This window comes from Bufo bufo, chromosome 2 (assembly GCF_905171765.1).
Source record: "Bufo bufo chromosome 2, aBufBuf1.1, whole genome shotgun sequence".
Lineage (NCBI taxonomy): Eukaryota > Metazoa > Chordata > Amphibia > Anura > Bufonidae > Bufo > Bufo bufo.
The window spans coordinates 52,364,118-52,436,206 of NC_053390.1; the positions used below are offsets into that span (position 1 = coordinate 52,364,118).

The 72,089-nt window shown below is 45.5% G+C and overlaps 1 protein-coding gene across 1 annotated transcript; it reads right to left on the reverse strand.

Moving 5' to 3' along the window:
• Positions 1–13,393: 13,393 nt before the first annotated feature.
• On the reverse strand, positions 13,394–45,893 carry LMAN1 (lectin, mannose binding 1). Its single transcript, XM_040421079.1, has 13 exons — positions 45,657–45,893; positions 40,150–40,304; positions 39,415–39,522; positions 34,303–34,364; positions 33,103–33,202; positions 32,884–33,007; positions 31,074–31,132; positions 28,867–28,999; positions 27,068–27,258; positions 26,878–26,948; positions 18,212–18,356; positions 16,741–16,856; positions 13,394–14,268 (listed from the first exon to the last, which is right to left on the reverse strand). Exons 1-13 carry the CDS (start codon positions 45,853–45,855, stop codon positions 14,232–14,234), a joined length of 1,500 nt encoding a protein of 499 aa, XP_040277013.1. The 5' UTR covers positions 45,856–45,893; the 3' UTR covers positions 13,394–14,231.
• Positions 45,894–72,089: the final 26,196 nt, after the last annotated feature.

Here is a 72,089-nt window from a genome sequence, read left to right on the forward strand (position 1 = left end):
TCCTGCTCTGGTCTAATCATCTGAACCAATCATGGTGGACCAGAACTGGTTGCTGAGCAGTGTTTGTTGTCTTGCAATACACCTTTTAGGCTGAAGGCAAATTCCAGTTTGTAGCCGACCATGCATTCTTTTTCCAAACGGACCAGGTAGTCACTCATTACACAAGTGGCATACATACTTCTCATTTCTAGGACCCCAACTTCTCACGAAAAGCAGCATCCCCTAATTTCCATCCAGTGGAGATGTATATGTTCAGATGTAAATGTAACGCTGTCCATACTCTAAAGATACTTTCAGAAATTGGCTTCTGGGAGATGTTGGAGTGCGGCATGCCTGGTGCACCACAAAATGTTTTTGCAAGTATCAACTTCCCCCCTCACCACACATTTGGATGTTGAGGCTGAGTCTGATCATGCGGCGCCACACTCAGTCATTCTTCATCCAGGGACGATTTTCAGCTGTGGATGTGTGGCAGAAGACGCCCAGGAGATTTGTCTATTTTTCTGGGAGCCTTCACAAAATTCCAGGAGAGTTGGCAACTAGGGACTTTGGATGACCGAAAAAAGCCAATATAGCTCTTTTTGTGCTGTCATTGGTGCCTTTTCATGATACTAACAAGATTGACAGATGGTGACGGATGGTAGGTGTCAGTTGAAGGGTGTGTTTTTTTTTTAGTGTGCCACATACGATCTACCATGTGAATTCCATTTAATTTTTATTTAATATGCCAAAACTCAGAAAAAAATTTGCAGAGGTTCATTAGCCCAAGCCACCTTTCATCTGTTGCTACGTGCTCCAGTTCGGATGCTAACGTGCCCACTGTAGACAATTTTAGTGGCGGACAATTTTTAAAGCAATTTGTTATACAGTTGCTTTTTTTTGTAATTGGCCCAGACAGGCTAGCCTTCACTCAACATATAGATCAATGAGCCTTGGGCACTATAAACTCTGCTGATGGTTCACGGGTTGTCCTTCATTGGACCACTTTGGTAGGTGCTGCTGCATACTGGGAACACCCCACAACACCTGCCGTTTTGGAGATGCTCTGACCCAGTTGTCTAGACATAACAATTTGCATCTTGTTAAAGTAGATCAGATCTTTATGCTTGCCCGTTGGATCAACTGAAGAACATGTCCCACTGGATTATTTCATTTATTTCACTAAATTTCTTAATGAAATATCAAATAAGCAATAAACGATGTACCACAATCAATAATTGTTCATCAATCATTAAAGAGGACCTTTCATGTTTTTTTATTAATTGAGATAAATACCTTTACTTGCGGCGTACCCCCTGCTGATGCTGCCATCCTGCCTGATTTTTTTAAATATCGCTCCTACACCCCGCTGCACTTTTCCCACTCAGTATGCGAATACCGAGCATCGGTACAGGGAGGAGGAGACGCCAGGGTTTCTCAATGGGCGTCCCCTTCTCCCTGGCTGTGCCGCGATCCAATCACAGCGGAGAGCGTCACAGCCAAGGAGAAAAAAAAAAGCTCACCTTCTCCTTGGCTGTGACGCTCTCTGCTGTGATTGGATCGCGGCACAGCCAGGGAGAAGGAGACGCCCATTGAGAAACCCTGTTGTCTCCTCCTTCCTGTACCGTTGCTCAGTATTAGCATACTGAGCGGTAAAAGTGCAGGAGGGCACAACGGGGCATAGGAGCGATATTTTAAAAAAGCAGGCAGGGGGGCAGCATCAGCCGGGGGTACCCCGCAAGTAAAAGTATTTATCTCAATTAATACAAAACCATGAAAGGTCCTCTTTAATTGTTATCACTAAAAATATTGTCAGGTGTTAAGAAATTTTGTGAAATAAATTAAAATAAATAATCCAGGGTGTCGCGATTGGGCACACATGGAAGACAACAAGCCACGAGGGACACTCTGGCATTCACAACCTTGGATGTGACTATAATGGGGAACTCTACTGCACCCTCACCTAATGCATTAGGCTACTAAGGAGTAAAGCGACCCCCAAACACGCCCACAAATCCACACACAACAATGCCAACGTCCAGCAGTACAGCCACCAAAAGGCTCCGGTTACAGATGCTTAGTAGGACATTTCTAAAGGGTCAGCCGGGCTCAGAATCCTCATCTTAGTTATGTGACAGGAGGCTGGCTAATTACATGCAAAAATTGGAAGGTTGTATGGCATAATTCTAATTTGAGACAAAACTTCTAGGGATCTCTCAGATGGTTAATATGATTGACATGTTTTATAGGATATTTTTTCCAACCCAGACATACCAAACATGAATGTGAAATATTAATCCTTTCAATCAATAAGTAATTCAGTAGGTTTCCTAAGGCCGAAAATCCTGGTGCTTAAGACCAAAGAAACACACTAGTTAGTTGATTATAAGTAATTTTTTTATTTGTTTTTTACAAAACATGAAATATGCTTTTGAATTGTATCTTTTGGTCTATGGATACTCACAGTCCTGGTCCCAGGCTGCATTATTTCCACTAGCACCTCTATGGTAACTGGCAAGAAGTACAGTTTGGCCTTTAGTTTGCAAACAACTTTAATCCCCCCCCCCCCCCCCAGTCTACAACATCCTGTGTCTTATAAATTCTCATCTGTACGGGAAAGGAGCATCATAACACATTAACTCCTGACACAGGGGGCATGATCTTCACTTGATCCTACCCATTTTTCAAGCTTCCAACGCATCCACTTCAAGTACTCATGTTCACTTGCTGCCTAAAGGGTGCGGCTGAGTATGCTCGAAATGTTGAGCACATCCATCATTGGATCCATAATAAGTTCTAAAGGTACAAAAATCACAGCAAAAAATGCACCAAAATGATACGCAACTGACAATACTAACTAATTCCTCAGGCCGATGTTGAAAGCTGAGAACGTTGCCAATATCTTCCAGTCAGGAACATATCGGAGCCCCTCATGCACCACGTCACGGTGTCTCAGCACGGATGGGGTCCTACCACTAACCTGCACTAACCTGCCCGTGGTGTGTGAACAGGGTCTGAACAGTGCTAGAAACCAACTCACAGCCAGACTCTCCCATGCCTCCATAGTGGTATCACCAATGCATTGTGAGGTAGGATAAAGCTGTGAGCCGCACCCACAACAGACCATGTGACACAGAAGCTACCAGGTGCAGAAGAACGTTACCAACAAAATAAAGTGGCACATTCCATACACATAAAGACAAAAAACTCACTGAAAAAAAGTGGCCTAAATGGGTGAAAATGCTCTGAATGAGCGCTTATAGGCAGAAAAGTAGCATGAAATTGGCACCAAAACCACACATAAATCCTATTGTTTATCGCATTTTTGCAGATTTTCCACAGATCTTACCCTTCCATTGAAAGGGTGAAATCTACACAAGAAAAATGCAACAATTGATATCCTGCAGATTTTAAAATCCACACGGCAGGTCAATATCCGCACCTAAGAACAAAGCAAAGTGTACACTGGATTTATCTAATCTCATACGCTTTTCTGGTACTGTATTACGCTGCAGTTTTTCGGCACGAAATCCATACAGAAAAAACGTGTGTAATCTGCATTGTGTGCAAGTACCTTTAGAACTCACTGAAAAAAGTGGCCTAAACGGGTGAAAATGCTCCAAACCCAGACACTGTAGCGTGTCTATAACCGGGTGAGCGATTCCTCCGCATGCGGTCCGCAGACAACGGCAATCCCCAGCAAAAAATGCGTACAATGGAGGATGCCGGGGCGGACCGCATGCACCACAAGGACATCTTACACAAAATGATACATTGTGCAGAGGAATTAGTTAGTATTGTCAGTTGCGTATCATTTTGGTGCATTTATTGCAGTGATTTTTGTATGTATATTTTTTCACCTGCACAATGTATCATTTTGTGTAAGATGTTCTTGTGATGCATGCGGTCCGCCCCGGAAAATCTGCAAAAATGCGATAAACAATAGGATTTATGTGTGGTTTTGGTGCCAATTTCATGCTACTTTTCTGCCTATAAGCGCTCATTCAGACGTCCGTATCCATTTTTGTGGATACTGGTTGTGTTTGTTCCGCATTTTGTGGAACGGAATGGCCAACCCTATGACAAAAATACGTATTCTTGTGCGTAATTGCAGTCAAGAATAGGACATGTTCTATATTTTTGGGGGGCCACGGAACGGAAGTACGGATGTGGACAGCACACTGTGTGCTGTCCACATCTTTTGTGGCCCTAATGAAATGAATGGGTCCACAAAACTGAGGAACGGATGTGGACACAAACATACAGTCCTGTGAATGGTCCCTAAATCTGCATAACGTGCAGGTACCCTAAACCACATTTGGGAGCATGTAGGTAGCCACTGCCATAAGGACGCTACAGGGCACATGCTAAACCATCAGTGCAATCAGCTTAATCACAGATCTGTAGAACGGCTATTTTTGGAGTCGGTAGAAGAGGCGGCGTTTCCTTAATTCCATCATTTGCATTAGTTGCTTTCTAATTAAAGTACTCGCTGTTCCCAGAAAGTTGTGGATATTCTGTAATCCCAGATTATCAGTGATCATTTCAAAGAAATGAAATCAACACAAGCAGAGGCAAACAAATGGATTGCTTTCACTCGTCGACAATACGCTTGATCCTGGAAGAGATTTTATGGATTCATCAGAAACATCTTTACATCTCTGTGTGTTACAGTCATCTCTCTGTGGGCTGGAATCATTGGCGATGCTTCAATATAAAGAGGAATTTTGCATTGTTCCGTTGCTCTGTTATGCCTTCTGGAAATGTATGACTACATAGACTGTTCCACTATGTTCACACAAGGCAGATATGTTGCAGAAATATCTGGGACTGTAAATGAGTTTAATGCAACCCAGATGTGTGCAGCAAATCTGCCTCGTGTCACCACATCTGAAATGAGAAACTAGCCCCATCAGCACCACAGACAGAAGAATAAAATCCACTTTCATGTGAGCAGATAAATTGACCTTAAAGGGGTTTTCTGGGTTTCCCATATTGATGACCTATTACTTGAATAGGATGGAACAGTTGTAATTAAACTGCACCACCCCTCAACGTCGACAGCATGTAGGTAATACGGTGAAGAGAATGCAACGTTCGCACGATCGCCGCAGTCTCTTCAAATGGTTGCTCGGTGAGGTTGTCGGGAGTCTGACCCACACCATTCTGTTAAACTGGACAACCTCTTTAACGAGTACGGTGCTCTGTTCACACTGGTCTTCTAGTCTGCTTTGGCAGAATGACATCTTCTGGAAGAAAAAGTAAGTGAACCCTTTGGAATGCCCTGGCTTTCTACATTGATTGCTAATAAAATGTAATCTGTTATCACAATTATAAACACACAATGTAACTAACCTAATAACACACAAACAGTTGTACCGCCCATGTCTTTTAATGAGCACATTGAGTAAACATCTACAGTACAGAGAGAGAAAAAATATGTAAACCCTTAAATATCTGTAAATCTCCCTTGAGCAGCAATCACCTCCATCTAATTGTTTCCTGTAGATGCAAACAAGATTTCCACAATGCCGAGGAGGAATTTTGGACCATTCCTGCCAGCAAATGTGTTTCAGTTGATCAATATTTCTGGGATACCTTACGTGCACAGCGCTCTTCAGGTCATGTTACAGTATCTCCATAGTATTAAGGTCAGGACTCTGTGCCGTTGGTAACCAGAACACAGACACTTAAGCCCCTTTCACACGGGCGAGATTTCCGTGCGGGTGCAATGCGTGAGGTGAACGCATTGCACCCGCACTAAATCTGGACCCATTCACTTCTATCGGGCTGTGCAGATGAGCGGTGATTTTCACGCATCACTTGTGCGTTGCGTGAAAATCGCAGCATTCTCTATTGTGCGTTTATCACACAACACAGGCCCCATAGAAGTGAATGGGGCTGCGTGAAAATCGTGTATTATTTTCCCTTATAACATGGTTATAAGTAAAAATAATAGCATTTTTTAATACAGAATGCTTAGTAGAAGGTCAATTGAGGGTTAAAAAATAATTACCATAACTCACCCCCTCCGCTTGATCGTGTAGTTGCCGATCTCTTCTTACTTCTTTAATCACGAGCTGCCGGCTAAAGGACCTGTGGTGATGGACCATGTGATGAGCTCAGTGACGTCACCACAGGTCCTTTGACAGGTTCTGAAGAAAGAACAGGAGACCGGCAGCTACGCGATCAATTGGAGGAGGTGAGTTAATTTATATATTTTTTTTAACCCTCAATTGATTTTGTACTAACCATTCTGTATTAAAGAATGCTATTATTTTCCCTTATAACCATGTTAGGCCTCCTGCACACGACCGTATTTTTTTGCGGTCCGCAAAAACGGGTCCCGTTTTTCTGTGATCCGTGACCGTTTTTTCGTCCGTGGGTCTTCCTTGATTTTTGGAGGATCCACGGACATGAAAAAAAAGTCGTTTTGCTGTCCGCCTGGCCGTGCGGAGCCAAAGGGATCCGTCCTGAATTACAATGCAAGTCAATGGGGACGGATCCGTTTGACGTTGACACAACATGGTGCAATTTCAAACAGATCTGTCCCCCATTGACTTTCAATGTAAAGTCAGGAGTTAATATACCATCGGATCAGAGTTTTCTCCAATCCGATGGTATATTTTAACTCTAAGCGTCCCCATCACCATGGGAACGCCTCTATGTTAGAATATACCATCGGATTTGAGTTACATCGTGAAACTCAAATCCGACAGTATATTCTAACACAGAGGCGTTCCCATGGTGATGGGGACGCTTCAGGTTAGAATATACTAAAAGAACTGTGTACATGACTGCCCCCTGCTGCCCCCCCCTGTAGTTAACACATTGGTGGCCAGCCCCCCCCTCCCCTGTAGTTAACTCATTGGTGGCCAGTGCGGCCGGCCCCCCTCCCTCCCCTGTAGTTAACTCATTGGTGGCCAGTGCGGCCGGCCCCCCTCCCTCCCCTGTAGTTAACTCGTTGGTGGCCAGTGGGCCCCCCTCCCTCCTCTGTAGTTAACTCGTTGGTGGCCAGTGGGCCTTCTCTCCCCCCTATAATTGGTGGCAGCGGAGAGTACCGATCGGAGTCCCAGTTTAATCGCTGGGGCTCCGATCGGTAACCATGGCAACCAGGACGCTACTGCAGTCCCGGTTGCCATGGTTACTTAGCAATTTGTAGAACCATTATACTTACCTGCGAGCTGCGATGTCTGCGTCCGGTCGGGAGCTCCTCCTACTGGTGACAGGTCCGGCCAGGAGCTCCTCCTACTGGTAAGTGACAGGTCATGTCCCTTACCAGTAGGAGGAGCTCACGGCCAGACCTGTCACTTACCAGTAGGAGGAGCTCCCGGCCGGACGCAGACATCGCAGCTCGCAGGTAAGTATAATGGTTCTACAAATTGCTAAGTAACCATGGCAACCGGGACTGCAGTAGCATCCTGGTTGCCATGGTTACCGATCGGAGCCCCAGCGATTAAACTGGGACTCCGATCGGTACACTCCGCTGCCACCAATGATAGGGGGGAGATTTTAATTAGGAGGAAGAGGGAGGGGAGAAGGCCCACTGGCCACCAACGAGTTAACTACAGGGGAGGGAGGGGGGGGCCCACTGGCGACCAACGAGTTAACTACAGGGGAGGGAGGGGGCCCGGCCGCACTGGCCACCAATGAGTTAACTATAGGGGAGGGGGGGGGCCACTGACCACCAATGAGTTAACTACAGGGGAGGGAGGGGGGGCCGGCCACACAGGCCACCAATGTGTTAACTACAGGGGGGGGGGCTGCCCCCTGCTGCCTGGCAGCACCTGCCAGGCAGCAGGGGGCAGTCATGTACACAGTTATTTTAGTATATTCTAACCTGAAGCATCCCCATCACCATGGGGACGCCTCTGTGTTAGAATATACTGTCGGTTCTGAGTTTTCACGAAGTGAAAACTCAGCTATGAAAAAGCTTTTATGCAGACGGATCTTCGGATCCGTCTGTATAAAAAGTAACCTACGGCCACGGATCACGGATGCCAATCTTGTGTGCATCCGTGTTCTTTCACGGACCTATTGACTTGAATGGGTCCGTGAACCGTTGGCCGTGAAAAAAATAGGACAGGTCATATTTTTTTCACGGCCAGGAAACACTGATCACGGATGCGGCTGCAAAACGGTGCATTTTCCGATTTTTCCACGGACCCATTGAAAGTCAATGGGTCCGCGAAAAAAAACGGAAAACGGCACAACGGCCACGGGTGCACACAACGGTCGTGTGCAGGAGGCCTTATAAGGGAAAATAATTACATCTACACAACCTTGAACCCAAACCTGAACTTCAGTGAAGAAGTTCGGGTCTGGGTACCACATTCAGTTTTTTTATCACTCGCGTGCAAAAGGCATTGCCGCAATGCACCCGGGACGCATCCGGACACGCTTGTCTGCAAGGGGCCTTACCTTTTCTTTCACCTGCAAAAAAAATAGCCTGATATAATGAGTCTAAGTCCATAGGACTTTTTACACAGTGGATCTGTCGTGGCGCCATAATAACAAAAACCAAACTGTCTTACTGAACAAATTAGACTAATTCAATTATACACTCACTGACAACAAAAAAAATCCCACAAGGAGGAGTGATTACATTAGAGCAAAAGGAGAAGTTTATTGGGAAAAATTGTACAATTGGACCCTGTTGAGCGCCTCTGGCCTGGATACAAGACGAGATACGGCCTCTGGCCTGGATACAAGACGAGATACGGCCTCTGGCCTGGATACAGAGCGCCGTCGGCCTGAAGGAGGGGAGGAGCGCGGGAAGCAGAGCGTTGAGGGACAGGACCCAGCTCCCTGCGCTCCAGCAATGAGCGCTTCCATCTGTATTGATGGAAGCGCTCATTGCTTCTGGACTCTGGCACCCCGATGCATGCAGGGGTCCGGACAGCTGGCAACCACGGTCCGCCAGTTGAGTACCCCTGGTCTAGATGGTGAGCAATTCATCGAAAAGACCAACCTGCTTCTCTCAGCCCAATGATGTGTACCCTCTCAAAGTGTCAACTGGACCAAATGTCCGAGTTTATCGTTGAAGCATGTCTACCTGTCAATGATCTCTGGCGAAAAGGTACACTGCCCATATGTAGCCTCTGGGGACCTTTTTATAGGGCAGCAGAGGAAGCACTTTAATACCTTCTTGTGGCAAGACCCAGTGTCTAATCAGACCTCACCTTTTACATATCAGCCTGGGATATAACTGTATGCAGAGTTCTGCAGCAAGCGAACATTTGTACCAGAGTGCAGACTTTTTATTTATTTATTTTTTGTTAATGAGTAATGTTAAAAACAATTCAAGCCAGAAACAAGTTCATAATTTCTTGTATTTATTATTTTTGTTGAAAAAAACCCCAAAAACATTTTACCACAATTGATCATCAAATGAGGCAGTGACACCGCCCTACTCCTGTAACACTGATTGCATTTGGCAGTGGCAAATAGGCCAAGCACAATCAAGTGAATGATCTGTGTGGAGATAACTCAGATATATTTTTATGCTCTCAAATTTAGACAACATTAAAGTAGACCGGACAGGCAGAAGCTGAGCCAAACTTCTCTCAGCTGGTGCTTGATGCATCAGCACACTTTCCTATATCATTTCTTGACTGCTCACTTTACACCAAATTTTTGCCGTCTTCTCTTAGCCACGGCCTTTTCTCAGAAGAAAGTGAAAAAAAAAACAATAAATTGGGCGAATTCGGGCACATTTTGCTTAGTAAATCTCCTTTGAATCTATCACAGGAGACACTTGGGATATACACCTTGCTACAATGATCAGAAACAAACTGTTCTATCCCAACCATTGTCCTATTAGCCTGTGTAAGAGGCCTAACCTATTCCAGAGTGGGAGTCCTTCCCCTTCGGACCCCCAGGGTCCCTGGCCAGATCTGTTTTGAAGCAGTGCTGTAGTAAAATCACAGATTTGCACACGGTCCTTCAAGGGGCAAAAACTGTTAACAGACCCTCTTGTGATCTCCGAAGAAGATATGTAAAAGGGCTTCTGTCATCAGGAACATTGTGTTTAAACTGACTTTAGACATGTGCTAATGGCCGCTGAAGCTAACAGTCTTTGACCCTTCTTTCTATGTGCCTCTGTTTTTGTGAAAAATGAACTTATTTTATGCAAATGAGCCTCCAGGAGCAATGGGGGTGTTGCCATTACTCCTAGCAGCTCTGTTCTCCCTCCCCTGACCACGCCCTCATCATGTTGATTGACAGGGCCAAGGAGGATGATGTGAACAATGCCTGGCCCCATTAATCAACATGATGAGGGTGTGGCCAGAGGAGGGAGAACGGAGCCTCTAGGAGTAATTTTTTTTCACAAAAACAGAGGCCCATAGAACGTAGGGACAAAGACTATTAGCTTTGTCTACATAGAAACAGAATGTGTCGGCAGATATGAACCATTCGGCCCATCTAGTCTGCCCAATATACTAAATACTATGGATAGCCCCTGGCCCTATCTTATATGAAGGATGGCCTTATGCCTATCCCATGCATGCTTAAACTCCTTCACTGTATTTGCAGCTACCACTTCTGCAGGAAGGCTATTCCATGCATCCACTACTCTCTCAGTAAAGTAATACTTCCTGATATTACTTTTAAACCTTTGCCCCTCTAATTTAAAACTATGTCCTCTTGTAGCAGTTTTTCTTCTTTTACATATTCTCTCCTCTTTTACCTTGTTGATTCCCTTTATGTATTTAAAAGTTTCTATCATATCCCCTCTGTCTCGTCTTTCTTCCAAGCTATACATGTTAAGGTCCTTTAATCTTTCCTGGTAAGTTTTATCCTGCAATCCATGTACCAGTTTAGTAGCTCTTCTCTGAACTCTCTCCAAAGTATCAATATCCTTCTGGAGATATGGTCTCCAGTACTGCGCACAATACTCCAAATGAGGTCTCACTAGTGCTCTGTAGAGCGGCATGAGCACCTCCCTCTTTCTACTGGTAATGCCTCTCCCTATACACCCAAGCATTCTGCTAGCATTTCCTGCTGCTCTATGACACTGTCTGCCTACCTTTAAGTCTTCTGAAATAATGACCCCTAAATCCCTTTCCACAGATACTGAGGTTAGGACTGTATCACTGATTTTATATTCTGCTCTTGGGTTTTTACGCCCCAGGTGCATTATCTTGCACTTATCAGTCATAATATTTGCACATGTCGAAAGTCAGACAGTTTAATAATGATGTTCCTGATGACAGAAGCCCTTTAAATGGTTCATCCAGCCTAGGGGGAGGCGCCCCAGTGGTCTGATTGTGAGTCCAATTATGTAAAAGAAATAAAAAAAATACTCATTACTCCTGCTGTTCCAGCATCACTGCCCTGTTCCCAACTGGACCATGGCTTGTTCCACTGACTGCTGCCGCCAATAAATGGCACATCGTTAGCAGTGACATGCCATTTAAGTACAGTGGTTGGCCACAGTGGTCACAGGACAAAGCAAGTTCATGTCTGGCCAGGAACAGGGCAGTGGCACTTGAGAGGAAGAATTACAAATAGGGGAGTTTCTTTTTCTTTTTGAATGGGCACACCTTCCAAACACTGGGGATGTTGGCTCCTAGGCTGGCCAACTCATTTAAGGGGAATACATAGAGAAGACATCTGCTCTATGAGCTCAACACGACCAAGAAGGGAACATTTACAATTCTTGTCTGAAGACAATTTCTTTACCTGTTACAGGACACTCCTCTTTCTGCATGATGCATTTTATACATATAGAACGACCCTTTAAAGGGACTGTCCAGCAAGGAAAACCCCCTTTCTAAAATGAAAAACCCTCCCACCGCAATAAACTGATCACTAAGGTGTTGTAAACCTCGGTTAAAGGGGGGTAATCCCATCTCAGACAATGAGGTCATATCGCTAGGATATGCCCAAATTGTCAAAACAAAGGCTAACATGAGGCCAGCCAATGGCAGGCTGTGACGGGGACGAGCCTCCCTAGCATCGAGGGGACGCTAGGGAGGCTCATCCCCATCACCGCCTACCATTGGCTGCTGCCCCCCTGACACCGGATGTTTTCATCCGCGCACAGGGGGGGGGGGGGGGGGGGGGGGGGGGGGGGAAGCAGCTGCGGTGGTGCAGGGACCAGGAGCAGAGCAGGGAGCCAGGTAAGTAGATTCAGTGTGAGGGGCCCGGGCATTTTTTTTATTGTCTCCGATTACCCCTTTAATGTATACAATGGAGATTTGCACCCATATATTTCTGTAATACAGAGTACATTTGGACATCTGGTTTCTTAAAGAAGCTGTCCAAGTTTAGAAATATACAGCTACTTTCTTCCAGGAACAGCGCCACTCTAGTCCATAGGTTGTGTCTGATACTACAGCTCAGTCACAATTACATTACGGAAGCAGAGCTGCAATACTGGACACAATCCATAGCCAGGAAGCAGCAAAGAGAGCCGGAACTTGTAAGTCCTGCATATAAAGGTTAATTGCTGTATATTTTCCACCGTGGTTAAAAAAATGTGGACACAGAAATTTTTCTGGACACGGAGATGAAATGTATAATTAAGGCAGTAAAAATGACATTAAACAAAACACATTCAGGACTTGCCTATATTTGATGTTCCACAGTCAGCAAATCAACCTTGACATTAATATTACAATTAATGAGTGTGTTCTCCAAATCCTCTCTATAGAGAGAGAGTGTTAAATGATAACATTCTGGTTGCCTGCAGCCACCACTAGAGGGAGCTTAGAGCATACAGTTCCATTTTTAAGTTCAAAGAGTACGCAGCGCACGCACCCTAGTGGTGACTGAATGTTATAATTTAACTCTAGGTCTATGCAGGCGATTCAGAGTTCAATAGCGGGAAAAAAAAAAACTTCAGACCACTATAAAGATATTTAAAAATTTTGGACAAATTTAGATTACAAAAAAGAAAAAAGAAAAGGTGACGTTCTACGGCGGACATTCACATTAATGCAAAACTCGAATCAAAAACTGCTTTGTAGATCTCACTGCAGTGGTACCAAGGTTATCTCAATCTTGTACTTTCACAGTAGCAATGCATGCAAGGTACGGGAGAGCACCTGGCACATCACTAATACCTCTGGCTGCTGTAACTAACACACCAAGCTGTTGTAACTGTCCAGTGGGGACCACACAGCAGGATTCAAAAATATTGAGGGAAATTTGTACACAAGATTGATACACATTAGAAGGTTTCTTTGGATTTTCATTGGTCTGAACCGATAGTTTTCACCTTGTAGTTCTTGGCACAAAAGTGACACCAGCAGTGGGGGTGTGGAGACTGGTAACACTTTTTCATCGATAATACTGGACTAAGGGCATTTTACATGTTATAAATAAAGCTGCCGAGTCATGAATTTTTTTTTATATATTTGCTTTAGATTTTATGTATTTTTTTTCTTCCAGATTTTGGTTTATTAGAGAGTCTACTCCATTCTGGTTACCATAGTCTACTCACCAAGATTCGTACAAACGGGACTGCAAAGGACGTGGCCTTAGCAAACCCAGCCCAAACATGCCCATCTTAGAGGGGTCCACAGGGACGGGATTAAGTGTCCAAATTTGAAAGTTTTAAACTGTAAGTATGCCCCAGCCCTGTCCAGAGTGGTGTACACTATGGTAACTGTTTATTTTACTAGCACGTGAACCAAATGTCACACGTGTAATATAAATGTAGTTCTATGTTAATATATCTATTATAGACTACAGGAGACAGTGTATTCACGTAAATGCAAGAACCTGGATGTAACCGTGGCAACCAGAATGGACATCTCCATTATAAAGTTTGCTCTTTATTTATTTATTATTTACATTCCACGACTAAACAACTTTATTTATAAAACCCTTTATAATACTTAATATCTCAAGTGGTTTTCTCCAGTCAAAATGTTATATCAAAATAGCACAAAAATCATCCAATTTACACAGAAATTACCATCCGATAGGCCTTTTCAACAAGACGGGGGGGAAATAAAAAAAAATAATAATAATTTGCCCTGAGTTATAAAGGGTCGAACGCATAAAATAAACAGAGACCGGAGAATTCTACTAGAGAAAAAAATATTAAAAAATAGATAAAAAAAATACTTCTCTTTTTCCTCCCATCCCCTGCATCTATGGCCATTCTTCAATAAACAGAAGTTCTCTCCTTTCCAAAAAAATTCAATAATTTAATCTAGGCGAACAATACTAAAAAGTCCCTCATGCCGCGTTCATAGGTCAGGCAGAGCGTGGTGGTCGCATACAAAGTGGAAGGCTCATCAAAAGAACTTCTTGGCTGCTGCTTCTTGCTGACTTCTGCAAAACAAAGAAGATGCTTAATCAGCGGCAATACCTCTAGTACGGCTTAGGGGGGCGCTACACACAGACATACTGCAGTGTCACCTTAATCTAGTGAAGCAATATTCAACTCCTGGCCGCCAAAAAAAAAAAAAAAAAAAAAAAAATAAATTCTCAACATGGAGCTCAAAGGGACCTGAAGACCGTTGGAATGGAAACCAGTGACATCATGGGTTTGTGTTTCACACAGGGCAGGGGGGACAATTTGTGTCATGGGCAGCAGCCACTATTACGTGTGATCTGTATATGGGGAAATGCAGGGAGGACACAGATCATGTAATCCCTGCACCCCACAGCCACAAGGTAATCAGGAAAAAATAAATTAAAAAAATGATGAAACTTTCTCCTCCATCCAACTGTACAGCCAGACAAGTCTGCAGGGCACAGGCTCGTTATGTATGGAGGTCACTTGCCCCTGAGGAGATGCATTTATACCATACTTAACGTACGCTACCACAAACCTAGGCAAGCTGTCCCTCTGCCTTACGTCTATGCTACGCACCAGCTATTCAGGGTGGGGGACAGACGAGCAGAGAATAGGATCCTTTGTTCGCGGGGAGTTTAGCCGTGACAGATATTGGACAGAGTTCATCTATTTAGTATTGTTCTGTGCAGGAAAATGACAACAAAAAATGACGTTTTGGGGAAAGTTAATAAAACAAAATACCAAAAGGGAAACATTTTGATCATTTAAATTAAAAAAAATTCGCCTTTAGGGCTCATTCAGACGAACGTATCCATTTTGCAGTCTGCAAAATATGGATACTGGCCGTGCGCATTCTGCTTTTTGCGGAATAGAACGGCCAGCCCTATGATAGAAAAGATTATATAGTCTGCAAAAACGGACAAGAATAAGACATGTTCTATCTTTTTTGTTGGGGCCGCGGATGGGACATACAGATGCGGACAGCACACGGTGTGCTCTCCGCATCTTTTGCAGCCCCATTGAAATGAATTGCGGAACGGATGCGGACACAAATATATACGGTCGTCTGAATGAGCCCTTAGAATGCGTTCATATTTCCCTGGGCGGTGACTTCAAATGGGGAAACTCAAAAACCTGCACTAGTAGTTTCACCCTCAACGCCTTCCCCGCTCCTAGCCTGATTCCATGCCCAGTTAGGCCTCATGCACACTCCGTAAACCTCAGAATATGGATGTGGTCTGTGTGCCGTCCGCATTTTTTTTTTTTACTTCTCTTTGTGGAATGGACAAATGGATGAGGAAAGTACACTTTACAGGATTAGAAAAACATGTCTGTTTTCTTCCAAAAACAGCACCACCTCTGTCCACAGGTTGTGTGCGGTATTGCAGCCCTGCCACACTGACTCCGATGGTGCCGAGTTGTAGTATCAGACGCAACCCATGAACAGGTTGTTTTTGGAAGAAAGCTTCCTTGTCCGTTGTAGGCATTGTTACAATGGATCCGCAAAAAAACCAAAAAAACAAAAATGGATGGCATATGCGGATCTGCAATTTGCGGACTGCAAAACACATACGGTCGTGTGCATGTAGCCTCAGGCAGGGAGAAGCCTGTACACGTAACGTCACCACCCGCATCGGCCGTGCAGAAACACGGCAGAATAAATGTGAGTAAATTACAAATGTATTTTTAATAATGTTATAAGCCACTGTAAACTATATAGATATAACTCTGACAACCCCTTTAAGGGGGCAGTCTGTTATGGAGGTCACTGTTAAAGGGTGGGCGGCTGTGGAGGTCCCTGTTGAGGGGGGTGGGGTGCTGTGGAACTCCCTGGTAAAGGGGGAGGCTGCTGTGAAGGTCAAAGTTAAGGGGGTGGGCTGCTGTGGAATCCGATTTTAAGGAGGCGGGGCACTGTGTGGAGGTCCCTGTTAAAGGGTGGGCGGCTGAGGAGGTCACTTATGGGGGGGGGGGGATACTGTCAATATCTTCTAACGACACACACAAACATTAAATGAAATAGATGAAATATACCCGTGCGAAGCCGGGTCCTTCTGCTAGTACTGTCATAAAATGCATTGTGGTGTAAATGGTGGCTAATACATTAAAATGGCGCAGGTGAGTTAGACGAGACTCTTTCCTGGCTGCAGTACATTACATGTACATGTTAATAAATTTAGCGTATTTTAAGACTCCTCTAAGGCCCCCAAATCCACATAAAAAGATGTGATGTCCCCCATGTAAACCGCTTTTTGGCACCATTTCTGCCAGGGCTCTGCCTCGGAAAAACACAAGTAGGTAGGGCAAAGGTTCACAGACGACAGCGAAGTAAATAAGGTGTTAAAACACCAACGACTGACAAATCTGACCCATGTGATGGTAACAGTACAAATTCACAAAACGCAGCGCTAATTCAAGGACGAGCATGTAAAAAGCGCTGGAGATTTACAGAAACAATGCGCTGCCCGTCCCTTCTTCTGACAGCTGGAGGAATGTGCGGCACTCACTTGTACATGATGTAACCGATGAATAATAAGCTCTGCACAGCTACGAAGATGAAGAAGTGCGCTGTAGATAGACACGAGGGGACGGGGGTTTCAGGGCATTTCTGCTTTTCGTGTGGCTGAAAAGAAAAATACACAATTAAAGAATACAAAGTGGTAATCAGACTGACAAAGACATTCAATTACGCTAAATGCAATACATGCTAAAATCTATAAGTCATAAACTCCAGAGCTGCAATCACAATAGTGCTGGCATCTATCAGGATTCCATGTTGTTTCAATATGTGCAAAGCACCAGCCACTGTATATATTAATCTGATAACCCCTGCTTTATAGGCGTTTATTAGAACTGTGAGTGCAGCTCTGGAGTATAATACAGGATGTAACTCAGGATCAGTACAGGATAAGTAATGTAATAGATGCACATCAGCGACTCCAGCAACAGAATAGTGAGTGCAGCTCTGGAGTATAATACAGTACAGGATAAGTAATTTAATGTATGTACACCGTGACTCCACCAGCAGAATAGGGAGTGCAGCTCTGGAGTATAATACAGTACAGGATAAGTAATGTATGTACACCGTGACTCCACCAGCAGAATAATGAGTGCAGCTCTGGAGTATAATACAGGATGTAACTCAGGATCAGTACAGGATAAGTAATGTAATGGATGCACATCGGTGACTCCAGCAACAGAGTGCAGCTCTGGGGTATAATACAGTACAGGATAAGTAATGTAATGTATGTACACAGTGACTCCACCGCAGAATAGTGAGTACAGCTCTGGAGTATAATACATGATGTAACTCAGGATCAGTACAGGATAAGTAATGTAATGGATGCACATCGGCGACTCCAGCAACAGAGTGCAGCTCTGGAGTATAATACAGTACAGGATAAGTAATGTAATGTATGTACAGTGACTCCACCAGCAGAACAGTGAGCGCAGCTCTGAAGTATAATACAGGATGTAACTCAGGATCAGTAATGTATGCTGTCCTAGTTTGAAAGAGGACCTGTAATCCTCTCCTAACATGTCTGGCACTGGCATTCCCCATGTAATAATTCTGGAGCATCTATTCTTAGGACACTCTATTTACTGACTGCTGATAATTCAATTATATACTTCTAGTAGAAATAATAAAGATTCAGCTGGGTGTTACCAGTTGGGTGGGGGTGTCCCTGCACAGTGACGCTATCCAATCAGTGCTGTCAGACTGTAGAGGGACACCGCCCCCCACCCCCAACTGGTAACACCCAGTTGGACTTTCACTTACAGACTGCTGATAATTCAATTATATACTTCCAGCATGAACAATTGAGGAACGGCACAACATAGAGCCATAACCACATATACTCCAGAACTGTTATTACATGGGGGATGCAAGTAGGTGACAGGACAGGGGGTAGGTGCTCTTTATGGAGCAGCAGATGATTCTGTGTCTAGTACGGTGATGAGATATAGCATTATTACCAAGTTCTTCTGCACTAGAGACTCGACGTCCCTCTTCACCAGATGCAGATGCTCTTTGATCTCGTTGAAGTGTTGGGTGTTCTCGTAGCCAGCAGCACCCCCAGAATTCCCAGACACCAGTCTTAAAGTTTCACTCATAGAGTTCCTTTGAAAAAAGAAATAGCTTTTATTCCAGTGATCGCATGTTTTTACGTAAATTTTCTAAATGTACTTCCTACAAGCTTAAAGAGGACCTGTCCCCTCCTGACATGTCTGTTTTAGTAGCCAATTGCATTCTCTATATAATAATTCTGGAGCATCTATGACTCATATCTTATGACTCTATGTTGTGCCATTCCTCTATTATTCCTGCTAGAAGTTTATGGATAAAAAGGTACAGACGGGAGTTACCAGTTCAGGGTGTGTCCCTGCACAGTCTGACACTATCCAGTCAGTGCTGCATATGCCGGACTGTGCAGGGACACACCCTGAACTTGTAACTCCCGTCTGTACCTTTATCCATAAACTTCTAGCAGGAATAGCAGAAGAGCGGCACAACATGGAGTCATGTCACAAGCGGTGACAGGTTCTCTCTACACTTTCAATTTAGAGTTGATTTTAAGTTAAAATTTCTGGGCTGATTTATCTCTGAATCTCGCTCTATAATAAGACAAAGGTAATTACTGCCTGCAACCATCACCGGGGAGCTAACTGCTTACAATGGGGGAGTTTAAAGAACAACTTAAAGGGGTATTCCGGCTGTTTGAAGTTATCCCCTATCCACAGGATAATGGATACCTATTAGATTGGTGGGTGTCTGGGCGTCCTAACCCCACCGATTACGAGAACTGGGGCCCTGTACCCCTCTGCAATGAACGGAGCGGCCAGGCGCACATGCGTGCAGCCGCTCCATTCATTCCTATGGGATCTGGAGATAGGCGAGCGCTGTACTAGGCATGTTTTTTAAATAGTTATCCCCTATTCTGTAGATAGGGGATAACTTCAAACAACCAAAATACCCCTTTAAGCTCCCAAGACTTGTCTCTTCTAACAACTAACTTGCATTCCCCATGAAATAACAATTCTGGGGTAACTTTTCTTAGAACTCTGTGCTGTGCTATTCCTCTGTTATTCCTTATAGAAATAAAATAGAACTATGTGTTACCAGTTCAAAGATGAATAACAGATAAGCAAGACAGAAATATGAGAAAAGATGCTCCAGAATGGTTTTTCAATAGAGAATGTAAGCGTTTCCTAAAAGTAACCTATGAGGAGAGTTGACCGCACATCATTCCAGAATCCCTCTCCTTCCTCCCCTCTTTCTTGGAAAAATTTGCCTGAACTGCACCACCAGGAATCAATTCGCTCATCTCTGGTTACAACCGATGGAAATTTGCTCCACTCGTCAGAACAAAGTATGGGACCTGCTTTTCCCAGTTGGTAGTCGTATAAAAAGGTATGAACATTTGGCACTTAAAGGGGTATTCCGTTGTTTGAAGTTATCCCTTATCCTGTGGATAGGGGGTAACTATTAGACCGGTGGGGGTCCTACTGCTGGGACCACCTACAGATCATGAGAACAGAGGCTCTGTGCCCCCTGAAATTAATAGAGCAGCTGGTCGCACATGCGCGTAGCTGTTCCATTATTTCAGAATTATTCCATTATGAATTATAGGAATTATTCCATTATGCCGAGTACAGCGCTCACCCGTCTCTGGAATTCCCATAGAAATGAACCGAGTGTCCACACGCATCCCCGACTGGTGGCTCTAAGGGGGCTGCAGGGGGGGGGACAGGACCCCCATTCTCATGATTGGTGGGGGTCCCAGCGGTAGGACCCCCACCAATCTAATATTATGTGGATTGGGGATAACTTGAAACAATCAGAAAACCCCTACAAACTTGAGCAAACACACTGGGGACTGAATGAGGGGGCGGGGCACTGCTAAACGGATCTTCACAACAATGTAACAACCTAAGCCACACCCAGTTTCCAGTTGTAGGAAGATGTGGGGCACAATGGCTGCCTCCTGGGGGGGGGGGAAGGGGAAGCTGCTTTTTTTCCTCCTATTGTCCATTTAAATATTTTAAATTTTTTTTTTTACAACCGCTAATTGTTAATATGTCACAAAAGGAACTAGATGTTAAAGTACATAAAAAAATAAAAAAAATTTCTGTCCCTTTAAATTAAATACACGCTGAGGTGACAGTTCTCACTGTACTTTACTGTATTTGGTTCATTTTGTACTTTACTATGTAACTGATAAATGCTAGTCAGGGCTGTTCGCTTAGGTCTTGGAGAAAGGAGCCACTTCTTTCCTTTGTGTCATAGCCCTAAACACAGATGTATCCCATCGAGAAAACGCAAAGCTTTCCAAAAAGAAATTAATGCAGTTGTGCAAGAAATGAAGAGGCTTAAGGATAAGGAAAGATTTAGGGCTAAGGTCCAAGATTACGTTGAACATAAGACAAACTCATTCCCATATGTGCTCCTCTAGCGCGCTGGAATATTGTAGCCCTGCTTTTTTTCCCCCTCTGTTTATTCCGCTGTTACTACAGAAGAGAGAAAAAAAAAAAAAAAAAGTCAAATTAAAATCCAGTCTGGGTTTCGGGAGCCGGCCGTTTACACAGATCTGTAACGTGATCGGATCAGCGCGCAGACATGCCGCTTAATCAATATGCTTGTATCACTCAGCCGTGCTGTTAGGCTACAGTGTTTTTTTTGTTGCAAAGAGGATTAAGGTTTGTAACTGGAATATTTATCATCAGGAGGATTTTTTATTTATTTTTTAAATCCCTTTTCTACTTCTGGCAAAAAACAAAAAAAGGAAGAAAAAATAAAATAACCCCAGTAACGGAATTTAGAGGCTGATTTTTCATAACAGGGTGGTGAACGCAGGGAAATACGTAGGAGTGCGTGTACGATAACAAAGACAAAGGGGGACATTTACTAAGCATGTTGCGCCAGAATTATGCAGTAAAATGCTCCAAAATAAAAATAGCATTTTGATTTGCACCAAATAGATCAACTTTTTTTCTCCAGAATTTTTACCATAAAGAATGCATCACGCCAGAAATTAATTACAAATGTCAAAGTGGGTGGGGCTATCAAATTGGCACATATTACGCCCCATTTATCAGCCTATCATCGGCAGAAATGGCTCAAATTGTTGCAGACAATTAAAGGGGTTGTCTGGATTCAGAGCTGAACCCGGACATACCCACATTTTCACCCAGGCAGCCCCCCTGATATGAGCAGTTCATGCTCCAATGCTCTCCTATGCCCTGTGCTGAATCAGTATTTTTCGGAGATCCGGTGACGTACCGGGCTCTCCATAGGGACTGCTAGGCGGAGGCTTCCACACAGCAGTGAGCTCTGCTAGAGCAGCGCTAAAGCCAGTTTATTAGTGCTGGTGACATTACCGAATACAGTGCTGGGCGGAAGTCTCCACCCAGCAGTGTGCCAGAGTTAACAAAAAAGCCCTTGCTATGCGCGATCGAGCGCAGGAGAGCATCGGAGCATGAAATGCTCATATTAGGAGGGGTCTGCCTGGGTAAAAATGTAGGTATGTCCGGGTTCAGAGCTGACCCAGACAACCCCTTTAAGATGGCTTATGTGGTGGTGTTAGGTGTAAAATGTCTTATTTATGGCATGAAGATGCGGCATTTTGTCAAAAAGTCTCATTTATTAAAAGAAAACCAACTCTGCATGGGAGCAAGTTACAGGTAAGTATTAAAACAGGACGCGTTTATTTATATCTAATATAACTGAGCCAAACAACAGGATTTTGTCAGAAAATTTTCAAAAAATTAATAAAATAAAATAGCAAAAACGTCCCAAGTCTGAGACAAAAGCCACAAATTACCAGTGGAAATGTCGCAATTATGCTTCAAAAGTCCTTTTGATATACGAGGTGAAACAAATCACCACTTTTGATTTGTAAGGTTATAGTAATTTTTTGGACGCAAATTACGCCATTGATAAATGTCCCTCAAAGACTTAAAGTCTCCCAAAAATTTTCACCAAAATAAAAAAAGAAATGAAATAAAAAAGAAAACTGGGATCACACACTGGGATGTCTAAGCAGCGCCCAGTATGGTCTTTTTGCCCCATCTCTGATGATCACCTGTATTCACAAAATGGTAGTCATTGCTGTGGGGGTTTGGCCTCTAGGACGATCGCCAAAACCAAGTGTCCTTTTAACTTGTTTCCTTCACAGCAGCGCTCCTGGCAACACGACGTGCAGCTAACTGCAGCCTCATTCAAGTGAATGGCTGCCATCAACCCTTCGCCTTAAAAGAGGGGCTGCTTTTTACTGGAATCAAGGGCACACCTGTCCATGAGTACTTGTGTCTGGTACTGCAGCTCAGTTCTAGTAAAATGAATTGGGCTGAGCTGCAATACCATACACATCCCGTGGACAGGTGTGGCGCTGTGCAGCCATGTGTTTCTAATTACTGATGATCCCTTTAACATCTGTACTATGGAACAAGGCACTGACCGCCCTAATGAATCAAACTATGATCGCCCCATTGTATATTCCTAAGGTTTTTTTTTTTTTAAATGAAAGACGGTCCAAGTCATGGACACACGTCTTGTAACAAGCCCTGCGCCTGAGTGTCTGTCACACGACCAGGATAGATTTTGAATAACAGCAAGCAGAGATCTTGAAAAACTGTCAAAAATAGATACAGAAAGTATATTGGAAAACTGTATTACTTTTATATACAGGCGCCAGGGAGAGGAATAGTTCTGGCCAAGTCCAAATAAGAAGTGGTATGCCTTGGATAGCCTGGGGTAGAAATCTGGTAAAGGACGTGACTTTCGCAGAAGCTGGATTTTCACAAGAGGAGTGTCATGTGACCGGGTTCCCGAAAGGCCAATCTATGCAACTTCAGGATTGTAAGTGTATTACAAATGTTCTCCTACAGGGGCGTTACGTGGGGTATTCCCATCACAAACAATGGGGGCATATCGCTAGGATGTGTCCCCATTGTCCGATAGGTGCGGGTACCACCTCTGGGACCCGCACCTACACCAATAACGGAGCGGGGTAGCTGGCGGAGGGCGCACTGCCTATGCGCAGCCACCCTCAATTCATTTCTATGGGGCCGCCCAAAATAGCCGACCCAGCGTGCGGCTATTTCTGTCGGCCCCATAAACATAAATGGGAGCAGTGGCCGCACAAGCGTGGTGCGCTTTCATTCAGGTTGTATGGGGAGAGAGCTTGGCGGTGGCCAGACCCCGGGAAACCTGGGGTCCTAACAGCAACCACTCTCCCTGATCCGTTCTCGGCGTAGGTGGGACCCACACCTATCAGACAATGGGGGCACATCCTAGCGATATGCCCCCATTGTCTGTGATGGGAATACCCCTTGAAGGAGGGTTGGCAGGAAACGCTGGGTCCCGGAAAAAAACACTTATAAAGGGGTTGTCCAGTTTAGAAAACCCATTGTCATACACCTTATTACGGTATTAATAGCGGGAGCCCTCTGCTCAGAATCCTCATCTTTAGGCCAAAGTGGAGAGCGGTTACTTAGATTGCCTCTCGTTCTCACTCTGGAGGATCTGTCAACCCCCTGATTTGAATGGACACTGCGCAATGCTTTATTCTGCCCTGTGGCGGCGCTGTAGGGACGCTGAACACTTACTGCCAGGTTTCCCCACCGCTGGGGATGCCAGGAGGAGGACACTTTATGATCTACTGATCGTCAAAAGACCCTTCAAAAAAGTAGGGCCTGTCCAAAAATGTAGGAAAAAAAAAAAAAGCCCCCTTTCATTGTGCACACAGAGAAATCCATCTAACGCGGTGCCCACTGTAAGGGGAACATGAAACCAATATGCACGTGAAGCTTAGAAGATATTTACACAGTGAAATTGGCAATAGGCCTCATGTCCGGATTTAACTGTAATACACAAATCCTTAAGAGAAGCATATTAGATATTAACTGCTATTATTAAATCTTAAGCAGCGCAGGAAAAGAAGAAATCCACCAATCTGTGCAGGAAAATTACTTCACGAGCATGAGCAACGCATAAGCACGTAAGAGGATGCTCACTTAGCTGTGATTTTCTCCAAAAATGCCCAGAAACATCGTTCTAATCCGGCCGGAGCATATTAAGGGAAATATTAAATAAGAGTCGGGGCCCGGCCCTGAACCGGTAAATCTAATTTGCTCACTTGGAATAAAGATTTGGAAAGAATATTAAAAGCAAAAGCTCCGCTGGAAAACAAAACTATGATAATCTTCAGAGCACAGCTGACCTACATAGTGACAACGGCGGCCAATGGAAGCATACCGGCCATGCTGGTGTCACTGTATCCGATATGTCACTGGCAAATACCGAGTGCAGGAGGGGAGCACTTGGAAAGTCAATGGTGAAGCCATGCTCGTCTAGGACACAATTGATCAGTGAACGAAGCGAAGGTGCAAAACCCTGCGCAAGCTGCGGCCCTGTATTTCTAACCTGCAAAGAAAGGAACACTCTGCATGCAATATCCTTACGAACTTTTGGATAAAAGCAGATTTTGGAAACTATAGTCCATCACAGCCTATGTTCCCTCCAAGCTGCACAGCAGCATGGCTTAGAAGTCATCCCTGAGCACTCTCCTTAAAGGGGTTGTCCAGGTTCAGAGCTGAACCCGGATATAACCCCTGGTTCACCCAGGCAGGCCCGTCTGATATGAGCATCGGAGCATGAAACGCTGAATCGCGCAGGGAAAGGGCTTTTTCATTAGATCCAGTGATGTACCAGGTCTCTGCTAGGCGCAGTTTAAAACTATAAACCAAAAAGCCCTTGCCCTCCGCGCGATACAGAGGGCTCATATCAGAGGGGCTGTCTGGGTGAAAAAGGGGATACAACCCCTATAATTTATCCATCGTGTTAATTTACATAGCGCCAACATATTGCACAGTGCTGTACAGAGATTGTGATCACTCTGCCTCTGTCCCCATTGGGGCTCCCAATGTAAATTCCAAATTTAAGTTTTTTTTCCGAGTGTTTTATACTGATGACGTATCATCAGGGTAGGTCGTCACTATCTGAGTGGTGGTGGGGGTTGGGATCTGCTAGGACCCTCATCGATCAGCCGTTTGAGGAGGTCACATCGCTCCGGCGAGTGCCACTGCCGTGGTCTCCTTGCAGCTTACCCTAGGCCAAGTGAATTGGGCTGAGATGCCATACCAAGCACAACTTTTATGCAATTGACGTCTCTGTGCTTGGTAAGCGGCAAGAAGGCCGCAGTGCTCGGAGGTGATTGTCGGGGGTCCGGTTGTCGTACCCCCACCGATAACCTATCCCGAGTATATGTCATCAGAATTAAACCCCTTTAACATATGTTTTTGGAATGTGGGAGGCAGCTCAGGTTAACGCATGACAAACATACAAACTACATGCAGACGTCATCATTGGTCAGCTTAGAACCCAGGATCTCAGCACTAAAAGACAGGAGGAGGTGGCGGAGCTCTGGTGAGTGCACATTGTATAGTGGCCGTGCCTGGGATCTCAGCTCAGTCCCCTTCACTTAAATGGTACTGAGCTGTGCTTATGCCATGTGACTGATGAATATGACATCACTGGCCTAGGAAGAGGCCGCAGTGCTCTATCGAGTGCCATGGCCTCTTCAAACAGCTGATCGAACCAGACCCCAGCTATGAAATATGATGACCTATCCTGAGGACAGGCCATCAATATCAAAATCTCGGACAGGCCCTTTAACAGAGTAGACTTGGGGAACCCTTATTTTTAGAAAAACAAGTCTGTTCCGATCCTCAGGAGATGCAACAATGTAGTTCAAAATTGCTGCAAAACTCTGGAGCAAAGTAAGGTAACTACTAGCTGGTACAAACTTAGTGGTCATTTACGATCAGAAATACGTCTGTATTAGGCATATTTCTGCCGCAGAGTGTGGCGCAAAGGTCACTTGCGCCACAATCTGCAACTTTTCCCTTTTTAAGCTAGGTCTAAAAAATAAATAAAAGGGGGGGTGGGGGGGGGTTTACTCTTCAGGGTTTATACTTTGTGTATTATTGTGCCCAAGTTGGGCATACATTTGTTTATATCAATGTGTATTTGATGTATGCTTATCTATACAAAAGGGGAAAATGTTTTAATAAAAATTACTTGATTTAAAAAAATAAAAGGGGGTGGGGGGGCGGGGCGGCAGGCCCATCTCATTCATCATATTCTATGCCTGGCTGGGAAGCTGGCTTACATTTAGACCGGCGCTGGATACGCCGAATGCAGGGGCTTATTAAGACCGGTGTCTAAAACGCTGGTCTTCATAAACGACCTACTAGACCAGGGATCAGCAACCTTCGGCACTCCAGCTGTTGTGAAACTACAATTCCCAGCATGCTCCATTCATTTCTATGAGAGTTCTGAGAAGAGCAGAGCAAGTATGCATGCTGGGAGTTGTAGTTTCACAACACCTGGAGTGCCGGAGGTTGCCTACCCCTGTACTAGACTATACAGTGTAAAGGAGTGCCATATTTATCACCCCCATCAGCCACTGCGATACATCTGGTGCATTTTCAGAATGTCCAGTCTGCATTTTCACAGAATTTGTAAATTTTGTTCACTAGAGGTCTGCTTAAAGAGAAAAAAAATATATATATAATAAAAACATTATTATTATTATTATTATTATTAATAATAATAATAAAAAACGGGTAAAACGTCTTACCTCATCTCGCTGACATGCTTGAAGACTTCCCTCTGACCGCTGAGCAAAGTCTCAAGTTCCTGTTGCGAAGCCTGGAGGTAATATAAATAACATTAATGGAGTTTTCAGAAAGAAGTCCAGGCACCCAACCTGGTTGGTACTTTGCATTGATAGCTCTAGGTAATGCTATAATCTGGAAGACCCTCGTTACCTGCTGGACGTTTCCACCGGTAGCTGTCCTCTTGGTTATCTCTTCGGTAACCGCGTTCACGTATCTGCGCTGCTCGTCCAGGATCATGTCCAGCTGTCGGTTCAGCTGCTTAATTTCAAGGTGAATACGGTTCTGACCTTCGAAGACCTGCCTGAGCTCTCGATCATTTACAGACTCATACATGTCATCCACTAGAGACAGCAAAAAAAAGGATAAAAAAAAGTTATGCTAGGTGCACACTTGTATTCGTTTGCGGGTCTGATAGTATTTGATAATCCATCCAAAAACAAGGAAGTCCCTTAAAGCTGAAAGGAGCAAAAGAGACATGCGTGTCTGCTGCTCTATTCAGTGAGCACATGGCCCTGTTCTCATGATTGGTGGCGGTCCCAGCGGTCAGACGCTGCTGATCAGATGCTTATCCCATATCCTATAGATCGGGGATAAGCTGTCCTAATTGGACTACCCCTTTAAGACTTTATTAGCCCCCGTTTTTGGACGGCAGGCAGTGCAGGTCCCGTGTTGCACGCCCGCTGTCAGAAACTAGGGACCCTGAAGAGAAGAGAGAAGCTATTGAGAACGGCTTCTGTCTTCACTTTTGCAGTTTACATTGCACTCAATGAGGGACATTTATCAAGACCTGTGTATCCATACGTCTGTCTTGATCTCTCGGTGCTGGCGTGAGATGAGCCTAATTAAGGGGCAGACACCTTTTTAATAAATTAGTTGCTGCCGCGTGCCAGAAACTGAAGTCTGCGCCTGGTGTAGACCTCAGCTATAAATTACACCAGTCTCTGCCAAACGTTATAGTGAATCCGGTGGACCGCACAAGCCCCACCCCCTTTCCGCTAAGCCCAACCTCTTTACTTGCCAACAAGAAGCTCACATTATTGGCCAATAAGGCGTACGCCATAATTCACAACTTTTTTTTTACCCCACCATGGCGTAAAACCTTTTAGTAAGTATCCCTCTCAATGAATGCTATGCTGCAGGCAATACTGCTCCCTCTATTGGAGCTGGCGATGATCGTAGTGTTCCCCCAGCATAGCATATCCGCCCCATTTACCTCAGACTATACATACTATGTATCAAAATTATCAAAACAAAATAGGGAACCTATTGTAACGCGTTATTTTAGGCTAGGTTCACGCTTGAGCGTTTTACAGCGCGTTCCTACGCGCTGTAAAACGCTCAACAGGCAAAACCCAATGTTTCCCTAAGGGCATGGTTCTCACCTGAGCGTTTTACAGCGCGTACGAACGCGCTGTAAACTGCCCTACGCCCCAAGAAGTACAGTAGCTTCTTTGGGGCGTACTGTCGCGCAAAACACCTCTGTTTTTCATTGTACTCCTCTGTGGTCAATAGCAAGAACGCGCGTACGACACGCGTTTCCAAAATACAAAAACGCCCGATAAAAACACTTGTAAACAGCGTTTTTCGAATACGCTCAGGTGTGAACCGAGCCTTAGGGTCAATTTGCAAATTTAGAAAACAAAAGACCTAGGATTGTTGCGAACATTTTATACCTTAGAAAATATTTTACCAAAAAAGGTATTAATAACAGTCCCCTTCCCCCCCCCCCCCCCCTTCCCCCAAAAAAATATAATTTTTTTTTTATCTTGGGAGCTGAACAAAAAGTAAACGCTGTTAAACAACCACCAAATAGTGTCTGGTCACAGAGGCCTGAAACACTTTGGTCATTAAAAGGTTAAGTGGAATTATAGTATCTGAATGCTACAAGCACACAAACCCCCTGGAGCCATATGAAGAGCAAATAAGGGCCGGGGGGTGTATATACGTGCCTGGGTGCTCCTTGAGCTCTGGGTGGTCTTTATTGTATTCATCTTTCCTCTTTTCCAGCTCTTGTTGGAAGTTGTCAAACTCCTCCTGGTACTTGTCCTTCTCTTCTTTGGGGATCTCTCCATCTGGAGCGGGCTGAAGGACGACAGGGTTACATTCCCATACTAGAAGCCCCATCTGCGTGCTGACTACAGAAGACTGAATGCTGCGCAGAAACCCCGGACATATAAAAGTGCGCTCGCCTCACGAAGAAATACATCATTCTGGGGCAGACACTAAGGCAAGTTTTAAAGAGCCGGGTTCTGAATTGCTTCAATTCTATCATGATGCAAAAAATACATAATAAAAATTAAGAAAAAACATAATTCCATTTAGAATAAATCATTTTGATATTTTTTTTAGGCCAGGTTCAGACAAGACCCGATTTTCTGCAATAAATGGTACAATGCTAGCGGTTGTGGATTTTTATTTATTTTTAAACCCTGTTCACACAGCGGAAAAGAGGATGATGTATATAGTGACAGGATTTGTTAAAGGACGCTGACACAAATTTCACCCTTGCAGTGTAAAGAGCGATTGATATCTGTGGCAAATCCTCTGGAATATTCTAGAAGGACTTCTAGGTCCTAAGACCAGGGGTCAGCAACCTTCGGCACTCCGGCTGTTGTGAAACTACAATTCCCACTCTGAGAACAATAGAGGAAGTATGCATGCTGGGAGTTGTAGTTTCACAACTGCTGGAGGTTGCCTACTCCGGTCCCAGACTATTCTACACAGACTTAAAGGGTGTTTTCAGCACCAAACAATTGGTGGTAGTGGGCTTAAAAAAAATATGTATCCCCTGACATTCGTGTCCACTTTCCGAGCCTGGGAAAGCCCTCTCAGCTAATCACTGGCTGCAGTGGTGACCAGTTTCCTAGGTGTTGAGATGGAAGCAGGAAGTACAGGGGAGACTCCGGCAGCGCCAGGGATTGGGGAGATGCTTATGTTTTTTGTTTTTTTTCTGTTTTCAAGCCATTATGAGTTCACTGTCCCTTTACTCGTATTGCTGCACATAAGGGACACACTTTAAAGTGGACCTGTCACCTCTCCTGACAAGTCTCGTTTACTGACTACTTGCATTTCTCATGTCATAATCCTGAAGCATCTATTCTTATGACTATTTTGTATCGCTCCTTTTATTCCTTTAGAAGTTCATGAATGGCCAGCAGCCTGGGATAAAGCTCCGTCTAGGTGTTACCAGTTGGGGGTGTCTACCCCATAGTCTGACACTATCCAATCAGTGATGCCAGTGTCCTACCGTGCAGGGACATGTGCCCAACTGGTAAGACCCAGCTAGACCTTTATTGCAGACTGATGGCAATTCATTAAATGGCATCTGTCGGCAGATTTGTCCCTATGACACTGGCTGACCTGTTACTTGTGCACTTGGCAGCTGAAGGCATCTGTGTTGGTCCCACGTTTATATGTGTCCGCATTGCTGAGAAAAGTGATGTTTTATTACATGTAAATGAGCCTCTAGGAGCAACGGGGGCGTTACCATTACACCTAGAGGTTCTGCTCTCTCTGGAACTGCCGTACCCCCTGCACTTTGATTGACAGGGCCAGGTAGTGTGAATGTGATCACGCCTGGTCCTGTCAAACAAACTGGAGAGGGCACGGCAGCTTCAGAGAAAGTAAATCCTCTAGGTGTAACAGCAACGCCCCCGTTGCTCTTAGAGGCTCTCTTGCATACATTAAAAGATACATTTTTCTTAGCAATGCGGACACATATGAACATAGGACCAACACAGACGCCTTCAGCTCCCAAGCGCACATGTAACAGGTCAGCCGGTGTCATAGGTACAAATCTGCTGACAGATGGGCTTTAATAAAAATTCAGTAGGAATAACAGGAGAGGCACAACAGAGCCATAGATGCTCCACAATTGTTATTACATGGGAACTGTTATTAGTTACCTAAAACAGCCATGTCAGGAGAGGTGACAGATCCTCTTTAATTTGACAGTATTGACACCATTACATACATCTAGTGATGGGACACATCAATTAGCAGCTAAAAGTAATCAAAGCTGCCACTGAACGTGAGGCAGAGTCTTGAGACGCACCATGTATGACACCCACGATGCTCTCCGCAGGGGTTAGCAATCAGCCAGTCCTCCCGAGACTGATCATCACATGCACTCAGTGCACCCTTATCAGCAACTTACTGTTTCCTTTCCTGGCTCAGTCAGCTGGAAAGTGAGAAACGACAGCACATCGTGGTCATCTGTGAGAAAACACAAGAGGAGGAGGAGGTTCAATGTGAACAACGAGCTATAAGAGATGGACACAATCATCCAGTCTTCAAGGCCAAGAGAGAGAGAGATATATATATATATATATATACACACACACACACACACACATATATATATATATACACTAACGAGTCCCTGATACCTACAGAAGGGATACACTAACATCTGTGAGGTCTATGTTGCACCAACTGTTGGCCAAATAACGATCTCCTATGACGCCAGGCCTCCTTCAGTATTGAGATACAACCCAATGTAAACATGTAGCAGAGTTGAACTGGGCGTTTTAGGATCCCAAACACGATCATGAGATACACACTGTAGAGAGCACAGCCACTATACAATGGAGGGCGCTGTGCTTGGTGAGCAGGCAGAAGGCAGCAGCGCTCACAGGAGCACCACTGCCTTCTCAAACAGCTGATCGTCAGGGGTCCCGGGTGTAGGACCCCCACCGATCAGATACTGATGACCTATCCAGATAGGAAATCCTGGAAAACCCTTTTAAAAAAGGGACATTACAGTTTCCACACAAATTCACAATGAAAAGTTATACAATTTTCTAGTATACTTCATATATTAAGGGTTTTCTGGGAGTAGAATATTGATGACCTACCTGTGGAATTGGTCATCAATATCGGATAGTGGGAGTTCAACTCCGGGCACCCATACCGATCAGTTGTTTGAAGAGGCAGTCTTTTCCTAGGCCAGTCATAGCTAACCTCCGGCGCTCTAGCTGTGGTAAAACTACGACTCCCAGCATGCTCCATTCATTTCTACAGAGTTCTGAGAACAGCCAAGCAAGTGTGCAGTTTGAGAAATGTAGTTTTACCACAGCTGGAGTGCAGAGGTTAGCCACAGTCCTAGGCCCTGAAGAGGCAGCACTGAGCACCGCTGCCCCTTCCTAGGCTAGTGATGTCACGTTTATCGGTCACATGGCGGACTATGGGCCTGAGCTGCAATACCAAGCATAGACACTATACAAAGTCCGGCGCTGTGCTCAGTATAGCTGTGAGGAGGCCACAGTTCTTACTGAAACAAAGCTCATCGGTAGCAGTGCCAGCAGCTTTAAAAATGGTCATCAATATTGGACTCCTGGAAGACCTGTTTTTTACATAGGGTTGTTAGATGTACAATCAAGAGAAATGGGGTCACGGAGTCCACTGGGTGAATGGAGCGGTGGTACGCATTGGTAACCACCGCTCTACTCAGTTTTATGGGACTGCCATGAACAGTGCTATTTCCATCAGTTCCGCAGACCGTGAACAGAACGGTGATCATGCGTACACACTACCAACTCCATTCACACCTGGGACCCTCCTTCACGTGTAGGGAGGGGTTCCAGCAACCATACATTTATCACCTGCCTGGTTGACAGGTGATAAATGATGTTCATGAAAAAAAAAAAACTAACTATAGGGCCCGTGTGTAGCTGCACCAGTTGTCTGACCCTCATTAGGACTCTCTAATACAGGGATGAGCAACCACCGGCACTCCAGCAGGTCTGAAACTACAACTCCCAGAATTCTCCTTTTACCCCTATGGGAGTTACAAGAAGAGCCAAGTACATGTGCATGCTGGGAGCTGTAGTTTAACATCAGCTGGAGTGCCAAAGGTGGGCGACCCCTACTCTAATGGATCTTCATAAAGAACAGGCCCGACCGCCATGACAGCTGCTCTTTGAACTCTGACAGTCACATAAGAGTAAACAAGAATTGTGTCTAACCTGCGAGGCCTCCAGTGGCTGCAGATATGCCAAAGAAGCCTTGCTGGGGCAATATCATATTATCCACTTTGGCGCAGAACTCGTAGTCCTCCTTGTCAGGGGTGAAGCCGCTGTTAATCATCACCTACGAGAACAATACAGAAGAGAGCATTTCTAGGAAACGATAAAACTGAGCAAATTCCCCGCCAGTCCCTGACACGGGGGCACCGAGGAGCTCACCGTCAGCGTCTTCTTGTAGTAGGTTATCCGGGCCCGCACTGGGTACGGCTTGTTACGGAAATCTCTCAGACACGAGCCCAGCGCTTGTGTCGTACCGTCACTGGGAAGAGGAGAAACAGAGCAGAACTGAAGTTAACTGGGTTTCTCCATGAAACTATTACATTCTACAAATGTCTAATATTCCGTATCGATTCTTCACCATTTTCAAGATCTCTGTTTGCTATCGGTGAACGGAAACATTCCTGGGCAATAAAAAAAAGAAATGAGCTGTTGAAAACAACTGATCATTTGTTACAATGTATCAGTGCTAGCAAACTGCTGTGTTAGGGTTTGTTCACTGCATCCTCTTGACAGAACGGGTCCATCACGTACCCATCAGGGTTTTTGGTATCTGTGACGGCACAGTGTACTATCCCTGCAGTATAAAATAGCATAAAAACCCTGACAAACTAGAAACAGTGCCTTACAGGGGTTACCCCAGTAAAATGACCGCCAATCCCCAGGACAGGTGATGTTGGATCTCTGGGGGTCTAACTGGTGGGACCCCCAGCGATCCTGGGAACACAGAGGTTCTCCTCTAGGAATGGAGCAGTAGTGAGCATGTCAGTCCACTGCTCCGCTCACTTTCATGGGACTAAGGGAGAGTTTCATGGAAGTGACTGGAGCGGTGAACGGACATGCACACTACCACAACACTCAGAGGAGACCCTCCGTTCACAGGACCGCTATCTCAGAGGTCGGACACCAAGTATTTTGACATTTCTTACCTATCCTATGAATAAATGATAAATACGGTACATGGGAAAACCCCTCTCCATCCAGAGTCTCACACGCACAACCCCTCTCCATCCAGAGTCTCACACGCACAACCCCTCTCCATCCAGAGTCTCACACGCACAACCCCTCTCCATCCAGAGTCTCACACGCACAACCCCTCTCCATCCAGAGTCTCACACGCACAACCCCTCTCCATCCAGAGTCTCACACGCACAACCCCTCTCCATCCAGAGTCTCACACGCACAACCCCTCTCCATCCAGAGTCTCACACACACAACCCCTCTCCATCCAGAGTCTCACTCGCGACCCCCTCTCTGCACAGCTCAGCACATTTTCAGTGTCTTATTTGAAATTTCCAATTCATTTGTTAAAAGTTTTAAACGGTTCAGAAATTATGTTCCCACGGTAAAACGCGCACTTACTTTTGATGGTCATATACAAGCTTGCCATTATTACCGACAACCAAAATCGCTGGATTATTTTTCTAAAAGGGAAAAGAGACAACAATGAAATCCAGTCCACAGTGAATTAGTGTTTGTCACAGGAGTTCAGTTAAGGTAAAACAGGCAAGTCTGTTGGCAAGCTTGCTGAACATTTCCATCAACAACCAGCAGAACAGTGAGTGCAGCTCTGGAGTATAATACAGGATGTAACTCAGGATCAGTACAGGATAAGTAATGTATGTACACAGTGACTCCACCAGCAGAATAGTGAGTGCAGCTCTGAAGTACAATAATGGATTGAACTTGGGATCAGTAGGAGATAAATAATGTAATTTATTACTCAACTATGAAGATTTTATCTTCATGCAGTCAATAATGTTCAAAGGTGAATGTATGTTTTGAGGCAAATTACTGCTTCACAGAGAGGAGCAGACACTTTTCTCAGTAATGAGGACACATATGAACATGGGACTAACACAGATGCCTTCAGCTGCCAAGTGCACATGTAACAGGTCAGCCAGTGTCATAGGGACAAATCTGCTGACAGATGCCCATTAAAAAAAAAAAAGCACAGCCACACCTACAGCATAAAGTAGCAATGGAGCTGTGTAAATAGAAAATGGCAGGTTGTGATGTGTTATTGTCACGGTGCCAACCCCTCAGGATAGGGATCGAAATACTGATTCCTTCCACCACCTACACCCATCACACAGACTCTGCTTGCCAGGCTCTCGCCCAGACTAACACAACCTGAAATTATCTCAAATCACTGTGAGAGCAACAAACCTGCCCGTTCCTGCAGACTTCATCCTCAAGTTACTGTGACTTTATAGGGAACCTGTCATCAACTTTATGCTGACCTCACTGAGGGCAGTATAAAATAGTGACAGAAATGCTGATGTCAGCGGTGTGTCACTCATCAGTTAAAAGTACGGTAAGTGGTCGCTGAGAACCGGCATCATAGTCATTGCAGCCCAGGCCTTGAAAAGAGTCATCTACCTGAGAAGAGTCCTGGTTATTATAATCTCCTGCTCCCCCCCCCCCCAATCTGCTGATGATTGGCAGTTCTCTCATAGATAGAAAGGGAGAAAACTAGGTAGAAGACTGCCAATCAGCAGCAGGTGGGTGGAGAGAGCAGGAGATTATAATAACCAGGACTCTTCTCAGGTAGATGTGACTCTTTTCAAGGCCTGGGCTGCAATGACTATGATGCCGGTTCTCAGCGACCACTGACTTTTAGCTCATGAGTGACACATCGCTGACATCAGCATTTTTGTCACTAATTTATGCCGCCCTCAGTGAGGTCAGCATAAAGTTAATGACAGGTTCACTTTAAACAGTTAACAAGACAGAGAGGTGGAACTTGCTTCTGGACCCAGATGGAAATCTAAGACCATCACACATGAATATACTGTATATAGTGCCCCCCGCAGAAGAACCGGTCAGTCTGCTCAGACACTTGATTTTGGGTGCAATAGGGTCAAAAGGTTTACTTTACCCACTGAATTGTGGGTATAGCCATCATCTAATATTCTTTCCTGAGGAGTTCCACCATAAACGGGTGCATGCCTTTGTTTTCTCAGCTATCGATATGCCCACCAATCCATGGTTTATTGAGATTCTCTCTAATTTTTTTATGGGAATGCAATTTGTACCAAGCCTCATACTTAAAGAAGAACTCACGCAAAATATTTTATTCTCTGATCTGTTAGGCTTCTTTAACACGGGCGTCATGTTTTTGGCCCGGATAAGATGCGGGTGCGTCGCGGGAAAATGCGCGATTTTTTTCCCCGCGAGTGCAAAACATTGTAATGCACTTTGCACGCGTGAGAAAAATTGGCATGTTTGGTACCCAAACCCGAAGTGTTTGGGTTAGGTGTTGTGTAGATTATATTATTTTCCCTTATAACATGGTTATAAGGGAAAATAATAGCATTCTTAATACAGAATGCATAGTACAATAGCGCTGGAGGGGTTAAAAAATAATAATAATTTACCTCACCTTAATCCACCTTAATCCACTTGCCCGGCTTCTCTTCTGTCTTCTTCTTTGAGGAATAGGACCTTTGATGAAGTCACTACGCTCATCACATGGTCCATCACATGTTCTTTTATATCATGGTGCAGGATCATGTGACGAACCATGTGATGAGCGTAGTGACATCACCACAGGTCCTTTTCCTCCTGCACAGCAAAGATGAAGACAGAAGAGAAGCCGGGCAGCCCGAAAAAGTGGATTAAGCAGAGTTAATTATTTTTTTTTTTTTTTAACCCCTCCAGCCCTATTATACTATACATTCTGTATTAAGAATGCTATTATTTTCCCTTATAACCATGTTATAAGGGAAAATAATAATGATCGGGTCTCCATCCCGATAGTCTCCTAACAACCGTGCATGAAAATCGCACCGCATCCGCACTTGCATGCGGATGCTTGCGATTTTCATGCAGTCCGTTTTTCATGAAGATCCGTTTTTTTTTTTTTGCGGATTAGATGCTGACCCATTCGCTTCTATGGGGTCCTTTACTTCCATTCCACGGCTTCGCAAAAGAAATGAAACACGTCCTATACTGTCAGTGAAAATCAGGACATGGCCCCATTGAAGTCTACGGGTCCGCAAAAATACTGAATGCTATCAGTTTTTTTGAGGACATGCTGAACTGTCCGCAAAAAAACGGATCTGTATTTTTGCAGACAGCAAACGGCTGTCTGAATGAGCCCCAAGTCTCATAGGAATGAATAGAGAAGTAACTGACTTTCTGTCCTGTGTCAGTTGAAGACACAGCTGAGGATCAGAAGGGAGGTTATAACTCACAGTCACTGATGAGAAGATTACCTTCACTACAGTTTACATCATGCACCTTTCTAACAGGTCAGAGAATAATTATTTGCAGGAGTTCTTTAAAGGGGTTGTCTCATCTAAGACTGGTGCGATATCCTTCTGATAAACCACCAATGTCAGATAGGGGTGTGATCCGCTCCTATCTCTTGAAAGGGGCCCCCCCCAAGGTGAACGAGAGCAAAGCACAAAAGTATGGCGACCCTCCATCACAATAAAAATTGCAGAGTGCTGGATCGGCTATTTCTGGCAGTCCCAGCTCTCCATTCACTTCTATGGGACTTCCATAAACTGCCGAGTGCAATCACTCAGCTATTTTTGAAACTCCCATAGAAGTGAATGGAAAGCACTCCATGCATGCGCAGTGACCTCTTCTTGGGCTCTGTTCTAGCGATAGGACCCGCACCTATCTGACACTGGTGACATACCCTTGCAATATGCCACCAATGTCTCGGATGACACAACCCCTTTAAGAGTATTCAAGATAAGCGGCATGGGAGGGAAGGTACCCGATTTTATACAGTAATCTGCAGTATGTAATCCAGCATGTGCAGAAACCTGTGGTAACCCTAATGAACCACCCACCCGGGCTCTTCTACTGCGACACTACAAATTCAGGAGAAACTATATGAAACCTTGCCGGACAGGTCTGCCCTGTTGATGATGCAGTAGCGATTGGCAATATCAACGCAGTAGATTCATCTTTACTGAACCCTCATTTTTGCACTGGGATTAAACCCCTCTTCAGCCGCCATGTGGTGCTCTCAGACTTGCCAGAGATTTATGTTTTTAACCATTAAGAGCAGGAAAGAAGATTGTGTTCTCGTGCACCTCTTGCAGACTGGCAGCTGCAGGTAATACAGATTAAGGCCCCATTCACACGACCACATTTTTGCATATCACATGCGGAACATTTTTTGCAGATCGGATCTCGGTCATTTCAACGGAGCCGCAAAAAATGTGGACAGCTCATTATGTGCTGTCCGCATCCATATGTCCATTGCGCAGCCCGACAAAAAAGATTGAACTTGTCAAATTCTTGTCCGTTTTGTGGAACAGGCATTGTTACAATGGGTTCGCAAAAAAAAAAAAAAAAAAAACGGATGCAACACGATCGTCATCCGTATTTTTTGCAGATTTGCATTTTGTAGTCATGTGAATGAACCCTTAGTGAAGTTATGTCTAAACTAGAGTTACATTAGCGGGTATAACACCTTTAAGGTTATTAAAGATAAATTATTTTTATTAGTGAAATCTGCAAAGAGACTGATCTATAAACAAACTTCATTGCCTTTGTATATACATTACGTATCCTGCATTATACTCCAGAGCTGCACTCACTATTCTGCTAGTGCAGTCACTGTGTACATACATTACTTATCCTGTACTGATCCTGAGTTACATCCTGTATTATACTCCAGAGCTGCACTCACTATTCTGCTGGTGCAGTCACTGTGCACATACATTACTTATCCTGTACTGATCCTGAGTTACATCCTGTATTACACTTCTGAGCTCTCCATAGAGCCTGCTCTGGTGACCTGCATGATGGGAAGAGTAGTTTTATGTATTTACTATGTAGTCAAGTTTTGTTTTTAGAGCAAGAGTTTCAGCTGCTCCAGACAGAAAGCTAAGTTCTCCAGGCCTGTACCTTAAAACCCCCTTTTACAGCCAACGTGTGGAGAGAAGACACTTCCAGCAGTACTTACCCTTCCGTTGATCCACCGATGCCGGCTGGGATGACGTCAGAGCCCGTCTGGCCGCTGGCTTTTCCTATGGAGCCATGAATGGACGTGCTCCTCTCCCTTCATGTTCAGTTGCATCACATAGATGTAGCTGAACAGGAAGAAAGATGCACACCACCGGTCACAATGTCTGGGGAGCTGTCTGCAGCAAGTCGGGCGGTCATGTGATCTCAGGCAGGATTGCTGAATCGGCGGAACGCTGGAAGGGGAAGTACTGCTCAGTGTCTTCTCTGCACAGAGTTACTGAAATATGCTTTAAATTGTGAGTTACAAAATTCTATAATTATGAAAGATCCATATGGAAAAGTCCCAGCAGGACAGTAAGCACTGTCATCTCCTACAAAGCCCATGTAAAAGCATCACTTTCATGTCATAAGCCTTTTCCTCATATAGGACGATGGCAGGGACGCGGTCTGATGCAATCTCAGCAGTTAGGTACACAGATTTGCCCCGTGTGTACTTTGGAACGAGCCACGATAAATTCAAAGTGCAGAAAGTAAACCAACCTTCCCATCGTTGTCAAACGAGTCAAAGAAAATACCAACACCGTTCCAGGAGTCAGCGGCTCCGTACACATTGCCATCCAGCCCCTGGGAGACCGTGTACCATATAGCCTGAGAGAGAGAGATGACGACATGTTACAGGGTGTACAACAGGCACAGAACTGCACGGCATCACACATCCTATCTCTGAACTGTATGGCCAAGGAGGAAATGCAAGCCTAGATTTTGACAGTACTTCACTTCATTTCCGTGTCTTCAGGTCTATCGGCTGCACATCTCCCATATAACTGAATGGAAGCACTGCTGCTGTGCCACCTGCAACTTGGATGCAACTGGAGGCTGCAGATGCATCAAAGCTACATTGCTTAGAAAACGCCCCATCCGAAGGCCATTATGGACATCATACAAGGAGGTCCCCTAGATTGAAACACCTCCATTAGCCAACGTGGGGTATGCTCAGGAGTTAAAAAGCTCCTAATGCCCTATATACCCACCCCCAAAGTCACACTGCAGTGTTCCAGAATACTGAGATAGGAGGACTGCCGGCGAGGTCCACTCTGGGGATGCTCTAGCTGCCTTTGTGCCCTGGTCCCAACAGCATGGTCAGCTATTCCCTTCCTTTAGCAGCTCTGGAGGGTCTGACCCTGCAGCTCCTTACAGCGTGAGGACCTCACCAACATCTGCTCCTATCTCAGCTTCTTGGCCACGTGTGGAGTCAAATAAAGCCTCACTACATACCAGGCCATCGGCACCGATTCTTCCCCGTCCCGTTACCCGGAAAGTCACTTCTACTTCCCAGTTCTCAAAACTCGGAGCAATTTTCGTCCAGGCGGAGCCTTTCTGGCTCTTCATGGAAGGAGTGATCCGAATCTGGTCTGCGCTGGGGATCGCATCTATAAAGAAAGCCATATAAGATTACTGACAAACGACAATTTTTGCGCCACTTCATGCAATGAGACGTAGCGGAGGACGCTATTCTGGGGTCTCACAGATACCATTTATACAGGGCAATTATCAATAGGATTGGTTTAAGGTAACATGCAAAAGTGCTACCATATTCATTATATTGCCCCAATACATCCAAAATGTTTTGAGCCTCCAGCTCTATGAAGCCCTATGCATCTCCATGATAACAGACAGCAAACATGCTCTGTACCGTCTGATCCTGAAGCCATATTCCCTTCCATCTTTTCCCAACTTTACACTAACATACAGTCAGGTCCAGAAATATTTGGACAGTGACACAATCTTCTGGTTTTGGGCTCTGCATGCCGCCACATTGGATTTGAAATGAACAGATGCAATTGAAGTGTAAGACTTTCTGGATTAATTCAAGGGGTTGAGCAAAAATCTCCTGTAAAACGTTTAGGAATTGCAACCATTATTCTACAAAGCCTCCTCATTTCAAGGGCTCAAAAGTAATTGGATAAATTAGCATCCCCATAAATAAAATGTTCCCTTTTAACACCTTGTAGAGAACCCTTTTCAGGCAATGACTGTCTGAAATCTGGAACCCATGGAACACTGGGTTTCCTCTTTGTGATGCTTTGCCAGGCCCTCACTTGCTTGTTTGCCTAAAGTTTTGTCTTAAGCAAGTAAAATGCATGCTCGATCGGGTTGAGATCTAGTGAGTGACTTCTTCGCCTTAAAAACTCCCAGGGTGGCTTTCCATCTGTACTGGGAAGTGCCGTCCAATCAACCTTGCTGCATTAGGTTGGATCTGAGCAGAAAGTCTATCCCTGTACACTTCAGAATTCATCTGGCTGCTTTGGTCTTCAGTCACATCATCAATAAACACTAGTGACCCAGTGTCATTGGAAGCCATGCATGCCCATGCCATCACAATGTCTCCAACGCGTTTTACAGAGGATGTGGTGGGCTTCGGATCATGAGCCTTTCCAAGCTTTCAATACTTTCTTCTTCCCTTCATTCTGGTACAGGTTGCTCCTACTTTCATCTGTCCAAACAATGCTGTTCCAGAACTGAGCCGGCTTCTTTAGATGTTCTTTGGCAAAGTCTATTCTGGCCTTTCTATTTTTAAAGCCGATTAATGGTTTGCACTTTGTGGTGAACCCTCTGTATTTGGTCACATGAAGTCTTCTCGTTATGGTAGACTTAGATACTGATACACCTACTTTCTGGAGTGTTCTTCACTTCGGTGGAGGTTGTGAAGGGATTTTACTTCACCATGAAAGGATTCTGCGATCATCCACCACTGTTGCCTTCCGTGAACGTCCATGCCTTTTTGAGTTCCTGAGCTCACCAGTGCGCTCTTTTTTCCCGCCAGAATGTACCAAACTGTTGATTTGGCCACTCCTAACATTTGTGCTCTCTCTGATGGATTTCTTCTTTTTTTTCAGCCTAATGCTGGTCTGTTTCGCTTCCATTGAGAGCTCCTTTGACCGCATGTTGTGGGTTCACAGCAACAGCTTCCAAATGCCACGTCTGGAATCAACTCCAGACCTTTTACCTGCTTAATTGATGATGAATTAAAGTGGGAATAGCCCATGCAGCCCATTACATAGCTTTTGAGATAACTGTCCAATTACCTTTGGTCCCTTAAAAAAGAAGCAGCTACACATTAAAGAGCTGTAATTCCTGAACCCTTCCACCAATTAGGATGTGAATATCCTCAAATTAAGGTCTCATGCACACGAACGTTGTTTTGGTCCGCATCCGAGCCGCAGTCTGTGGCCTAGGTGCGGACCCATTAATTTCAATGGGGCCGCAAAAGATGCGGACAGCACTCCGTGTGCTGTCTGCATCCGTTGCTCCGTTCCGTGGTCCGCAAAAAAAAAAAAATATAATCTGTCCTATTCTTGTCCGTTTTGCGGACAAGAATAGGCAGTTATATTAATGGCTGTCCGTGCCGTTCCGCAAATTGCGGAACGCACACGGACGCCATCCGTGTTTTGCGGATACGCAATTTGCAGACCGCAAAACACACAACGTTCGTGTGCAAGTAGCCTGAGGCTACATGCACACGAGTGTATTTTGTTTCCGTGTCCGTTCCGTTTTGTTTTTTTTGCGGATCGGATTCATTTCAATGGGTCTGCAAAAATTGCGGACAGCACACCGTGTGCTATCAGTATGTCCGTTCCGTAGCCTCGGAAAAAATAAAAATAGAACATGTCATTCTTGTCCGTTTTAGGCATTGTTACAATGGTTCCGCAAAAAGAAACGGATGGCCTAAGGCCTCATGCACATGACCGTTGTGTGCTTTGCGGACCGCAAATTGCGGATGGCATCCGTTTACGTTCCGCAATTTGCAGGACGGCACGGACAGCCATTGATATAACTGCCTATCCTTGTCCGCAAAACAGACAGGAATAGGACAGGTTATATTTTTTTTGCGGACCACGGAACGGAGCAGTGGATGCGGACAGCACACGGAGTGCTGTCCGCATCTTTTGCGGCCCCATTGAAGTGAATGGGTCTGCACCCAAGCCACAAAAACTGCGGCTCGGATGCGGATCAAAATAACATGTAACAGGTCAGCCAGTGTCATAGGTACACATCTGCTGACAGATGCCCTATAAATGTTTTCTGAATTATGAATAGCAAATCTAGGTACGGAGCTCATACTGATATTGATTTGCGTAGGTATGGAGCCGATAGTCATAGCTTTGCAGATTTGTCATTCTGAATGCTAAAAAACTTGGGTAACCAGTAGTAATGGTGGCGTAATTCATAATCCCATAGTCAATGGAAAAGTAGAGCGCATGCGTGTTAGTGAGGAGGACGGGGAACTCAGGATCTTATGGATAGATAATAAATGCCTCTTGGGACCCCTACCACCATCACATCCAAGAAGGCCAGTGGTTCTCAAGTTGTTGTAAAACTACAACTTTCAGCATTGCCCTCATGGTCACAGTCTGTGAGGGCACGCTGGGAGCTGTAGTTCTGCCACAGCTGGAGGACCACTGGTTAGGGACCATGCAATAGGTAAAGCATCTGATAATTCTATACTCTGGCTGCCAGCTTTTTGGGGAACCCCTGAGCAGGTTGTGCTAGTGCAGAGTCTGCAGCACATAACGTGCGGAGACATCCGTTACTTCAGGTTTCCATCACCATTTCCTACTGACAAAGTTCACCCGAACGCACAGTACAAATATTAGGACGCGGTCACAGCTGCAGCAGCTACAAGGCCACATCAGCACAAGGTGCCTTATCAGATAGTGGAGGGGAGACTGAAACCGCGACGTGTCACTCACCGGTTCCTGATCTCGATTCTACAGGAAGGCCGCATACTGTGCATGCACAGGGAGATTTACCTTCTAAAATATACCTTGTCCTGACCAGACAGTTAAAAATGCAATCTCAGAATATCAACAATTCTACATTTTACCAGTAGTAGAAAAGCTCAAAATAAAAAGTACAAAAAAGTTGCTGTTATCAGTTTCTTTTTCACTTAGAGGAACTCTTGCCTGAATTTTTTTCCATAGGAATGTATTAGTGCCGGATCCCCTTTCACACATCAGTGAATCATGTTCTCCACGGACAGCGCACACATATCCATTGATTTTAATGTGTTTATTCACAAATCCTTGTAGTTCCACAGACCGTCGGTCAGTGGAAAAAAAACAATGGAGACGTGCACCGCTATGGTCCGTAGTCCGATAGCATTTGTTCTCAGCGGTTTTCACCGACCACTGGTAGGAGATGGAAATCCTAGCAATGCACGTGGAGGGCAAAAACTGGACACACGGGCCAACAACAGACCCTTCGCGGACATCACTGTCTCGTCATGGACGTCCTCATAGACACGGACGTGTCAGAGACCTTAGAGCAAGTTCTCATGGAGCAGATTTGCTGCCGAAATCTCTCAGGCTACGTCCACATGGCCACAAACAAATCGGAAAACTTTGCGGCTGGTCCGCAGCTACCTCCTACTCCATGGCGGTCATTTACACAGGCGAGGAAAACATCTCATTTATGAAGGGTCTCAGGCCTGGTCATAAATTGCTAGGTGCACCGCTAACTGTCTGGTGCACCTGAAGTAAATACGGACCCTGACCGGACTAGTTTTCACTCGTTTCCAGGACGGTAAAAATATGTGTCGGGCCCGATGTCCCGATCCCCGTCACTCCCAAATGGTGAGCAAGGTGCAAAAATGCCCGTGCGACAAAATATTGTCAAAGAGTCGGAAAACAGGGAAGTGCAACTTTTTTTATGCCAAAAAACGGCGGAGCTCCCATTGTAAACGACCCCCAATGTATTTTGCCCTGTCCCACCAACGTCAATGAGGAACGCTGCTAAAATACGCTTCGCAGAAGTGACCACCTATAGAGCAAATACTGAAAACACAGTCGTAAAAACGCGTCCACGTGCATGAGGGCAAATATTTCTCATTGCTGAAGGTGGCGATTTAGATAATACGAATAACGCCGCGTGGAAATGTCGTTTCATGCGGCGGAATGGAGTACTCCGCTTTTTTTTTTGACATGTGAACATTGCTCTATCAATACGCCAGTTTGACACTTGAAACAATCACCAGATTATCCGATGCCGGATTAAAAGAATTTCACTGTATTTCTCATGGCTGAAAGTTTGCTACAATTGTATCCAGTCTACGGCAGGGATCAGAAACCTTCAGCACTCCAGCTGCTGCAAAACTACAACTCCCAGCATGCTCCTTTCATTAGCGTAGGAGTTCAGAGAACAGCCAAGCAAGTGTGCCTGATGGGAGATGTAGTTTCCTGGAGGTTGCTGACCCCCATGCCCTCCGCTATGCTTTGTCCCTTTAGGCTGGCCTTGCCTGTGGCTACTTGTCAAGTCCCAGATTAGTCCCCCGTAAGGACGAGCGAACTTCTGTTTTCAAGTTCGGCGTACAAGGTTCGGGTTATTTAAGAATTCCGTTACGGTCCGTGGTAGCGGAATCCATAATGGAATTCTTAAGACAATCCAACGACTTACCGCGGGACCTTCGGCCGTCACCCAGCTTTCCTGGAGACCCTGAACGGGGAGGTGACGCAGGAGCAGGGCTATGTGCAGCATTTGACAATCAGGATGACAGGGAAGCCGGCCGACACCCTGCCTGTGAGCTGGGACCGCAGCAGAGGGTTGTCACCCAGCTTTCCCGCGTACAGATAGGATTTGGGGTCTCTCTTTACGGGTTCTTTATGTTTTAGGGCTGACTAGCAGCCACTTACCGTACACTGAGAGGCTGTAAGTGGTTGGAAAACAAGTTCTGCAACTAACCCTTCAAATATGTGGCCCCCCAGGGTATGTTTTCTGATACTTACTGCCAGTGTGGAGCCAGAATGGGACGGTCCCATCCCCCTGCACCAGGTAGGGACCCTTGAAGCTATACTTATACTCGAACCGGCGGTGCGGAAGCGTCTGCTCCCCCTCAGCCCGGGCACAGCTCAGCGAGGAGAGGGTTAGGAACCAGCAGAGCCCGGTTACAGCTCGGAGATGCTGCCGCTGAATGGACATCGCCATCTTGGATAAAGCTGACGTAGCGGCGACCGGAGAGAACCCGCAGAGCCAACAGGGCGCTTTCCGATTGGCCGAAGGCTAGACCGGTGGGCGTGGTCAAACGCGTTGCCAAGCCGATCGCACAGTGAACCTACGCTACCAGGTGCTGTGCGGTCCTCCAGGCTTAGGGGTCGCTGTGAGAAGCGCAGCACGGCGTCTGCCAACCGTGTAGCGGTACATTTTGGACTATGTAGAGGTGTCTTAAAGGGACAGTACAGCCAGGTAGTAATAGTTGTTCTCTGTTGTCAGCCTTTTCATGCTGGTGACAGGCTGATGGTTGTATTTATCAATGGAAAGAAAGTCTAGAAAAATGGAAGAGCAAAGCATACCTCCCAACTTTAGAAAAGAAGGAAGAGGGACACTAAACGTAACACCTAATCCCTCCCAGTCCCCTAAATGCCCCCACATAGTAATTATTCCCCCTATATACCAACACACAGTAGTTATGCCAGCATTGTGACCCCCTTCACAGAATATGCCCAGATATGTGCCCCCTCATAGTAGTTATGCCCAGATATGAACCCCCTCATAGTAGTTATGCCCAGATATGTGCCCCCTCATAGTAGTTATGCCCAGATATGAATCCCCTCACAGTAATATGCCCAGCTGTACCCCCCTCACAGGCAGTAAAAAAAATATAAACTCCCCATACTCACCTAGTTCCCAGCAGCAGCAGCAGGATGACACACAGAGCTCCCGGCCGCCTCCTGCCCAGACCTGCAGTGTGGAGCGCAGACAGGAGGAGGAATGATGGAGCAGGGATCAGAGGGACATCAGACAGACAGCTCACTGCTTCATTATTAAAGACAGCTGTCTCTGCTTCCTATAAAAGACAGCTGCCAGAAAGCAGGACATACCTCCCCCGTACTGGGACAGCCACTGAAATCTGGGATGGTTGGGAGGTATGCATTACACATACATACCTCCCAACTTTTAGACTTGAAAAGGGGATACTATCAGTTGTTGTTTTTTTACACTAAGCCAGACCTCTTCCCAATCCCACACAGTCCCCTTAGTGCCTCCCACACAGTAGTTATTCCCCCTTAGTGTCCCATACTGAGTAGTTATGTCCCCTTAGTGCCCCCCATACACAGTAGTTATGCCCCCTTACATTGTGCCCCCTTTACAGTATATCAGTAAAGCCTGTGAAACACAGTGACTCTGCTGTTCCCAGCCGCAGGTGCCATCATGCAGCGAGCCCCTAAGGAGCCAGTGAGTGGTAGTGGCCCTGATGAGGTGTCAAGCCTTTGCTCCTTGGGCATCTGTGCAGTGGAAATGTATTTTGAAGAATGAGGCCAGAAGTGAATGTACAACAGTCTCTCTTTACTAAGTGCAACTTAGAACTTCAGGTACACTCAATAGCAGCAGATTTCAAGTGCAATTTTCTGGCACCAGTAAGGAATATGGAAGCAGGTTGGATAGCTGCAATTTGTACTTGTATTGAACTGGCTTAGTAGTCTGGGTGATGGGTGTCTTAGCTGTAGTCCCTCACCTGACAGCAGTGTCTTTGATGCTGGTCTCAGTTGGTTGTTTTCTCTAGAGACTCCTTCTTAGGTGCAGGAGCTCAGCAGTGTGCTTCCTCTCTTTTTCTGGTCAGGAACTCCCCCTCCCTGGCAAGAGGCAGCACCAACCCACTTCTACCAAGAAGGGAGAAACAAGGTAGCCCCGCTCCTTGCCAAGCCTTCCCTGCTTGTAGATACGGCCATAACATACAATCGACATAGCAATATATTACATAGGTATATACATTTGTAGTACCCCCAGGTCTGGAGTAATGGAGTATCCACATCCGGGACGGTTGAGAGGTATGCATTATGTGATGCTGCCTGCATATATTTTTGAGGGCCAGTTCCGTGCATTGGGGACCGCAAGTAGAAGAAGTTCTCTATTTTGTGGTGTGGAAGCACGGACAGAAAACCCGCAGAAGCACTCCGTAGTGGTTCCGTGCCCTCGTTCCGCATTTTCCAGATTATGGACCCATTCAAGTAAATAGGTCCATATCCATGATGCGGTGCACAAACAGCCGGAGCCCGTATATTGCGGACCCACTGTTTGTGGGCCACAATGCGGGCCTCGGCCAACAACGGTCGTGTGCATGAGCCCTTATACTGTGAAGTGGCTCAGGACAGCGTTGCTCTTTCGGTATAGTACCACAGGCTTCAACTGCAGCCTAGCAGCACCCTTCAGGTAAATGAAGCTTTGGAAGCAGGTATAAAAGTTTAAAGGGAACCTGTCCCCGGGATTTTGTGTATAAAGCTGAGGACATGAGTTACTAGATGGCAGCTAGCACATCCGCAATACCCAGTTCCCATAGCTCTGTGTGCTTTTATTGTGTAAAAAAAAAAAACGATTTGATAAATATGCAAATTACCCTGAGATGAGTCCTGTATGTGAGATGAGTCTGGGACAGGACTCATCTCAGGGTAATTTGCATATTTATCAAATCGTTTTTTTTTTTACACAATAAATGCACACAGAGCTATGGGGACTGGGTATTGCGGATGTGCTAGCGGCCATCTAGCAACCCATGTCCTCAGCTCTATACACAAAATCCCGGTGACAGGTTCCCTTTAACTTTTAGTTTTTGACAAAAATTTGCAACTTCTGTTTGCAATTTTCAGCTGCTTAGTGTAAGGGGTGAAATATTGATGACCCATCCTCAGGATACTATCACCAATATCTGATCGGTGGGATTCGACTCCCGGCCTCGGAGCCTCTTCCTGGGCCAATATACATCAATCACATGGCCTAGTTGCAGCTCATTCCCATTAAAGGGGTTCTCCAGACTTTTTCATATTGATGACCTATCCTCAGCATAGGTTATCAATATAAGATCGGCGGGGGTCCGACACCAGGCATCCCCGCTGATCAGCTGTTTGAGGAGACGGCGCGCGCTGTGCACACATGCCATCTCCCTTCTCTCTTCCTGCTCGCTGCATTATGTCTATGAGACTGCAGCAGCGGACAGGAAGACAGAAGTAAGGCGGCACGTGTGCACAGCGTGCGCCGTCTCCTCAGACAGATGATCTGCCGGGTGACGTACCCCCATCGATCTGATATTGATCACCTGTCCTGAGGATAGGTCATCATCAATGTGAATGGACTTGGGCTGCAATACCAAGCACAGCCACTATACAATGTACGGCGCTGTGCTGTTGTACAGCTGATCGGCAAGATTTACTATAAAGCCAGAATATTCCGCTGCACATACAGTACATTATATTTATCAAGAGTTCTAGATATTTTTACTGCTGCGTCCAACAAAGGGGTGTGGCTTAGTTAAAAGTGGGTGTGGCCGGGTAGCTTTACCATTACCATTAGTTCTGAACACATATATAAATATCGTATTTGCTTTATTGGCGCTGGTGGAATTCTTGGGAATGATTTAATAAAGTAATCAGCCCAGAGGACGAAGTGCTAGCCCATTATCTGTAGTACCTTATTACATTCAATATGGCCCTTCTTATGGTGAGATCCTGCTTGTGATGTCATCATTAGAACCCTGGCAGACGACTCACTTGTGGTGTCATAATAGGGACCATAACTCGTTTACTTGACGATATAATAGTTGGGTGTGACTATAAAGGTGATGCATTGACCCTGGCCCCAGTCTCCCGGACTGGCTCTCATCATTAGGTGGTCTCTGATGAGCAGCACATGACCAGATCGGGTAAGTTTAGCCGCTTTTCTCCCCGTTTGGGAATTGTTTTGCTGATCTGTATTTTCTATCTCTTCCATACAATGTAAAATCTGCATTTGACCCTCTCTGGTGCCAAAAAATCTGCCTGAGGTGCGACACTCAACATCCCCCAATGGAAGAATCCCAGGAAAAAATAAAGAAGGAGCCTCCACCTCCCTTAAAGGGCCAGAGACACAGAAATCCAAGACTATTTTATAATAAATAAAGGTTTTTGTGTGTGTTTCTTTTAAAACAATAGTTTTTTCTTTTTCTTAAATGTTAAATTACGCCATTTCTCCTGTGTCCCTGTTTCCTATAGATATCCTAGGGGTGTATTGAACGGGTACAGGGCTGAACCCTTGAAGTATGGGTAACCAATGAACTCCAGGGAGGAAATTAATTAAAAGGATATTCCCACCTAGGACATTTATAGCATACAACTAGGATATGCCATTAATGTCAGATAGGTGTGGATCCCACCTCTGGGACAGGCCCTGAAGTGAACGGAAAGCACCCTGCGTATGCACAATGTCATCTCCATTCACTGCTATGGGACTTCCAAAAATTGCCAAGGAGGTGTGCTGTGAATCTAATCTTATCATGTGATACTGTCTCCTGGGGTACTGTAGCTAATCCTCTCATGTGTGATACTGTCTGCTGAGCTGATGTCAGTGGCGTACCTCCAATAGAGGCCGACCAGGCAACTGCTATGGGGCCCCTGGGGGAAGGGGAGGATAGGCCCCGCTTGTGAAAAAAGAATGTAAGATGTGGAGAAGGACCTTTGGTGATGTCATCAACCATGTGACCAGTGCAGGAAGCCAAGGAATATCAGAGCAGCAGAAGTCTGAAGGACCTTTGATGATGTCATCATCATGTGACCAGTGCAGAGGACTGGTGAAAGACCTGTGGGATGTCACTTCTGTGTTGTGCCTGGAGGAGAGGTTAGTGGTGTCCTGGGATATCTTATAATACCATCCTATAAAAGCTGGGAGTTGTAGTTCTGTCCTATTATATCCCTCTCCATGTAATTTCAACTTATGCCCTAGTACAGTCTGGTAATGCTGGGAGCTGTAAAAAGGCTAGGGCAGTGCTAAAGCCGGCCCATCAGAGCCGGTGACGTCACCGAATACACTGCTCAGAGGAAGCCTCCGCCTAGCAGTCCCTATGGAGAGTCCGGTACATCATCTTGCTTTGCCCTACACGAATTGGCGCAGGCAAAGGAGAGCATCAGAGCATGAATTGCTCCGTTGTTCATATCAGGTGGGCAGCCTAGGTAAAAATGGGGGTATGTCCGGGTTCAGCTCTGAACCCGGACTACCCCTTTAACCCTTGCCTGTGCCATCCATATATGACTATGATGGGTACAATACATGGCAAAACATTACATACCATAACATTACCAGATCAGGTACGTTTGGCCTCTTTTCTCATCCTGTTTGGAAATTGTTTTGCTGATCTTTATTTTCTTTCTCTTCCACACAATTTGAGATCTGCGTGTGACCCTTTCCGTCGTCTCCGGCCACCAAAATTCTTCTTGAGGTGCGACACTTAGCCTCCTTCAATGATAGAATCCCAGGAGAAAGTGAAGGAGTCTCCACCTTCCTTAGGGTCCATTCACACGTCTGCCACGTGTTTTGCGGATCCGCAAAACACGGACATCGGCAATGTGCGTTCCACATTTTGCGGACCGCACATTGACGGCAGTAATAGAATATGCCTATTCTTGTCCGCAATTGAGGACAAGAATAGGACATGTTCTATTTTTTTCGGGAACGGAATTGCGGACCCGGAAGTGTGGGTCCGCAATTCTGTGTCCGGGCAGCACATAGAAATAAATGGCTCTGCAATTCCGTTCCGCAAAATGCAGAACGTGTGAATGGACCCTTAAAGGGTCAGAGCCACAGAAATCCAAAAGCATTTTAGAATATATATTTTTTTTTTGGTGTTTCTTTAAAAAAAAAATTGTGTTTTTTTGTCCTCTGAAATATTAAACTGCGCCATTTCTCCTGCACCCCTGTTTTGTACAGTGTGAGGATTCGCTCTGGTAGGCAGGGTAAGCGGATGCAGAATAGAGGCAAAAGAAACTGTAAAACAAAACTTCAGTGTTTATTCACACAGGAGAAAAAAAAAAGCAACATTGACCGTCTTAGTGTTCGTTCACACAAAGAAAAGTCCAAAGCACAAAAACCAGTCACCTTGTTAGCAGGTTCTTTCAGGGTCCACAACAGGCTTTAGGGGGTCTGTTTCCCCGCATGCGGCTCTCAGCCCTCTAGCACGGCACCAGGCCTCAGATCCCAAGACAGAGACCCTGATTCTGAGCCCAGCTGCCTATTTAAAGGACAGCCAGGTGCTGCTAAAACCCGGACCGGCACTTAAACTCCAGTCTGGAAATCAGCCCAGCCGCCCATGTTGGGAGGAATACCTGCCTTCCCAAACAAAACCCCCTTGCTATGTCACAATAGGTATCCTAGGGGTGTGTGGAATGGATACAGGGCTGAGTCCTGGAAGTATGGGGTAACCAATGAACTCCAGAGGGGAAATTTACTTATGGCATACTGTTAGGATATGCCATAAATGTTGGATAAGTTCGGGTCCCACCTCTGGGACAGGCCCTGAAGTGAACAGAGAGCACCAAGCGTATGCACAGTGTCCTTCCCATTCACTGCCATGGGATTTCCCTAAATTGGCAAGGAGGTGCACTGTGTATCTAATCTCATCATGTGTGATACTGTCTTCTGAACTGTGTATCTAATCCTCTCCCAGAGTGCCCTCTCTCGTAATAGCCCCAATTAATTACCATGCCCCCCAAATTTTCCCAGTGTTAATAATGGCTCACTATAGTGACCCCGTAGTTTTATTGTCCCTTGTAGTGCCCCTAATAGTTATAACAACCCCTATACTACCCCCAAATTAAAATGACCCCTTTTGTGCCCCTGTACCTTTTGGGATGTTCCCAGAGGGCGGGGCATTGATTCCCCAAATTTACCTGCTAAAATGTTGGTAAGTATGTTGTCTCCATGACTCCAAGGCCAGTAAGTGAGTCTGCTGCCTGATTTGGATGCCCTTTAGGGGTTTTCCCATGAAAGAACTGGCTAGCTGCTAGTATATGTCACCAGTTATGGATAGTTGGGGGTCCGACTGCCATTAATTCCAGGAATCTTAAAGAGGAGCTGTCACCTACTTGCATTCCTTGTGTAATAACAATTCTGAGGCATCTTTTCTTATGAATCTATGTTGTGCTATTCCTTTATTATTCCTTCTAGAAGTTCTGAATGAATTGCCAGCTGTCTGCAATAAAGGTCCAGATGGGAGTTACCAGTTGGGGGGGGGTGTCCCTGCACAGTCTGACATTATCCAATCTGTGCTGTCAGTGTCAGACTTTGCAGGGACCCAACCCCCGACTGGTAACACCCAGCTGGATCTTTAATTCAGACTGCTGGTAATTCACTAAGAAACTTCTAGCAGTAATAACAGAGGACTTGTACAACATAGAACCATAAGAATAGATGCTCCAGAATTGTTATTACATAAGGAACGCAATTAGATGCTAAAACAATAATACATCAGTCTTAGTCCTCATTTAGATGTCTGTAATACAGTTATGGTTTGGCATCCGTATTACGTCCACAACACAGCTATCGCCCAAGAAGTGGCATTAAGTGCATTATAGTAAACATCAGGGCAATATACAGATTTAGTCAAAAACCGCAGGACACCCTTTTATTTAAGAAACGAAAGGGAATATGAAATAGCTGAATACCCCAGCAAGTAATGGGTAAGGGGGGCCTATCTTTTAGGCTAGTTTCACACTAGCGGGAGGGGAGTCCAGCAGGCTGTTCCGGCGGGTGAACAGCCTGTCAGATCCGTCCTGCCGCTAGTTCACGTGTGCCCCCAGACTGTTGCTCCGTCCCCATTGACTATAATGGGGGGCGGTGTTCCGGCAGCGCATGACGAGAGGCATCCGTACTAAAAGTACTACATGTCGTACCTTTAGTCCGGCTGCCTCTCGCCGTGTGCTGCCGCCGGAACTCCGCCCCAATTATAGTCCATGGGGATGGAGCGGCAGTCCGGGGGCACACGTTCACTAGCGGCAGGACGGATCTGACAGGCTGTTCACCCGCCGGAAAAGCCTGTCGGACTCCCCTGCCGCTTATGTGAAAGTACCCTTAGGCTATGTCTGGAACATGTTATATCCAAAATTTGTGGGAAGCTCACCAGAGTGCTGCTCGGCCTGCTATAAAACCACTTACCTAGTATTAAAGAGACATACAAATGGCTGGCTCACAAGGGGGAGATATCAATAGACAATTTATTAAAACATAATAGCTAGATAAAAAATATATAAAAACATGAAAACTCAGACCAATTGATAATGGATAGTTTATATAACTGGGTAGATTCTAGCGGCAAGAGACAGGTTCTATATTTAAATATGCAGAGTAGGTCGCGCAACAACGCTTCTTACCAGTGACCAGATTTACTCCTTCGGCCGTACGGCCTGCAGACAAAGTCAGGGAAGTTGTTTGCGGTTCTGCTTTGGCTGGCGCTAGCTTCACTCCGCTCCCCTTTGCTGATTGCAGAGGCTTGCAGTTCGCGCTTGTGTCGGCACACTTCCTTGCGCATGCCAAGTAGGGGTATTAGAATGCCAATCTCTGCCACTTCTATGTCCAGAAAGAGTATAAGAGTAAGTTTTCTCCTTTCAGTATGTCAATATCACGGTTGCACTAGATGGATTAATACCGCAACTTTAATCTTCATCACCAGACGCGTTTTGAAACTATAATTATCTACCTCAGTGGTTAAAGTAATATGGCAATAAGGGAACGATCGCTCCTTATATGGAGCTGATAAAACATCAAAAACCTGGACCGGTTCTTGAATGGTTGACTCGGTCATCCACTGAACGGCAAATATATTTTTCTTTTTTCCACTTATACACTTCAAATAAGGCTTTAGAACATATAACTGCACTGCTGAACGGCAAATATATTTTTCTTTTGCGACTAATACACGCCAAAAAGGGCTTTAGAACATATAACTGCACCGCTGAGCAGCAAATATATTTTTCTTTTGCCACTAATTAACGACAAAAAGGGCTTTAGAACATATAATTGCACCGCTGAACAGCAAATATATTTTTATTTTGCCTCTAATACACGCCAAAAAGGGCTTTAGAACATATAACTGCACCGCTGAGCGGCAAATATATTTTTCTTTTGCCACTAATTAACGACAAAAAGGGCTTTAGAACATATAATTGCACCGCTGAACAGCAAATATATTTTTATTTTGCCTCTAATACACGCCAAAAAGGGCTTTAGAACATATAACTGCACTGCTGAACGGCAAATATATTTTTCTTTTGCGACTAATACACGCCAAAAAGGGCTTTAGAACATATAACTGCATCGCTGAGCAGCAAATATATTTTTCTTTTGCCACTAATTAACGACAAAAAGGGCTTTAGAACATATAATTGCACCGCTGAACAGCAAATATATTTTTATTTTGCCTCTAATACACGCCAAAAAGGGCTTTAGAACATATAACTGCACCGCTGAGCGGCAAATATATTTTTCTTTTGCCACTAATTAACGACAAAAAGGGCTTTAGAACATATAATTGCACCGCTGAACAGCAAATATATTTTTATTTTGCCTCTAATACACGCCAAAAAGGGCTTTAGAACATATAACTGCACTGCTGAACGGCAAATATTTTTTTCTTTTGTCACTAATTAACGACAAAAAGGGCTTTAGAACATATACCGTATTTTTCGCCCTATAAGACACACCCGCCCATAAGACGCACCTACGTTTTTGAGAAGGGAAATAAGAAAAAAAAAAATTTGAACCAAAAGGTGTGCTTTTGGTGTGTTTTGAACTAATGGTGGTCTGTGGATGACATTATTATGGGGCGATCTGTGGATGACGCACTTTTATGGGGGATCTGTGGATGGCACTGTTGTGGGGGATCTGTGGATGACACTGTTATGGGGGGTATCTGTGGATGACACTGTTATGGGGGGTATCTGTGGATGACACTGTTATGGGGGGTATCTGTGGATGACACTGCTATGGGGAATCTGTGGATGACACATATGTAGCATCTTATGCTATATATGTGTCATCTACAGATCCCCCCCCCCATAACAGTGTCCCTGTGTAAATAGTGACCCCCAATACAGGGGGTGGAGGCCGGCAACTGGTGTTGAAATTGCGGCAGGGCCCGGTGGTAGTCACTGTACTGTATTACACCGGGCCCCGCACACAGCAGTATTGTCACAACCAGACAGTTGAGAAGCTCTGACAGGAGCCGTCCAGATCCGCCTCCTTGAGTTTCTTTGTTTTGGTTTCTGTTCCTCACCTCGTTAGTCTATCTCAGCTGTCATGCTGTCGGACTGATTACTTCCCTTTAAATCCCTCCCCATAAGGCAGTAGTGTGCGGCTGATACAACTTCCTGGAGTGTGTGTGCATGCATGCTGTTCCTAGCTCCCAGTTCGGCAAGATAAGTTCTGTTTATGTATTTTTGATTTTCTGTTTTCTGGATCCAGGTGACCCTGACTCCCTCCGTGTCTGTATAGGGAGCCGGTGGTCGTGTCCCCTCACTATTGTAGGGCCTTCAGGTCTAAGATAGCCGAGGTACGTGGATATGCGCCCATCCACCTTTGGGGTGGTCGCATAGGCTGAGCAATAAGGGAGAGCGGCAGGTCGATTGCAGGGGTCTCCCTTTTGTTCCTTAGTTGTGGGTCCAGTAAGTCATTGTTTGTATTGTATTATCTTGTTTCCTGTACACCATCCGTGACATTATCAGCCGCCTAAACCGTCTAAAGCATGGATCCGGTTACACTTTTGGCTGAACGCTTTCAGGGTCTTTCTTTGGAGGTAGCTGACCTCCGTAAGACTTTTTCTCAGTTTCAAGTGACCGGTTCAGCTTGCGTTCATGGAGTTTGTGCTGAGCCTAAGATTTCGCTCCCGGATACGTTTTCCGGCGGTAGTGAGAATTTTGTACGTTTTAGAGAGGCTTGCAAACTCCATTTTCGCCTTCTTCCCCATTCTTCTGGTGATGAAGAACGAAGAGTGGGTATCATTATATCGCTGCTCAGGGGTAACGCTCAGTCCTGGGCCTTTTCGCTGCCGGGGTGGGCACGGCCCCTCCGTTCAGTGGATGAATTCTTTTTAGCCCTGGGTCAGATATATGATGATCCGGATCGTATTGCTCTGGCTGAGTCTAAACTACGTCTGTTATGCCAGGGTAAACAATCCGCAGAGATTTACTGCTCAGAATTTCGGAGATGGGCAGCAGATACGGGTTGGAATGATGCTGCACTCCGAAGTCAATTTTGCTATGGTCTTTCAGAGGGATTGAGAGATGCATTTGCCTTTCATGAAAGACCTACCTCCTTGAATTCTGCTATGTCTCAGGCTGTTCGTATTGACAGGCGTCTTAGAGAGAGAGGAGAGATCTCTCCTTCCTGTCATACTCAGTCCCGGGACAGTGCAGCGGTCTCATTCTGTGCACAGGGGTCTCAGTCGCTGTCAGCCCCTTCTGAGCAGGAGCCCATGCAGCTGGGGTTGATTGCCTCTGACAATAGAAGATTCAGCCCGCAGGGGAGGGTTTGCTTTTGTTGTGGAGGTATAAATCATCTGGCAAATGTTTGTCCCTCTAGGAGATTCAGGCAGTTTTCTGGGAGTAATAAAGAGACAAAAAGGAAGAAATCTTTTAAGAATGTTCCGTCTGTTACTATTGGCAGGGTTGAGGCGGAAGTTGAGGGTTTTCCTTTTGCTTGTAGTTCCCGTTTTGTCCTGCCTGCTAGGGTGGCGCTAGAGAGCAAGAGCATTTTTTGTGAGATTTTTGTGGATAGTGGAGCAGCTGTCAACCTCATTGATAATCAATTTGCAATAACTCATGGTTTCCAGGTATGCACTTTGGGAAGAGATATTCCTGTTTTTGCTATTGATTCAGCTCCACTTTCTCAGAGATCATTAAAGGGCATAGTTCACAATATCCGTTTAATTGTGAATGATGCTCATGTTGAGGATGTGTCATGTTTCGTCCTTAGCGGTTTGCCTACTCCTCTAGTGTTGGGGCTACCCTGGCTCACTAAACATAACCCCACCATTGATTGGCAAGCGAGGCAAATAAATGGTTGGAGTAACTTTTGCAGAGAGAATTGCCTCATAACATCTGTTTCTGAGGTATCTACTAAGACTGTACCACCTTTCTTCTCTGAATTTTTGGATGTTTTCTCTGAGAGTGGAGTTCAGGGTTTACCTCCGCACAGGGAGTATGATTGCCCTATTGATCTCATCCCAGGCGCCAAGCTGCCTAAATCTCGTTTATACAATCTTTCCCAACCTGAGAGGGTCGCTATGCGTGCTTATATCTCTGAGAGTCTGAGAAAAGGACACATACGTCCCTCGAAGTCACCTGTTGCCGCTGTTTTTTTCTTTGTTAAGAAGAAAGATGGTTCTTTAAGACCTTGTCTGGATTTCAGGGAGCTGAACAGTATCACTATTCGTGATCCTTATCCGCTTCCTCTGATCCCGGACTTGTTTAACCAGGTTGTTGGGGCGAAAGTCTTTTCCAAATTAGACCTAAGAGGGGCATACAACCTGGTTAGGGTCAGAGAAGGAGATGAATGGAAGACGGCTTTCAATACCCCTGAGGGCCATTTTGAGAATTTAGTTATGCCTTTTGGTTTGATGAATGCCCCAGCCGTTTTTCAGCATTTCGTCAACAGCATTTTTTATCATTTGATGGGAAAATTTGTATTAGTGTATTTGGATGACATTTTGATTTTTTCTCCTGATTTCAAGACTCATAAGGAACACTTATGTCAGGTCTTACTCATCCTACGGGAGAATAAATTATTCGCGAAACTGGAAAAATGTGTGTTTGCGGTTCCAGAGATCCAATTTCTGGGGTTTCTTGTCTCCGCTTCTGGTTTTCGCATGGACCCCGAGAAGGTCCGCGCTGTGCTTGAGTGGGAGCTTCCTGAGAATCAGAAGGCGCTGATGCGTTTTTTGGGCTTTGCTAATTATTACAGGAAATTTATTTTGAATTATTCCTCTGTTGTTAAACCACTCACTGATATGACCAGAAAGGGGGTAGATTTTTCTTCCTGGTCGGTAGAGGCGCGTAAGGCCTTTTCTAATATCAAGGAGAGTTTTGCTTCCGCTCCCATCCTAGTACAACCTGATGTTTCGTTACCCTTCATAGTTGAGGTTGATGCTTCTGAGGTTGGGGTGGGTGCGGTCTTGTCTCAGGGTTCCTCTCCTGCCAAATGGCAACCGTGTGCCTTTTTCTCAAAGAAGCTCTCCTCCGCAGAGAGAAATTATGATGTGGGAGATAGGGAATTGTTGGCCATCAAGTTGGCTTTTGAGGAATGGCGCCATTGGCTAGAGAGAGCCAGACACCCTATTACCGTGTTTACTGACCATAAAAATCTGGCCTACTTGGAGTCAGCCAAGCGTCTGAACCCGAGACAGGCCAGATGGTCTCTGTTCTTTTCAAGGTTTAATTTTGTTGTTACGTTCCGCCCTGGGGTTAAGAATGTGAAGGCAGATGCCCTATCACGTTGTTTCCCGGGAGGTGGGAATTTTGAAGACCCGGGTCCCATTTTGGCTGAAGGTGTGGTGGTCTCTGCTCTTTTTCCTGAATTGGAGGCAGAGGTGCAGGCAGCCCAGTCAGAAGCTCCTGATCTTTGTCCTCCTGGGAGGTTGTTTGTGCCTCTCGCTTTGAGACACAAGATTTTTAAAGAACATCACGATACGGTCCTTGCTGGGCACCCGGGGACAAGAGCCACACTGGATCTCATTGCTCGGAGATTCTGGTGGCCTGCGCTTCGTAAGTCGGTTGAGGGTTTTGTGGCAGCTTGCGAGACTTGCGCTCGTGCCAAGGTCCCTCATTCACGGCCATCAGGTCCTCTCCTTCCTTTGCCCATTCCTTCCCGTCCTTGGACACATCTGTCCATGGACTTCATAACGGACTTGCCTCGTTCCTCGGGGAAGTCTGTGATTCTGGTGGTGGTGGACCGTTTTAGCAAAATGGTGCATTTTATCCCTTTTCCTGGTTTGCCCAATGCTAAGACGCTGGCGCAGGCATTTGTTGACCACATTGTCAAATTGCATGGGATTCCTTCAGACATTGTCTCTGATAGGGGCACGCAGTTTGTTTCCAGATTCTGGAAGGCCTTCTGTTCTCGCTTGGGGGTTCGCTTGTCATTCTCTTCTGCTTTCCATCCGCAGTCGAATGGCCAGACAGAGCGTGTCAATCAGAATCTGGAGACATATCTGCGCTGTTTTGTGGCGGAGAATCAGGAGGATTGGTGTTCTTTTTTGTCCCTTGCTGAGTTTGCTTTAAATAACCGTCGTCAGGAGTCCTCTGATAAGTCACCATTTTTTGGTGCATATGGGTTTCATCCGCAGTTTGGGACTTTCTCTGGAGAGGGCTCTTCTGGTTTGCCTGATGAGGACAGATTCTCCTCGTCTTTGTCATCTATTTGGCAAAAGATTCAGGATAATCTAAAGAACATGAGTGAGAGATATAAGCGTGTGGCGGATAGGAGACGTGTGCCTGGTCCGGACCTGAATGTTGGTGATTTGGTGTGGCTGTCTACCAAGAATATCAAATTGAAGGTTCCCTCCTGGAAGTTGGGTCCTAGGTTTATTGGGCCTTACAAGATCCTGTCTGTCATCAATCCTGTTGCCTACCGTCTTGATCTTCCTCAGACTTGGAAGATCCATAATGTTTTCCATAAGTCCTTATTGAAACCTTATGTTCAACCTATTGTACCCTCGCCTTTGCCTCCTCCTCCGATTATTGTTGATGGAAATCTTGAATTTCAGGTCTCTAGGATTGTGGATTCTCGTCTTGTCCGCGGTTCCCTCCAGTACCTCGTTCATTGGGAGGGTTATGGTCCTGAGGAGAGGATGTGGGTCCCAGTGACGGACATTAAGGCCTCTCGTCTCATCAGGGCTTTCCATAGGTCCCATCCTGAGAAGGTGGGCCCTGAGTGTCCGGAGTCCACTCCTAGAGGGAGGGGTACTGTCACAACCAGACAGTTGAGAAGCTCTGACAGGAGCCGTCCAGATCCGCCTCCTTGAGTTTCTTTGTTTTGGTTTCTGTTCCTCACCTCGTTAGTCTATCTCAGCTGTCATGCTGTCGGACTGATTACTTCCCTTTAAATCCCTCCCCATAAGGCAGTAGTGTGCGGCTGATACAACTTCCTGGAGTGTGTGTGCATGCATGCTGTTCCTAGCTCCCAGTTCGGCAAGATAAGTTCTGTTTATGTATTTTTGATTTTCTGTTTTCTGGATCCAGGTGACCCTGACTCCCTCCGTGTCTGTGTAGGGAGCCGGTGGTCGTGTCCCCTCACTATTGTAGGGCCTTCAGGTCTAAGATAGCCGAGGTACGTGGATATGCGCCCATCCACCTTTGGGGTGGTCGCATAGGCTGAGCAATAAGGGAGAGCGGCAGGTCGATTGCAGGGGTCTCCCTTTTGTTCCTTAGTTGTGGGTCCAGTAAGTCATTGTTTGTATTGTATTATCTTGTTTCCTGTACACCATCCGTGACAAGTATTCATATGTGAAGGGTAGGCAATCCATATGTAAAGTATAGCAATCCTTTGCGGTAGCGCAATCCACGTAGTACTCACTATGAAACTCCCGTACTAGCAGGCAGGCTGGCCGGTCTCTCACTTTGTCACGCACATGCTCCTCCCACTTTATTATTAAAGCAGGTGGAGCATGCACGTGACGAAGTGAGTGACCGGCCAGCCTGCCTGCTAGTACGGGAGTTTCATAGTGAGTACTACGTGGATTGCGCTACCGCAGAGGATTGCTATACTTTACATATGGATTGCCTACCCTTCACATATGGATTGCCTACACTTCACATATGAATACTGCTGTGTGCGGGGCCGGTGTAATAGAGTACAGTGACTGCACCAGGCCCCACCGCGATTTCAACAGCAGTTGCCGGCCTCTAGCCCCTCCTCCCTCCCCACTGATACATCGAAGCCTGCGCTGCGCAGCATCGTGGCCAGCGATGTATCAGTGTTAGCAGAGTAAAAATGGCAGCATTCGCCCCATAAGACGCATTGCCATTTTCCCCCTACTTATGGGGCGAAGAATACGGTTACTGCACCGCTGAACGGCAAATATATTTTTCTTTTGCCACTAATACACGACAAAAAGGGCTTTAGAACATATAACTGCACCGCTGAATAGCAAATTTTTTTTTTTTGTGCCACTAATACACGCCAAAAAGAGCTGTAACTTTCGCACTTCACCATAGAGCGGCTAAGAAGCCCTTTTTTCCCCCACTAATACACGCCAAAAAATGCTTTAGAACATATAACTGCACCACACAAGGGCAAATAAGACATAGAAATATTTCCTTGTAATGAACCCTGTTAATGGCTGTATCAAACAGCACTTGCACCCCAATAACAAGAACGGTTTGCTGGAATTACAGAGATGTATAATGGCAATTTGGATCCCCAGTTAGTGCAGCAAGGTGTAATAGGATTGACCTGCAAGGTCAAGATAGCAGCTCCCTCGTTTCCTTATCATAAGTTTGACATACAAGAGAGAGTTATGTTCCTTCTGAGTTTCGGGATGTACTGCTGGAGAATGCTAATTTTGATATAAGATGCTGCAAAAGCTTTAATTATTAGAATTCTGTTATTATGGTGCGGAAGTATTGCCTTTTATGAATAACGAATCAAATCATTAGTTTCGCTTTCCACCCCTTTGGCGGTGTGCCAGATTTGCATTTGATTATCTGTAGTGTTATAAAGATGTATGCTTGCATGGAATAAAGAAGAGAGAATCTGATTCAGCAGTGTGTCTGTGTCATCTCTCTGAGTGCTCATAAAGAAAACTTTAATTGGAACCCCGACAATTATAGAGAAGGGATTTTTGCCCAAACAAAACTTGGCGCCCAATGAGGGGCTCAACTAAAGGACACTTTATTGATCTCCCAACAACTTGGATAATCTGGACCGGGATGTACAGATATAAAAGACAGCGCTGCAAGATAAGAGACTTTATCTTACATTATATCTGTGCCTCCCTGACCAGTTGTCTGGCTCGAGGGATTGTTGAAGGAACGTACGTATAAAGTCATTTTAAAGTAGAGTCCATATTGATGAAGAACCTTGAAAGTTGAAAATACCTATGATTGTTGGGTTTAGTTTCTGATCATGAGTAACTTTGATTGCTGATGTTTTTGGTCTGGCTTTATGAGTCATGTTATACGTCTGGTTTGTTATTTACTGTGTTTGTAAAATTGCAGAACATTATAGAAAGGGAAATCTCAGTAACAGAGTACACTAGGTGATATAGTGAGGATGCTCTGATGAAACTGAGGCTCAGTAACAGAGTAAACTAGGTGATATAGTGAGGTAGCTCTGAGGAAACTGAGGGGAAACAGACGTCTGATTTTTGTTATTTTCTATAGTAGTTCTGGTACAGTTGAAGTGCAGTGGGGAATAATTTTAGTATACCCGAAGGTTATAAGACAGCCAAAACATTGGTGAAGGAAAGGGGAGGTAAAGAGGGTCTGAAGAATGTGGACAGAATGTTAGAGAAGGCAGGAATGAAGTATGGGAATCTTAACCTAGAAGTCTGGGAAAGATTCTGTAGGACGCATTGTGGTTGGATAAAGGATCATGGATGTGGAGAAGTGGTTGATATATGAATAAAAGTAGCTCGTGAGGTTGAAACTGAGGGATGGAGAGGAGAAGTTGTACGAGGTAGATTGTTGTATACTCAGAAACAGAAAGGTAGTACTATTCCTGGTTGACATGGGGGCTGCCAAAACAGTAGTAGACCAGTAACCCCTTGTTATGTACCAGCTGTGGGATTTACAGGAGAAACTGTTTTTGTCTGTGAATCTGAGCCAGTTAAACTAAAGATAAAAGACAGTACGGTTGTTACCCAATTGTTAGTTAAAGAAAACCTCCCAGAACCTCTTTTAGGGACTGATGTTTTGCAAACACTGGGAGCCCACATACACTTTTACCCCGATGGCACTTCCTGTGTAGATTTTGGGGCCCCAGAGGAAGTATTATGTCCCTTAATAGCGACACTGGCCCTGCCTGAGACTGAACCGTCAGAATTAACCCTTGTAGACCAGGCTGTTCTTCAGGTGGTACCAAAGGATTTGTGGGCAACATCTAAAACAGACATTGGAAGACTCCTTGTGTCTCCGGTCACTGTGCATCCAGGCTGTCAGCCCCCTCAAGTGAAGCAGTACCCCCTCAGTCATGCCCAGGAAATAGCAGTGGCCAGTCAAATTGATGATTTCCTCCAAGCCGATGTATTGATAAAAACAGTATCTCCCGCTAATACCCCGCTGTTCCCAATAAAGAAGAAACCAGTTAAGGGACAGCCTTTCAGTTACAGGATGACTCATGATCTTAGAGAGGTTAACAAGGTGACATTTTTACAAACTCCAATAGTGCCAAACCTACATACCTTACTGTCACAAGTTCCATCCACTGCTACGTGTTTCACAGTGATAGACCTGGCAAATGCTTTCTTTAGTGTCCCTTTGCACCAAGACCGTCAGTATCTGTTTGCCTTTACATTTAGGCTGGGTTCACACCTGAGCGTTTTACAGCGTGTTCCTACGCGCTGTAAAACGCTCAACAGGCAAAAACCAATGATTCCCTATGGGCATGGTTCTCACCTGAGCATTTTACAGCGCGTAAGAACGCGCTGTAAAACGCCCTACGCCCCAAGAAGTACAGGAGCTTCTTTGGGGCGTATTGTCACGCGTTCCCGCCCATAGACTTCACTACGCGCGTTTCCAAAATACAAAAACGCCCCAAAATACGCCTAAAAAACACCCGATAAAAACGCCTGTAAAAAGCGCATACAGAATACGCTCAGGTGTGAACCCAGCCTTAAGGGTAACCAGTATACTTGGAGCGTCCTGCATCAGGGAGCTCAAGATTCTCCGACCCTGTATACACAGGCTCTGCAATCTGGCCTTACAAACTGGGCACTGCCTGACTCAGTAGTCCTGTTACAATACGTGGATGATTTGCTCCTGTGTGCTGAAACCAATGAAATTTGCTGTGAAGCAACTATACCTCTTTTAATTTAACACCTCATGACATACAGGGCATATTAACTCAGGTTCAACCTAAGCATATTTCTATGGTCTAGCAACTCTGACTCCAATGTGCACTCCTCAAGCCTGCTAACATTTCTTTCAAAAGGTGTACTACTTTGAATCCTGCTACTTTGTTACCAATCACAGATTCATAAATGGGGAAGGGGGCATAGAAGGTACAGGCAGCCTCCTAAATGACATGATGGAACATGACCCCCATGACTGTGTACAATTAATGCAACAAGAAACGTCAGGATTTAATCATGTGCATGAAAACTCCCTTGATAACCCTAATTTTGAGTATTTTGTAGATGGAAGCAGGTTCATGGCAGAGGACGGCCGGTTCCACACTGGATATGCAGTGGTCACACAGCATGAGATAGGGATAGCTAAACCACTTCCACTTCACATGTCAGTGCAAGAGGCGGAGCTGAAGGCACTCACTGAGGCGTGTAAATTGGCCAAGGGGAAGAAGGTGAACATCTACAGGGACTGAAGGTATGCTTTTGGTATTGCACATGACTATGGACCCATATGGCAGGGTAGAGACTTTCTAACATCAGCAGGCCAGCTAATTCAAAATAAAGACTCTGTACTTGAGCTTATGAACTCTGTTATTACCAGAGGAGGTTATTATTATTAAGGTAAAGGCTCATGCAAGATGTATCACGGTGGAAGCAAAAGGCAATGATCGAGCAGACAAGGCAGCCAAACAAGCTGCACTCCAGCCACTAACTGCTGACGCCACCCCTGTTAAAGGCCTTGAGACCTGAGGACATTTCTGTAAGTACATTTCAAAGAATGCTCGAACAAGCCCCTCCAGAGGAAAAAGAACTTTGGGCAAAACAAGGGGGAAAACCTGATGAACATGGAATTTGGAGAATCAAGGACAAAATTTGTCTACCACGCCCTCTATACCCAGCTATGGCTCAGGAGACCCACTCATGTATTAAAAGGTGCCATGGTAAGTGTGGTTAATACAGGGTGGATTGCTCCAGGATTTTCTACAGTAGCTGCACGGTTTGTACAAGGATGTATGGTCTGTGCATTGAACAATCCCGGTCAAGTGGTGAAGACTCCAAGCAAGCACACCCCAGGCCATTTTACCCATTCTAGAGACTGCTGATAGACTATATACAACTGCCTAAGGTAGGAGTATAGGAGTTTGTCCTTGTGTGTGTTGATCTCTTTTCAGGGTGCCGGAAGCCTTCCCAGTGGCAAAGGCAAATGCAAAGAACACAGCAAAAAAAGCTGGTCTACAGTAGGTCTGCCTTGAGCACCGAGCTGATCACTCGGTGCTCGACTTGTTTGTCTGTCGGTCATGTGACGCTGGCCACGTCACATGACCCTCACTCCCCACTATAAAAACAGTCAACCTGCTGGCTACAGGTTGCCTGTGATTTTGGTCCCTTAGGCTGTGTATTATTATTGTTATTTAGCTTACCTTTGGATTTGACCCTTGATCTGCTTCCTGACACCTCTTCTGCCTGCTCCCTGCACCTTGACGCTACCTCTCGGATTTTGACCTCGGCTTGCTTTTGGATTTTGTCTTTGCCTCTTCCCTTGTACTGACGTGACCTCCTGGACTGACCTCGGCTAGTTGACCCGCCTCGCCCTTCAGTTTTTGGTGGTACCTTTCTTGTTCCACCTCTCTGTCCGCTCTAGTGCTACCTCTCATTGGCTGTCCACTTCCCTGCTGTCTCTATCTCTCTGCTTGCACTTACTCAGGTCAGGGACTGTCGCCCAGTTGCGCCCCGTCACCTAGGGCGGGTGGTGCAAGTAGGCAGGGACAGGGGCCCGGGTGGCAGCTCAGGGGGTGCACCTCCACTCTATCTTTAAACCCGTGACTCTACCCCGTGACAGAAGTAATCAGAGACCAGAGATTAGTAGTAGCTAAAAAAGAACTGTGTCACGCGCCGAGGGTCCCGCGAGGGACCTCTGGGATGACATACGAGCAGGACATGGCAAAACAGGCAAAGGACCACAGAACACATAACCATAACAAGAAAACAAGACACGTGACAATGACTATAACAGAAGACCTCATGTACTGAACCAGAACAGTGGGTTTGAACCCATTGCGCCTCTGACTAGTAATACTCTGGAGGGGCGTAACTAAGCAGCTACCTGGTCTTCACTAGAGCCTCAAATGGTGAGGATAGACTTAAGCCATGGTAGTTGCCAGGGGCTACTCCTAGAGCGTAAACCAAGTCCGTGGCAGCAGGAACAGGCGGCAAGGAGATGGCATGGCATGGTACAGAACAAGGACAAGGCATAGCATGGAATAATACAGGACAAGAACAAGGCAAGGCATAGTAAAGACAGAAACAAGGCATGGCATAGTATAGGACAGAAACAAGGCATGGCATAATATAGGACAAGAACAAGGCATGGGAGAGAAAAGGCGTTTCCCTTCGGGGAGCACAGGAACCCTCTTCCGAATGCAAACATGGATAGACAATGACAGAAGCAGACATGAATGGAACACCAGGAGCAGTAAGAACTGCCAGACAGACAAAAACAGGAACATGGAACAGACGCAGAAAAGCATAGCAAGGAAAACAGAATACAGGACAGGAACAAGGCATGGCATGGAACAAGACATGGACAAGGCATGGCAAGGAAACAGGACAAGGCAAAATATAAGGCATGGTACAAGACATGAACAAGGCATGATACAAAGCATGGTACAAGACAGAAGACAACAATGCAGAACCAGGCGGCACATACCGAGACGTAGATGGCCGGACCTCTTGGGTCAGTAGCAAAGGGCAAAATAAACATAGACAAACCTGAGCAAAAGGGTGAAACACCCACAAGACATGGACAAGGCATGACAAGGACAGACAACAACCATCTGTCCTGCTTTGGGTAGGCCTCATGCACACGACCGTTTTTTTTTTTTGCGGTCCGCAAAAACGGGTTCAGTTTTTCCGTGATCCGTGACCGTTTTTTCGTCCGTGGGTCTTCCTTGATTTTTGGAGGATCCACGGACATGAAAAAAAAGTAGTTTTGGTGTCCGCCTGGCCGTGCGGAGCCAAACGGATCCGTCCTGAATTACAATGCAAGTCAATGGGGACGGATCCGTTTGACATTGACACAATATGGTGCAATTTCAAACGGATCCGTCCCCCATTGACTTTCAATGTAAAGTCAGGAGTTAATATACCATAGGATCGGAGTTTTCTCCAATCCGATGGTATATTTTAACTTGAAGCGTCCCCATCACCATGGGAACGCCTCTATGTTAGAATATACCATCGGATTTGAGTTACATCGTGAAACTCAGATCCGACAGTATATTCTAACACAGAGGCGTTCCCATAGTGATGGGGACGCTTCTAGTTAGAATATACTACGAACTGTGTACATGACTGCCCCCTGCTGCCTGGCAGCACCCGATCTTTTACAGGGGGCTGTGATCAGCACAATTAACCCTTCAGGTGCCGCACCTGAAGGGGTTAATTGTGTGTATCATAGCCCCCTGTAAGAGATCAGGGGCTGCCAGGCAGCAGGGGGCAGACCCCCCTCCCTCCCCAGTTTGAATATCATTGGTGGCCAGTGTGCGCCCCCCCCGGCCCCCCCTCTATTGTAATATCATTGGTGGCCAGTGTGCACCCCCCCTCCCTCCCTCTATTGTAATATCATTGGTGGCCAGTGTGCGGCCCCCCCGGCCCCCCCCTCTATTGTAATATCATTGGTGGCCAGTGTGCAGCCTCCCCTCTCCCCCCCCCCGCCTGCCCGATCATTGGTGGCAGCGGAGATTCCGATCGGAGTCCCAGTTTAATCGCTCTGGGGCTCCGATCGGTAACCATGGCAACCAAGACGCTACTGCAGGCCTGGTTGCCATGGTTACTTAGCAATATTACAATATTAGAAGCATCATACTTACCTGCTGGCTGCTGCGCTGTCTGTGTCCGGCCGGGAGCTCCTGCTACTGGTAAGTGACAGATCATTAAGCAATGCGCCGCACAGAACTGTCACTTACCAGTAGGAGGAGCTCCTGGCCGGACACAGACAGCGCAGCAGCCAGCTGGTAAGTATGATGCTTTTAATATTGTAATATTGCTAAGTAACCATGGCAACCAGGCCTGCAGTAGCGTCCTGGTTGCCATGGTTACCGATCGGAGCCCCAGAGTGATTAAACTGGGACTCCGATCTGAATCTCCGCTGCCACCAATGATCGGGGGGGGGGGGAGGGAAGAGGGGAGGCCGCACACTGGCCACCAATGATATTAATACAATAGAGGGGGGGCACACACTGGCCACCAATGATATTACAATAGAGGGAGGGGGGGTGGCCGGGGGAGGCCGCACACTGGCCACCAATGATATTACAATGGGGGGGGGTGGGGGGCCACACACTGGCCACCAATGATATTACAATAGAGGGAGGGGGGGCCGGGGGAGGCCGCACACTGGCCACCAATGATATTCAAACTGGGGAGGGAGGGGGGTCTGCCACCTGCTGCCTGGCAGCCCCTGATCTCTTATAGGGGGCTATGATATGCACAATTAACCCCTCAGGTGCAGCACCTGAGGGGTTAATTGTGCGGATCACAGCCCCCTGTAAGAGATCGGGTGCTGCCAGGCAGCAGGGGGCAGTCATGTACACAGTTCGTAGTATATTCTAACTAGAAGCGTCCCCATCACTATGGGAACGCCTCTGTGTTAGAATATACTCATCTCTGAAAAAGCTTTTGTGCAGACGGATCTTCGGATCCGTCTGTATGAAAGTAACCTACGGCCACGGATCACGGACGCGGATGCCAATCTTGTGTGCATCCGTGTTCTTTCACGGACCCATTGACTTGAATGGGTCCGTGAACCGTTGTCCGTCAAAAAAATAGGACAGGTCATATTTTTTTGACGGACAGGAAACACGGATCACGGATGCGGCTGCAAAACAGTGCATTTTCCGATTTTTCCACGGACCCATTGAAAGTCAATGGGTCCGCGAAAAAAAACGGAAAACGGCACAATGGCCACGGATGCACACAACGGTCGTGTGCATGAGGCCTAAGCCAGATTTTTGTGATCAGTAATTACCGTAATGGGATGAATCGCTCCTTCCAACCAATGACGCCATTCCTCAAAAGCCAATTTAATAGCCAGCAACTCTCTATTACCTACATTATAATTTCTTTCGGAAAAAGAGAGTTTTTTAGAGAAAAACACACAAGAGCGCCATTTGCTAGGAGAAGGACCCTGCGACAAGAATGCTCCAACCCCTACCTCTGATGCGTCAACTTCCACAATAAATGGTTGTGACACTTCAGGTTGCACCGAATAGGAGCAGAAGCAAATCATTCCTTTATCGCTGAAAAAGCATGCAATGATTCTTCCGACCAGACTGAGAAATCTGCTTCTTTCTTAGTCATATCAGTTAAAGGTTTAGCAACAGTTGAATAATTCAAGATAAATTTACGGTAGTAGTTGGTGAACCCCAAAAATCGCATGAGTGCCTTCAGATCTTCGGGTCGATCCCAGTCCAACACAGCACAGACTTTTTCCGGATCCATACGAAAACCGAAGATGAGATTAGGTACCCCAGGAATTGCACTTCAGGGACTGCAAATACACACTTCTCCATTTTAGCATACAATTTATTCTGTAAGACCTGTCTCACGTGATCCTCATGCGTCTTCATATCAGGGGAATAAATTAAAATATCATCCAGGTAAACCACCACAAACCTGCCCACCAGATGATGAAAGATGTCATTGATGAAGTGTTGAAGAACAGCAGGAGCATTGGTCAAACCAAAAGGCATGACCAGATTCTCAAAATGACCCTCAGGAGTATTAAAGGCCGTTTTCCATTCGTCCCCTTCCTTGACTCTTATCAGATTATATGCCCCCTTAAAGGATAACTGTCACACTTAGACCCTAATTTCAATTTTCATATATGCGTGAAGGTAATGCGTGTAGGTAATGCAGATTACCTACACCGGAACCGGAAAGAGGCTTCAAGATCGGAAGCTGCTCCTTGGAACGCATATGCGTTCCAAAGACCGGAATGGCGGCGCTGCACTGACCGGACTATATTGCTCCTAAGTAATCGGAGCATCCGCTGGTTGGAACGCATGTGCGTTCCAACAACAGAAAGTGGGGCCAATCCGGAAATAATGTAAACCACCAATGGGGCTATTGGCGCTAATCGGCAGCACTTTAAATACAGCTGAAGCATTGATTATGAGATCGCCTACCAGGGGGAACGGTAACAGAGGGGAGGACTTCACCATGTAAGTCTAATATATATTGGTCAATGCAATTACAGGTCCTTGATTCTTTGGTGTGTATTTAGTGCAAGCACCATTGGTGATTGTATCTTTTGATTTCAGTGTGGGTCTTACTAAGACTCTGTGACAGTGAGACAACAGGAACGATATCCTGCTGGGATGTATCATATCATCTGAACTGTGAGTCTGCACTGACCAATGATTTTACCTATACTAGTGGTGGACATCATACTGACTTTGGTATATGACTATTTTCTGCCCTATAGGATGCGGAACACACCACCTGTTCTCAAAGGACTCTGATGCAGGCACCATTACCAATGTTTGCCCATGACTCGCCTGGAATGGTGCTATTAAGCATGTCTATTGGCCCGATTACAGCCCCCTGTATCAACTAAATGTAGAGCAACTATCTGATTCTGTCTGTGCGACCTGGCTTTATGCCGGCATTTATCTTGTTGCACTTTTCCATGTGACCTGGCTCTATGCCAGTACTTATTCTGTTGCATTCACATTGTATAGACTAATAGTTTTATTGAACCTCCTGATGATCCCATAGCACTGTCTAGGGGGAAACGCGTCGAGGTAACCCAGGCGTATGACTATAAAGTCAACCCTGACTATTTATATGTTTTGTATATGTCTGTACTATATGTTTTGTTTTCTGCTTTTCTTCCATCCAGCTGATTTGTGTACTAACGGTACTTCATTATCCCCACCTCATACCCGGGGCACTCTAGAACAATCCCTGCAGTACCTCTCTAGGGACTTTTGAGGGTCAGTAGTCTAGGCACGCGGACAGGGGGCCTCCACCATTAGGAGTCTTCCCTGGGCTGAGGTTGTAGGATAGGGGTAGACATAGGGACAATCATTCCCGTACCCCAGGTTATTATCTAATACTGGATGTGATTATCGGTCACATATTTTGTTTGTATATTTTGTGTGTCTTATATAGCGGATCCAATTGGGATCCTTTTAAGGTATACTATTAAAATTTTTATTTTAGGGGTTTTTCTCTATGCTGGAACTGTGATATATATTCTATATACCCCATGATATTTATGTTTATTGATCCTGCTGGAACCTTAAAGGATAACTGTCACACTTAGACCCTAATTTAAATTTTCATATATGTAGTTACTAATAAC

Coding starts and splice junctions, on each gene's coding strand:
- LMAN1 (XM_040421079.1), bottom strand. CDS start 45,855: ATGGCGATGTCCATTCAGCGGCAGCATCTCCGAGCTGTAACCGGGCTC. Junction 39,523..40,149: donor GAATCGGTGCCGATGGCCTG/GTATGTAGTGAG, acceptor TCTCTCTCTCAG/GCTATATGGTACACGGTCTC. Junction 33,008..33,102: donor ACTACAAGAAGACGCTGACG/GTGAGCTCCTCG, acceptor TTGTTCTCGTAG/GTGATGATTAACAGCGGCTT.